The sequence below is a fragment of the Anguilla anguilla genome, chromosome 4 (genome assembly GCF_013347855.1).
Source record: "Anguilla anguilla isolate fAngAng1 chromosome 4, fAngAng1.pri, whole genome shotgun sequence".
NCBI lineage: Eukaryota > Metazoa > Chordata > Actinopteri > Anguilliformes > Anguillidae > Anguilla > Anguilla anguilla.
In genome coordinates, this window is record NC_049204.1 from 55,488,277 (window position 1) to 55,551,159 (window position 62,883).

Below are 62,883 nucleotides of genomic sequence, written 5' to 3' on the forward strand. Positions count from 1 at the left end.
GGATGGCACAGGCTGGCCCTGGCTCTCTCCTTCTCCAGACTGGAGCTGTGTGCTGGCTGCCAGCTGCTGGAGGCAGTACCCTGGAGGATGTACCCAGGACTGGAGGCGTCTGCTCTGGGTCTCACCCTGCTGGGGCGGTGCCACTCGATCTTTCCACACGCCGTTTACAGTAAGTGGGCTGCTTTTCTGAGCCCGGTGTCACATTCCTCATGTGGTCCAAAGGGCCTAGAAAGGGATGTTCGTGGAAAAGAGAGGAAGAGTCCGTAAGTCACTAGTGGATCAAATGCCCAAGGTATAAAACAGGGCAGGAAGACACGTGACCTGGGGGTTAATACTGTCATATCCCACAACCAGATGGTTTGTTTTTGTATTGAACATTATTTCAGCTTCCTTTAACTTCACATTATTTTGTGACACTGGACACCTCATTTTTAAAAGACGGGTTTTACGTTTATGAAGGTATTTAGTAGTCAACAAGCTTCCCCTTTTAATGCACTTGAATCTGGGGTCTTGTGAGCTTTGTTGATTTGTGAGAAACAGTTGTCAGTCTGGGGTGTACTTGTTTTTGTGAAAATTGTTTAGATTCAATTTTCAGCTTTATTGCACTTCCATTTGTCTTGTCAGAAATCACTGTGATGGCTAGAAGGAAATGAACAAGAAGTTGAATTCTGGAGTAAAAGCAACAGTTCTACTGACACCAGGGAAAGGCACTTTCATCATATGTGTGTTTGATGTGTGTGTCTGGCAGGCCTGACCTTGTGAGTGTCTGTGTGGACACGGGGAGTGGGTGGTGTCTGAGTGAGACACGAGCACTGCCGTCGCACCCCGCCCACATTTCAAGGTCTTATGATAACACTGCTTCACTGGTGCCCTGTATAAAACTCTCCTTTCACTCTGTCTTTCTAGTAGACGTGGAATTACAAAAAGGAAAAAAGTAACCATTAGTTAAAAACCATTCGTTCCCCATCTGAATAATAATCGTAAATAAAGACATGACATGCCATAAAGTGTATTTGAGTCATATGTAAGTGGAAATAAATTGTGAATATTTGGATATTCTTCATCGGAAGCTTTACAAAGAGAAGTGAAGATCTCCACGTGTGGATGTGTATTTGGCAACAGTGACTGTCTGGTTTTGGAATATATCCTCAGCCCTGACGGGGGTGCCATGGCCCCTTTCGGTGGGAGACTGTCCAATGCCGGGGATTCTCCAGGGAAGGGTCTGTTCTAGGGACCTCTGGGTGTTTGGCAGAAGGAAACCTGGTTTTTGAGGACTGAAAGTGATTGCCTAGCAATGCAGGTCTCAGCTTTGGTTCTTCTGCTGCTCTGCTGTGTAAGTTGCATTTGTGTTGATCATGTGACACTAAGGGCTTCATCAGAGATTCTCTAAAATTAAATCTGTATGCCCTCATACTGTTACAATAATGATACCATAATTATTTTATTGAACAGTAAACACCGTTACAAATTAGTTTTCATATTTCGCATTTTTCATTTTGGTAAATAAACTGATTTATATCATATGCATGATTAGAGTACATTATATGAAACAAATACATAAACTGAAAAGCAAAAGGCAAGGTATGAAAATATTCAAGAACTATTGGAGTTGAGGCTTGGGTCTGGTCATGGTAGGGATGATGCTGAAGAAGAAAGAAGACGACGATGATGATGATGATGATGATTGTTCTAGTTGTTGTTGTTGTTGTTGCTGCTGCTGCTGCTTCGTTCTATAATGTGGCTAGTCTGTCTCTGTGATGTCTTATACAAACTTTCCACATTGTCCAGTCATGTCATTTCCACCATGTCAGTCAGTCACTGAAATATGTCCTAGATCATAACCCAGAATTTTTCACAGGTGTGTGAAAGGATGAGGGCAAGGCAGATGATTTTTCCCAATCACAAGGCATTCCCGTAAATCAAACAGAAAAATGCATTTGCAGTTTCTTGCACCACCAAATTCGAGGCCACAGAAAGGCTTCATAGCCTCATATTATTTTACATCCCTTCCATTTTTATTCATCCTAATTGCCGTAAGCTTCATAAATAATTATCAATTAATTCCTAATTGAATTAAACTGTTTTACTATGAAATTTGACTATGACATCAGTTTCCTGGAATAGTCAGGTGTTATTTTGTTTTCTAATGTCCATATACAACAAAATGAAGCATGAAAGTTGATATTGTATCACTGAAGGACAGTGGGTGTGTACATATTTTGATTTATTACTGTTTATGCAAGTACTTGAATTTTATTATCGTTAGATAATTATATGCCTTTTCATTACTGTGAAGTTTTGTCCAGTGGTAAGATTTCAGAGGAGTTTGTTTATGCAGTCAGTGTAATTATTTGAAATCCAATTAATGTAATATAGACCGATCCTCTTTGATAAATTATCTTAAGAATGAGGGTCCAAAGGCACTGCCCACAAAGACTTTGATTTACTGTGTGCCTAAATCCCTTTCAGACTGAAAATTTAGCAAGGTTGCGTTTGACAAAATGGCACCATTCAGTTAGTTTGCTCACTTCTGGAAAAGCAAGTCGTGTTCACTGTGTCGTGCAAACGCACTGGCCGGCTGGGTGGAAGAGGACCTAGGGTGAGTTGTAGCCTGGTTGAGAAAGACAAACAGCGACTGTGAGAAGCCCACCTCAATCGGACAGCCACCAAGTGAAGTTTAACTGCAGAGCCGTCTGAGAGCCTGAGCTCATGAAATTAGGTCATGGCTCCTGAACCGTGGGGCCACTGCAAGCTGCAATGAGGACACCAAACAGGTGTAGTAATGTATCACTAAGAACATTTGTTCCTGCAGGGCACTATACAGCGGCTTACCTTAGTGTTGGGTGATCCTAAAGCTGCTAAACTGCACTTTCAAGCCAACAACTCCACCACCCGGCGGGATCCAGATACACAGGTAATTTAAGGGGTTCTCCCATTCCTAATGACTTGACTGCTTAAAAAGTATGTTGGAATGTTGCACACAAATAGATTTAAAAATGTACTGTATGTTAATTCTATCTTTACGTTAGACAGTGAAACTATAGTCAACTCTATCTGAAATTGTACAAAAGCACTGAGACATTCCAACAGTGAAGACAGCACAAGGTCTTTTTACAGCCTATAGTTTCACTGAAAAAAGTAAAGATAGAATTAGCAAACACTTTAAATTTAAATCATTATGCTTCTTTGAGCCAGTGTTTATATATTTTCTTTGATTATAAACCATAATGGGAAGTATTGCTTCTACAATGGTCAGTTATTTGCCTTTAGTGTCTGTGGTGTGGGGATGGCTGGTTTAAGCAGCCACACCTGCCCTGGGTCAAGCTAATTAGACCTGGCCAATTGGATAATTGGTAAAGAATTAGATAATTGGCCAGGCTAATTGGACCCAGGAACAGGAGTGGCTGCACCTGTGCGTAGTGAGGTAATCACTGCGCACAGGTTAAATCTGCCATCCCCACCCACACCAGGCAGCTCTCTGTCATGACAGGGTTTTTACATCTGCTCATTTGGCGTTACCATCTTGCCAAACCCTCATACGATAAATCTGGACTGTTTGAACATCTTCTCCCTGTGTCTCTGTGCTGGAGGGCCCCAAAGAAAGCCACTTCGGTGGCCTGTGGCAGGCGTGTTTGCCACTGTGTCCTATCTATGCAATCAGACAGGGTCTACAAAATCTGACAGTGCAAGCTTGTATGGTGAACTTGATTTTAGACGTCATTACAACATAACCATGAAATTGTTTTGGAACTATTTCATGCTTGCTCCCTGAAAGTGTTTATCACATGCGAATAATTCTGCATCTGATATTGTCACCTTACCTTTCATAACTTCCTCTCCATATACATTGTGTTTATAATTATGTGAGTAATTATTTAAACACTGATATTAATACACTTTTACAGCTGCAGTGTGCAAAATCTGCAAGATCATGCAAGTTAGAGAAAGATTAACATTAACATTAACAAGTTGTTGAGACTCAAAAAGGCAGTGAATCATCTGGTGTTGTATAAACCTAAATCTAATCACCCTCAAATTAAACAGTATTTATCTTCTCATATTCTGTGCTGTTAGCTATTTTTTAAATCATAGTTTTAATTATATTTTTTACAGGGTGATTCCTGTGAACTTACTGAAGAGGCTCTGGAAATACCTGGGAACAGAGTATCACCCATACAAAGTGATTCTTCAGGGCAAAAGATAGTACAGCTTGGTCAAAGACACAGGGCAGCAAAGCTAGATTTAACAGCAAAGGCCAACAACCAAAGGAAAGAGGGACCATATCATTCATCTCCCAAGAAACAAATCATAACAAGTAACAAGTCAGCACCAGCCAAGACCAAGTCTGGACAGGAACCCAGACCAAAGAAGATCATTGCAACAGCACATTTAGGTAAGCCAATGGCACCAAACAAGAGAAGAGGGAAGAATGACACATCTCTGTCAGCAGAGGATACAGTGCAGCCCGAGGATAAAATAAACAACAATAAAGGAAATGGTCTGGAAAAGGCTGGAGTACATGATGCTTCCATGGTGATAGGATTCACAGAGACAGCAAAGACGGACACACTTTCAGAACCAATAGCTCTGCTTGAATCTTCATCGCCTGCGATAACAGATGATGAAGGTGGCCGAGAAGAGCTCACAAACAGAACATCGTCTTCAAAATGGAGTCATCTCTTCTTCCCAAACACAACGCATGAGGCGACGTCAGGGAATGTGATAAAAGGCACTGCTTCAATAGGTGTAACAGTGGACAGCCTACGTCTAAATGCTACAGGAAAAGCCGTTAATTTTACAGGAAATACTGAACAGTCAGGGAGCGTCACAGGAGTGACACTGACATTAACAGGCAGGCCTCCTGAGCCAAGACATCTCAGAAAATCTGTGGACCCAAAGATAAACCATATGGAAATTATGATTAAGCAGACAGCTCCTCCAACCTCTTCTGTCTCTTCCACAGAGAACAGCACTGCAGTGACAACGTTGGAGTCAGAACTGTCAGGGGGACAAATTAAGTTGGAAATTCAGTCTGGGCTAATGGACTCTAAAATGATGAATAACTCACAGTTTGCTGCTCTGCCGGGAGACATCACGGACAATCTCACAGGGCCAGATGTGTCACGTGGAAAGCCTGAGAAAATGGATTTAACTATGCAGAGACCAGCTCGTCAAAACCAGTCTGCTACGTCAGAAAAGTGGACAGCCAAAAGTCCTTTGGACCGGGAACTAATTGGAAATACAACCATTAATAATTTGAGAGTGAATGAAGAAATGGAAACTGCTGCACCTCTAGTACTGCCAGGGATGCAGAAAACATTGCTTGTAAATCCAGCAATTCATAGACCACCAACAAACATGTCAAAGTTGACAGATAAGGACAAAGAGACGACAACCAAAGCAAGAGGGACAGATGCAGGGGACAGCAAAATGACTCAAGGCAAACCAGAAGTAACCACGACTGAGATCCTGGAAGGTAAGCCCATTTCTGTGGGACAGCTGTTGCATGAGAACAAAGGGTCAGATCAGAACATTTGCACCAAAATGGTGGACGTGTTGTCTGCAAATGCTGTGGGCTGCCCTATGTCAGCATGTCGGGTGAGCTGCAGGGCCTGTCCCCTTCACAGCCTGCATTCACATGACTACTGAGAGCAGAGGGGCTGAGAGCAGTACTGTACTGTATGTGCTTGCATGATCTCTGGCCCGTGTGTTACCTCTCCTTCATCAGAGCAACCTGTATAGAGGAGGGCTTCTGGGGCATTTTGAGGGGGGGCTTAGGCCAGGAGGCTGCCCTCTCAGGCCTCATCCCCTGCCAACAGGTCTTTTTCGGAAACCTCAAAGGATGCTGGGTGTGCCCAGGATGAATTCCCTCTTTGTTTCCTGTCATTTCAGGCAATCTTCGACCAACGCCCACCCACAGGGGCAGAGGTCCAGCCAGCACGGAGAGCCCAAGAGGCCCACGGGTGAGAAATCCTCCACAACAAATGCGAATATCCTCCAAGTGGCACACGGCATTCAGACCCCTTTTCTTTGACACGGCGATGTACTGCACAGTTTAGACCGAATCTTGATCGTGCCATTTCCCATTGTAGTTCCACAGACAGCCTGTCTGAGACGGGTGCAAAACTGACTGTAGTGTTGCCTAGGGAGGGGTAGGTTTTGTGAGATGTGAACACGTCATCACAGAACTTAACAGAAAGTCCTCCTGTCAATCAGGAAACTGTGGTCTGCCAGCAGCATCTGTGTCTGTTGTGCAGTCTTAAGTGGCAGTAACTGCTGTGACTAATGTAGCTGATTGCAATGGGCACAGAAGGAGTAGCCGAAACATCATTATTGTGTCCTTGATAATAATTGGCTCCAGGAAAAATCCAAGCTGTGTATATACATTTTAGAATTTGTCAGTTGTATAAACAAAAAGGCATTATAAGTCTCCCTTGATTGGAGTGTTCACCTAGCGTATAAATAATTCAACAAGTTTATTAAGAAAATGTATTTAACACGCAACATTTATTTTCTGCAATGTATGCGTGCTTTAAAGGCTGTTTTGGGTGAACACATTACCCAGAATAACTGGTGGTTATTCTGTAGTATTGATGAGAACTGGAGCACTAGACAGCGTTCTTGTAAGCACACACTGAACAGTGCTCAATAAATACGTCACATGGGCAAGCTGGCCACAAGAGAGACGTGCTATGTCTGAAAGCCTTCATGGGAAATTGAGTTTGTTCAGCTTATTCAATTAATATTGAGAGAGAGAGAGGGAGAGGGAACTTTTACGGGAAGGGGTTTTATGGATGTGTTTGTGCTTAATGTGCAACACAGAGAAAAGAAAAATATTAAAGGGGGAGGGGACATGCAGTCAAAGATTTTTTTCACGGATCATGTGGGGTTGAGGAGTAGAGAGGTCAAGTAAGCGTAAAAACATGGCAGCCCTTTTAGTGGTGATTTTGTGTTGTTGCAATACATGTAGTGAGGTTCTGTTGATAGATGTCTTTAACCGGTAACCTTGGAGATGTTGTGTTAGCTAATTGTTCTGTCGTGTTTTTCAGGGTCATAGGGGCCCTCCTGGATTGCTTGGGCCACCTGGGCCAAAAGGAGATAAAGTTTGTATTCAAATCTCATACAAAAACCATTGCTTTTACAATAGTTTTATTTTTCTCACATTTGCCACATATTTATAAGGATATAGGCATATATTTCCTGTATGTGTGTGTGTGTGTCTGTGTGTACAAATAAATACATTTGTGTGTATATTTGTTTGAATTTGTGCATTTACGTGTATATCTTGACCAGATACCGAAGCTTGTGGCAGTTATCAGACAGCAAGAAATCCATTGATTGTGCTCAGCTACACCCCAAATATCAGGCTGAGAGTGCAGTGGGAGGGAGAGTGAACTGAAATTGGCTCTTCCATTATGCCAGCATGCATGACTGTGGACTCACGTACAGTTGAAACAGAAATAAATGAATTGAAACAGATTTGGCTGTTGGTAATGCGATGACCATGCATCACACAGGGCAAATAACGGATTAATTTGTCTCCACACAGGGATATGCTGGGCCCACAGGGCGCACGGGGCCACCGGGGTACCCCGGTGCCTATGGTCCACCTGGTATGCCTGCCATTGTGGTGTGGAAAACATCTGAGGAGGAATGGGTGAAGTTCAAGGTGCATTCATTTCACACAGATCTTGCGTTACTTGTGCATGACTGTTTACATTTCAGAATTATTGTAAAATGAAGTTACAAGCTGTTGTTCTGTACAACGTGTCAACCCAGGGCCGTGCAGAATTATGCTGAAAATGAGGCATGGGGACTATTGAGATTGCATTCGTGGACCGGTGGGGGTTGAAAACATCTGCTGGTCTGGAAGAGTCTCCTGCTGAGTGATGCTGCAGGGGTTGCCATGCCGACTAAAATCCTACAACCCTATGTTGATCCAACCATGTATTGGCCTTTGGGTCTCCTAGCCACACTCTGGTCTGAATGGTCTGAATTGAATCTGGACTGTAGAAGTGCAGCACTTCAACTGCATGCGCCACCCAGGATCAAATTTGATTAGATTTTTTAAATACATTTTTAAATGTATGCCGTTGTATTTATAATATTTACACTACACATGACATCTCTTAATAGCGCGGGATTAAAATAAGGGAAAATGAAGTCACAGAAAATGTCTGCTGCCAGAGCATTTGTGGATTTGCCTGGATTGGGGAATTCCAGTATGGGCATGAGTTTTAACTTTTACAGTAAGAAGTAAAACTTAATAGGTTATTGTTATTGTCAGAATCTTCACAGAATAAATATACAGTGGCATGTTAAGGTTATAAAGTGTACACGTTTGACAGACGTTTGCCTGTGATAGGCATTCATCTCTAGGCTAACATGAAAATTCACCACCATTTTTGAACGGGTGACTTTAGATATTTCTCTTTATTCCCACAGAAAAAGAAAATATACAAAAAGCTTATTTCCACTTGGCCGGTAAGTGATTTCACAAATACACTTTTCCATTACATTTTTTTAAATCTTTTTTTTTTATGGGGTTTAATTTTTTTTTATAATTTTAGCTTCAGTTTTGGCGCCTCCAGTATAGTTTTTAATGTTCCTTTTCTGTCCAAAATCTACCACTATCATATAACTGCAGGAAGACATGAAGTGCTGGCTAAAATACGTATGAGTTAACTTAAATCCTTATTTGCAGTGCTTTGGTTCCATTATAATGATGCAATAACTTGCTATGGAGCGTAGTGAACTGACACTGTCATTTTTACTACAGGAAAAAAGCCGACACAAAGGCAAATGTCTCCGAAAGTCTTTTGTCTGAAAACGTTATTTAAACAAGCATCGCCCACGTCAGCAACGGCTTCATTAATCCTTTGCACCGGGAATTCTCTGATTTTAATGCAGTTTAGGTCCGCGTTTTATTTCGCCTTGGTAAAAATGATAAACTGACTAATTTTCACGTATTTCTCGTTTCCTTGTATGCACGTTGCACAAGATTAGCAATCCACATTTTAAAATGGTCTATGGAACAGTAACTCATGTTGTGAATTTTTCACAAGATAACTGACCAGACACCTGGAAAGTGAATAGCAATTACGTTGGGCAGACACTCATTGGCAAAATCCAGACACCATGAAATCGTCTTACCGCCACCTGAATACAAAGTTTTAAATTCTCTGTTACTATGCAGTCAAATTCTCAGTTACTATGCAAAACTCCAATGAAGTAAGTGGTTATATTTTATCAGAAAATACAATGTTGTGAGCTACATTGTAGGACATCATTAACAACAGTATTACATTTGGGGAAATTGCATTTTTGGAGTGTGACTTCTGTATGGAATACTAAATTATATTGAGAAAAACAACAGTTGATGTATGTTTGTCATCTCCAGAGACGGAAGGGGCCACAAGGACCATATGGACTCCAAGGTGATCCAGGGCCATCCGTAAGTACCATAGTATCTTACATGTTTTAATTAGCTCACATGCGCTTCACCATTTATAAAGTATCATTTATAATGACCCACAGTAAATGCATTATAGAAATTATTGTGGCAAAAAAAAGAAAAAATAAGAATGAATGTTGTGACATATTTTGGATTTCATCATGTTCATAAATTGATTGTTAACAGTATACTCTTTTTATTGCCTAAAAATGTATTTTCTGGTTTACATTAACTGTTTGCCTACTCGTTCAGTTTCTTAGCTACAGTGTATCTTTCATGGTACTTAAAAAATGAATTTGAATTTTGAAGTTAATATGTGTACATAGATGTGAGAAAATTAATTTCAACCCCAGAATGCATTGATACATGCCATTGTAAAGCTGACAGGTTGTCAGAAACGTCTTTATAAAAAATATCATCAAACACAAAAACAGTTTGAGTTAAAAAACTGAAATAATATTTTTAATACTTCAAAGCCTATCCCTTTAATGTCATATATTCAGTAGGTCTTTAGCTCCCTCTGTACCATTATTCAGGTATTGCAGCCTGTTGCTAAATGAATGCTGACATTTCTTGACTGATCCATTCAATTGAATCACATCTAAAGTTGCTTACAACGCTACAGCATTTAATAGTTACCATTTACCAATAGTAAGGTGCTTGTTGGTGTTGCATTAATGGTTTACAACTGCATGGCCTGTGGCTCAACTGAGTCTGTGGCAGCATGAATTTCATCTGAGTTTGGAGAGACCTTTACTCACCTGACTGTATTAATAGCTGCAGAAAAATAAACATTTTGTTTTTAAATTATTTTTTATATTATATTTTCAGACACATAGAACTGCATCATGGATTATTATTGTAACACAGAAGTTGCACTTTGTGTACTATAAGTGAATATAATTGGAATGAATTGTGGAATATGCTCAAATCAAACGTAATTATTTAGTATGTAACTGTAAGGGCTGATTTCCCCAATATAGATTAAGCACAGTGCTAGACTAAAAGAAAATTTCTGTGAGGATCTTTGTTAAAAATGTTTTTAGGCTAGGATTAGGCTTAACCCATGTCAGGGAAACCAACCCTAACTGTCCTTGTTTTAATAAGATTTTTTCAAATTTGAACAAGAGAAATTGCTACCAGTCTGTGTCCACAGCTCGAAGTTCGCACCTGTTTTTCAGGGGCCCCCAGGGATACCTGGGAAGATTGGGAGGAAGGGAGAACGAGGGAGAATCGTAGGTATCTCTGTTTACTCTCTTTCATAGTATCCATTTCTGACGATGACATGTGTGGGTGAGAGTACATAACTCTGCTCCGATGTGGACTTACTCTTCCCTGGCATTTGGCGGGCAGTCTTATCCAGAGCGACTTGGAAGGCAACTGATTGCATTTTACCCATGATATGTATTCACACATATGGCTTGTGAATATATCTCAACAACGCCGTTGGCATTGTATGTGTTGGATTCCTTACACCATGGCCATGACTGAGAGATGAGATGTTGTGATGAGATCTTTTTCCAGCATCACCCAGTGACCCTCATTAACACTGGCATATTTCAATAGTTTGTGAAGGTACAGACATTCCACAATGCCCATACTCTGTGAGTCGTGGCGTTGGCTTGGCGGCAGACTTCACAAGCTGTCCTGCAACTGAGTGCCAGGACTCCTCTTTCAGCAGACGTTGCTCCAAGTGTGTGTCTGGGCAAAAGATGTGTCACTTTCACATCCAGAATGGACGTGCCTTAGAGGCTGATTATAGGGAGGAAATTCATAGCGGTGCGCAGGGGATAACTGTACATGCATCCATATTATTGTTGGGATGGACCGTGTAGCTGAACGTCCCCCACCTTGTGGAATTTTATCAGGGTGACCCAGGGCCCCCGGGGTTGCCGGGTCCCCCAGGTAGACCGGGACAAGATGGATACCCTGGAGGTGACGCATCCAGCGGTGCACCAGGACCACCTGGGGAGCAGGTAAAAAATCTGAACCTGCATCAGAAGAAACTAAAATCTAAGTAAAAGGAATATGATTAAGTTATGATTCCACTGGAAGTGATTTAGGGCTTACCAGGTGGTTGGATAGGAGTAAAATAATGATAGGGAAAAGCAAATAAAATAATAAAAAGGTGGTATTTTGTGACTGTAAATGTTCAATTTTCCCATAACTGAATAAAACATTACATCAAGCTCCCATTACCGTTCAGTACCAGCTAGCATGCCGTTATACATGCAAATGCACTGGAAGCATAATTTAGGTACAACACATTCCTCAAGTACCTGACCTGTTCTCTTTAAAGACTTCTTTTTATGGGGGTGCATCTGCTTGCAGGGCCCTGAGGGCTACAAGGGCGAGATGGGCAACAAAGGGGAGCTGGGTGAGTGGGTAAGAATGGCCCGGATTTATTTTTGGACAATACAGTTATTCCACACAACTTCGTAGAAAACCAACATTATGGGAAAGGAGGTAGATGTGACAGAAAATTGCTTGGTTATCCTTGGCAAAAATGTCGCTAAAGAGTTAAAAAGCATTGAGATGAAAATACAATGTACTATACAAATAGAATGCTTTGTAACTCCTATTTGAGCTGTTCTATTGGTTCAGTACCCACTGATTTTTCTGTCCAGTTCCAGGTTTCCATCCTCATCTAATGTAAATATACTGTATAAGTATGAATGGAGACTGTAACACATGGGGTCTAACACAACGTTTTGATCTTGCTCAGGGTTATCAAGGGGAAATAGGCCCTCAGGGAGCCAGGGGCCCAAAGGGTGACAAGGTCAGATAATAATCTAATGCATCATCATTTAACTTTTTAACAAATGCTGAGATCGGTTAAATTACATTTGAGGATCATTATATAATGGTTTCTACTGTAGACGCAGTGGAAAATGACTGCATACTTTGGCTCTCTGAATGTATTTGATTATGCTCCTTTTTGTCCATAGGGAAATAAAGGAGTCAGGGGCCCGATTGGGATTACAGGGTACATTGTGAGTAATTTCTTTCAGCCAATATTTAAGTAAGCTGTTTAAAAGTCTATTTCAGTAACACACACACACACACACACACACGCACACACAGTAGTTTTACATTAATAGAAAGCTGAAATTATTTATTTAGTGATAATATTATTTGAAACATCTTTAAAAAAAGTGAGACCCATGGGATTGTGCAAGCTATGCCCTTGGATAGCCTGCACATGGTAATAATAAATAGTGAGTTTTTGAGGGAAGTGAGGGAGCAGCCTAACGAAATTAATACAAGGGAGCACATCAGAAGAGATCTGTTCATCAGCCAATCAATGCTCCCCTTTCAAAGTTCCCTCACTTGAGCTGTCTTTCACAACAAAGCAAGAACCACGCCTCACTCACTTGAAGCTTTGCCCATTTAACCTCTTACCTAGCGCTTCTCATGGTCAATAGATGTCAGTTTCTCCAAAATAGGCACACGTACATTTTTGTTGACATTTTAATTTTGTTTTTTTTAATATTATTTTGATATTTCTGTTCTTTTTGCTGTAATGAGTTGCCTTCTGCAAGGATAGGTCATTCTCACTATGCATGAATACCACTCTTTAGTATTGGAGCATCACAGTACATTGGGAGCCAGTTCCCCAAACAAAGTTTTTACGAATCGATGATTTGTGGAGGTATGTAGAAATAGGCAGTACAGAAATAGATTTATATACTTTAAAGTGAATAGTGGTCCAGGTGTACGTCTCCTCAGTTATGTAGATCTAGGTGGGGCATAATTAGTGAAGGCCTTTCACTGCAGTTGTGTTGTGCAGGGAGTGCCGGGAGCAAGAGGACCACAGGGATTTGCGGGGCCAACTGGACCCCCCGTGAGTACCTCGGCTTCCAGACCCATTTTTTGCCACACGTCCCGCGGCCACCGAGTCTCACTGCCAACCTCTGCCTTTCATCCAGGGGGACATTGGAGCACCTGGGTTCTCAGGACTACCGGGGCCCAATGTAAGTTGGATCCAGTTTCATGCACTTTCCTCAATAACTCAGGGATTAAATCCAGTCGACTGATTCGTCCCGTTCTCTTCTTCTTCAGGGAATCGTGGGTCCAAAAGGAATAAAAGGGGTCCCAGGAGTTAACGGGCCACCAGTAAGAACACATTAGACAATAACAGTATGCACCTTGAATATTCATTTTGCCTCTGTGAAATAATTGCCCAATAATGACTCTGATGTATTATTATTAGGGCCAGCCAGGATCTATTGGCCTGAGGGGACCCCTTGGCCAACATGTAAGCATCACGGCCTCTACCGATCGTATCTGTACTGCCAATACCTATCAATACCTGTCTGGTCACAGTGCCTCTGATGTGGTGGTGTGTGCTGTTACAGGGGGAGCCTGGCCCTGACGGCATCATTGGGTTTCCTGGAGTCCGTGGACCACAGGTAGGCTGAGTGGATGATTGTTAGCTAACTGGATGATGGGGTCTGAACAGAGGAAACCATCCCATGCAAGACATTGTGTGCTATTTGAGTCACGTTGGTAAACTCTATTTCTCCAGGGGGACAAAAGAGTAATTGCTGCATATATTGCCACGTGCATCTTATTCAATACTGTTATTACTCACTGCTGTTATTACTACTGTGGTGAATCCATGGAAGAAGCAGTTATAGATAAATGTACTGATGGGGGTGTGGCAGACTGTGGCCAATAGATGCACATGGGATCACATAATGGTACCATCACTTCGACTGAGAGTGAGAGATTCAGTCAGTGGGAATGAACATCAATCTCACTCTCCCATGTCATACCAGAGACTGTAATGGCGTTTGTACCAAATAGTGCAGCTTAGGAATACAGCTGGGCATTCCAAATTTGGAGAAAAGGGGACAAAGAATTTAAGGAAAGATATTTAATGTAGTTTTACTTTTTATTGGTTGGTTTCATCCAGCAGCTATTGGGTAAAATATGTGGCAGGTGTCTTTGTGTACAATTAACATTCAGACAATTACAATTAATTAGATTCAGTGAAGTTCAAACGGGATTTAATATCTTCCTTTATTGAACCACACTTTATGAGCCACAGTGAGACTGCAGACAAGTAAATTATGCTGCAGGAAAGGTACTGGTATGATAATTTTTCATATGAGCTCTTGAATTTCTTTGAAGGGGGACTTAGTTTATGACTGCAATCTCTGCCATACTCACTAGGAATATTAATTGAGATAAGTGGTTTCGAAGAGATATTGCTACCTTGTTCTGCTTGGAATGTAACTTACCTAATACACCCGTGACAATTTTTAAAGATCTAAATTGAATCTGTATTTGAAATTAATTACAGGCAAAACATTATAGATAGATTATCCAATTTGTATTTATTGTACTGTATTTCATCACATTTTTCAGATGATGTCATTCGAGCAGCAGTTTTCACATCTGACATTATCAGTTTTAATGTTGTCATATTTTATCATCTTGCAATGTGTGTTCGCTTCTTTTTGTTTGTGTTTCTGCAGGGAAAACCAGGCAGGGACGGACCTCCAGGTCCCAAAGGGGATCCAGTGAGTGTCTTCTGTAAATATGAAGCCTGGAGTGTTCAATCAAACAAGTATCAAAATCTGTTTTATGCATTCTATCATTTCTGTTTCTTATCAAGCCATTAACATAAATGCAGGAAAACAATTACACAAAATGTATTTAGGGTGTGGCTAAGTTCAAAATGTGTTTCTCTTCTTGATGCAGGGGCAGCTGGGTATCGAGGGTGAGATAGGTGAGCCGGGACTCTCTGGACCAAATGTGAGATTCTGTCGCCCCCTCCATCAACATCTCGCTCAAACACAGGCTGGTTAATGCAGAGGAACCTCAGGCCTGGTCATTCTCTCAAAATGACTCAATAAAATGTTTAGTAATTGTTAAGCATTTGTCAGTATGTTAGGGTTTAGACTGATATACAGTCTCTCAACAGTAATTAACATTGCCGACCGTTTATGAACATGGTTATTGAATAGATTTGAGTACTGGATTTCCTCACAATTTGTAATTTATTTGGTAAGTGCTTTGCCTTCTCTTGTCTTCCAGGGAGCCAATGGAAATCCAGGAAAAACTGGACCCTCAGGTGATCCAGTAAGATTTCTTAAAGCAGCCCCTTTATCTCTTTTTTACGTGTGATCTGTTCCCAACCACCAGAGGAATAGTTGCATGTGACATATTGCCCCTGTTGTGCAAAAGCCTTGTAGCTCCAACGAAATGGAAATCACATAAACAGCTAAATTTCAGTTCACATTTTCAACAAGATTTATTAGGATCAGAGGAGTGTGATAAGTCAGTGCCTTTGTAATGCAGGTTTAAATCCTTGTGGGTAACATGCTTTAGAAAAAATTAGTTACTCCATAAGCCAGAATCACAGCCTTTTGTCAATTCACCATTTCAATATGAACTCAATGAATTGTTTTGTCTTTTGATAAACATATGCACGTTCTTTGGACTTATCTCTCTCTTTAAACACATTTGTAAAATTTTACTAGGATATAAGAAATACTGTAAGGACACAAATTCCACACAATTAAGTGAACCAAATTGTAGTATAAGCGTACACAGTTCCCTCCATGTGAAGTCTTCCCTTTGGTTCTGAGCACGTAGTAATAATGTAGCTTTTTCTCTTGTGTCTTTCCATGTCTGATAGGGACCCAATGCTGGAAAGGGTGATAAGGGTGAACCTGGGCTCAATGGAGACCAGGTATGTAGTCATGATCACACAGTGAACCTTTGGTTCTGTTGCAAAAGCCATCATAGTAGCCTGTACCAGGATTAAATAATGTATTCGTAATATTTTTATATATATGCACACATAATATATATGTGGGGCCCAATGTGAAATCTTTTTATGGGGCCCAAAATCCCTGGTGGTGCCCCTGGCCATGCGCACTATTTTCCTGTTCTGACTGCCCACCCTTTGAAAGTCCTACTATGCGTAATAAGACTACGGTCTTTTTGATGTTGAACAGGGACCCCCTGGTCCTCGAGGAAGTAAGGGATTCAAAGGCAGAGGGGGACCATCGGGCCTTCAGGGTGAAGGAGGACCGAGAGGCCCTCCAGGATCTCAAGGCCCCACAGTGAGTGGGGTCTCTACATTCACACCCTGTGATAGGCCGTTCATACCATCACTTATAGAGCAATATCAAGCAATGTCTGGAAGTAGGCTTTTCAATATTCATGATTGATGTTAAAATATGAATAGCTCTGACTGTATTCCTTTGAGAGAGAGTTCCACAGGGCCGTATTCAAAGCTTTGCGTGGTTTGTTGTTCTGTGTTTTGTAAGGGTCATGATGGGATAATGGGAGAAATGGGCAAACAAGGGAAAGAAGGGCTAAAGGTGAGTTTATTAATGCTGATACTTTATGACAACATAAACTATAGTCATAATGCTCCAATGATGGTACTTTTATGGGACTACATAATATATTCTTCCTGAGTAATTATGGAAACATTCAGGATATTAAATATCCCATATATATATTCTGATATTGTATCTCTGTTTCCATGTGAAGTACTGCTTGCTCCCTGTAGTCAATATTTAATGATTTATTTAAAACATTTTGCCCTCTAGGGTGCCAGAGGGCCCCCTGGTGCACAAGGACCTATTGGGCCAAGAGGAATGAAGGTAGTGAAAAATATTATAGCTTATGTTGTTTTAAGTTGCAGAGCTGCTTTTTTTTGACAGGGAAAGACCGATCCACAAGAACCTCAAGATTTAACACCAGTACTAAATGAATACATTTTATGCATTCGTGTATCATTATATGTCTTAAAAATGTCACTAGCGATGTGTAACAATACAATTACATATTTGGTCATTATTCCCTTAAAGGGTCATGCTGGTCGTGGAGGATTTGTTGGTTTGCCAGGCCCTATGGTAATACAAGAAGCATTTTTCTTTTTATCATCAGTACTCAATACGCTCCTTCATACAGTCCTTGAAGGCAGTGATATGCAAAATATTAAATTTTTTACCTTGTAGAATTTCAGTGTTTAAAGGTATTTGGTTGTTTTCAGTGTTGGATGACATTAATTTAAACCAGTACTGAATTGGTTTTAATAACAGTATAACAGTTGTGAAAAAATCACTAGCTTTTGCACCAGTCTAAATCAGTTGGCTCTCCCCAGCATGTCAGATGATTGACCATGTGAAATCGTGCTTGACATGTGTTGTTCACAGGGAGGGATGGGGAAATTGGGAGAACAAGGACCTGAAGGAGAACCTGGTATTAAGGTTATTATGTACTTCAGCTTTTTATGTTATCTTAACTATGTTTTTGGTCATTTTTGGGGGGTTTGTAGCATTGACTCAAAAATTCAAAAGAGAATATGTAATACAACTTTGTGACTATGTTAGTTGTAAAATGTTCTTGTTGGATTTTAATTTTGTGCTGTATCTCATAGGGTAGGCCAGGAATTGCAGGGGTAACTGGACCTCAAGGTCTTAAGGCATGTATTCTAATATTTATTTCTCTAAATGCTATCTGATAAGACTGACCAATATTTGTTATTGCCATGTGACTGCTGGAATTCCAGAAAATTGTGTTGTGTCAGTGTTTTTGTGTTTCCAACAAAGAAAATCTATTTTTTTAAAATCACCAAAAAGTTTTTAAATGGCAAATAGTATTATCCAGACTAGTATTTGTTGGCAGTTTTGCTCCCAACTTTAGCAAATCAAACAAAATATTATGCCGTAATTGCAAAGCAAAATGCCTAATACAAATTACAACTGATATTGTCATTTAAATCACTAGCAGCTAACCTACAGCTAATTATATAGTTCAGACCAATAACTGTTATATGAAGTTGTATATGCATACATTTTTACTGTGTACTCTTTGTGACTCGTCATTACTACAAAATGAGAAGTTATAAAAAGAGCAATGGAGGGCGGTGATTACACTTTTATAAGTAAGTAATGTCCATAGCAGGTGTGGACAGAGGTATGTGCAGAGTACCACGCACAGTAATCTCTCTCTATTATATTTGTTCATTTGAGTTTTTGCCTTCATTTTAGGGACTCCGAGGCCTCCCAGGAAATCGTGGACTAGACGGAATATATGGAGCTCCTGTAAGATCCTGCATTTTAATTGGTGTAATTTTATTGGGTTAATGCATACTGAATTTGATTAATTGGATTTGTCTTTTCCATAGGGTCCTGTTGGTAAACCAGGATTAGGAGGGGATCTTGGACAAAAGGGACAACGGGTACTTTGTTTATTTATTAATTAATTAATTTATTTATTGACAATATATACAGTGATCGAGACCCTCCTGTGATACTCTAATGTTGGATTAAAATGGTAGTGTAAAGTGTGAAGTGTGCGGACAGAATACTGTCTCCTCAGCCTTCCACAATCACAGATTTATTTAAAAACATTAAGTGTCGTCTGCATCAATGCTATATTTCAACCCATGCCAGTTACTCCATCATGCCACAAGTGCGATGAGGAAAACATATCTTGCAATGAATGGACTTAAATGTGAACTTTCCACAAATCCACATTGTAATCAATGCTTGAAATTGATTGGCTTGATGGGCTTGATCTAAATACTAATATGTATGATTTTCTTTTTTTTTTTATTTTGGCGAAAATGTAAATGTCAATGTTTACAAAAAAATTGTAATTACACCCACTGTAAATGATATCTAATAATGTTGTAGTTTAAGTTATTACTCCTAGTCTTTTTATCCTTTACAACACCAGCTTTGAAATGGAAAGTTCAGTGTTATTTTATTTCTCCTGTATAGCTCATTAGCATATTTCAGCCAGCTGTGCAGTGTTTTTAATGCTTATGTTATATGAGTCCTGTTGTGTGTTGTATGACATCAGAATTAAATAATCTTCTTGAATGGATTGGATCCAAATGTTATTTACTTTTTTTAGGGTCAAATGGGGAAGGATGGAGGTCCAGGAATTCAAGGTCCCATAGGGAAAAATGTGAGTAAATCTGATATCTGCACCCCATAGTACATGGAGTTTTCAACCACAAAAATTGTTTCCACAATTTCAATTGAAATTGTGGAAACAATGAATATATGGCCTGCTCTTGGCTTGAGTTCTGAACTCATTCCCACGTTTCATAATTAAACAACTTTAGAGTATATTTTTGCGGATTACTGAATTTTCATTTTGGTATTTCGGCGATTGAGATACAGAAATGAACCCCACATAAATGTACACAGCCGATTATTTGATGACTAAAGCCCCTCATGCCCTGCAGAACTGAGTTAAGGGTGTCACATGCCGGTGTGACACCCCTGGGAGGGAGCTGTGGCAGTTCCGGGAAACACCGTCATTTGCCGCATGGACAGAGAGAGAGAGCGCACCCACACCAACACAAATTTGAATAAACAAACACCTTCACCCTTCCCCCTCACGGGTTCCAGGTGAAAACAATAAACTAAAACAACAAATAAAATAACGAAGACTTAAGAGAGTAAAATCCAGCAACAGCTTTTCAGCTCACCGCTGGACTCAGCTGACCAACTTTTCAGCTGCCCAGTCTCTTTCTCCATCTTGCAGTGCTCTGACAAACGGAACTTAAAACACAGCCACTCTTTCGGCGTGTGCGCCCGGTCTTTGCCCTGACCGTGGAGGAGAACTAACTAATTGGCTAACTCAACCCCAGGTGCGTGTGCTCTCTCCACTGATAGGTGGGACCGAGACAAATCGATTCTGCCGAACCCAATGCGATAATGGGGTTTTATGAAGTAAAAGGCAATGGGATAGGAACTCCAGGCCAATTCACATTGTCCATCTGTGGGCATCAGAAGGGATGAACTGGATAATTATATTTAGCTAAACACATCATGCACCACCCACTTTCAGAGTTATTCAGAGTAATTGCGCGTGAGGATGTGCATATCTCAAATGCACATAACCAGGCACAGCTTAGAATGTGCAAAAAGCACTTGAGCTCCTCAAGGCAGGATCGGGCCCAATACTTGATGGTACTTACCAGTTGTTCTGTTGTTGCGTTTCTGTATTGTTAAGAAACACTATCCAAATATGATTTAAAAATATAACTCACTCTCTGGCAGATGAATTGATAGGATGGGGGCCATAAACCATAAAGTGTCATGTTAATATTGTCACCTATCCTGTTAGTATTGCTCATTGAGCAATCGAATCCTCCTTATCCAAATGTGTTTTTGTGAATGGCCCACACATTGCCTGTGCATATTGAGACTTCCCTTGTGTGGCCATTTTTCAACAGGGAGATCCTGGTAGCAGGGGATTGACTGGTAATACAGGAAGTGCAGGGATCAAGGTGAGTTTGCAACATTTTTGACGGTAGAGGATGACCAGTTCATCCACTGTCTGCAGAGGACCTCAGGTGTAGACTGCTCTGATGTATTTCATCATGTTGTTATTTAAATTTATTTTTCGTGTACATTAGAGCTGTCATATTGTTAATAGTTAAAAGTAACAGCAGAATATTTACGGTACGATTCTTTTATCATAAGTGCATGTTGAAGTCTAACATTCTGTGTTTCAAAATGTTCTCTTGCTTCTGACTTACCCTTTTTTCCACTGGTGCATATCCAATTATGTTTTGTATTTTCAGAAAATTACCATAGCTGATAAATTTTCTGCGATAAGCGATGTATGGAAATCCTCCTGTGTGGTGAAAGGCTAGCACAGAAATATTTCCAGCCTTGACATTTCTGTTCAAGCCTGGTGTGTTTTTGCCTCAGCAGGGAACCTAGTAAATAAATCTGAAACACTCACTTCGAACCAAGTAGATCATTTTGTGTTTTTGTAAAAAAAAAATCTTCAAAAGGATCAGGCTCATACAAACTGCCAAACTGAGGCTGAACTGTTTGTCATGACATGGCCCATTTTTATCATTTATAACGTGCATACCAGGAAGTGCCTAAAAGTATCCTGTACATTTTATGGCAGTACAATAATAATGCAAATTTTGCAAGCTATATTTAAGAAGTAACTTCTGACTTTTTAATTGTGGTATGTTATCTTATCCCTTGCCCCTAGCCCTTGGAGCTATTATACATATGTTCTCTATTTGTTTTAAATGTATTGATGTGTATGTTTGGTTAGGGCATTAAAGGCAAAACTGGTCCAAGTGGCCCTCCTGGACAGCCTGGGCAAAAGGTATTGTTATTTTTATCTTCTGTTATAGTATTAGTATTACTGAAATTTATTTGGATTTGTACAATTATAAATATGTAGCTTTCTCCAGAAAAATAATTTGTCAGTATAATTCAGTTTAACTTTCTTCAGCAAAATTCAACAGAATTTATACTCATTGAATTTGCAGGGCACGTGTTACAGAATATTTATGAACAGACTAATAAATGTATGAACTTACACAGAAAATGTGTTTTGAATATGTAATGACTGAATAATAAGCAGTATTAATTTCTTGGCTAAAATGCTGCATTAATAATTCCGTATGAACTCTGATGGTTAATTGACATCTTTGATTCAGGGTGAGAGGGGCCAGGAGGGACCAAAGGGGGTGCTTGGGAGCCCAGTAAGTTCTACATCTTTCTCTGATGAAGGCTTTTCTTCTAAGAGATGTTCTCTGACCTCGTCTGTAGGCATGTATGGTCATCACTTCACTGTCTGTTGCAGGGGTTGCAAGGCTTACCAGGACCCAAGGGATACCACGGAGCTATCGTAAATAAATTACTTAGTAGTTACAGTAATTTATGTACCAAAGGCATTTTTGTATATACTCTGGAAAGCTGGTGATGCTTTTAATTCTTTAACCTTGTGCTACCAAAAGATGCTTCAGTGTCATGCACATTTAATTTGAATCTAATTTTAATTATATGCATAGCATTGCCATCGTGTATGTTATGAAGGAGCTATTAAGTTGTTAACATTTCTTTTTCATTTGTAACCGCAGGGCATACAGGGTAATATTGGTCCATGGGGGAAGCTGGGGCTTCAAGGGCCACCTGGGGACCCAGGGCCAGCAGGACCAGTGGGGCCACAAGGGATTACAGGTTACCCTGTGAGTGGCTAACCTTCTGTTTGGGTGCATGGATTAATAGCAAGAGAGGATAGACCAAACGCTGGTATCAAAGTGAAAAAAATTATTTTTACTTTTTCTACTATAAGGGTAAAGATGGTCCTAGGGGACCTATAGGACCACAAGGAGGCAAAGGGGAAAAGGTAAGACTTTGTTTCTAGACAGCACTACATTTTGTTATCCAGTTTTCATTAAACCACTGATGAGTAATCCAAACTTCTATTCTTATTGTTGGCTCAATTACAGAGATACTACTGAAATAACAATGATATTATTTTGCATTTTCTCTTTGTACAGGGGTTCAAGGGACTTTCTGGGGAGAAGGGAGTTGCTGGTGTCGATGGTGAGGAGGTAGATTGATATACTGCATTGATTACTGATTACAATATTGCAGTAGTAACTGCTACATTAAAAGTTTTGGATAAGTTTACCTTATCAAAATATCTTAGTGTCTATTAGTATTACTACTAATGTTACTGGAAATGTGTCTTAGAATTAACAGTTATGTTTTGTAAAACTGTAAGAGGATTAGTACTTTTGCAAAGCAAAGGACCAGTGTTGCTGTGTTTTAGGGCCCAGCTGGTTTAATGGGGGCTTCGGGGACACCAGGACAGAAGGGGCCGCGTGTGAGTATCAGTTTAACAGATAAATAGGCCACTTTGTTTAACGGTTAAAGGTAGCATTAGGATGCTGCCTTAGTTGCATGAATAACTTCCTGCTTAATAGTATCTCAGCTGGTGAAGAGTTACGCAGTGGGGAAAGGTGTTCTGTTTATTGCTTTTTGTTTTTTTACTCTAGGGTGATAAGGGGAAGGTTGGGCCTCCTGGTGGGAGAGGGGTGAAGGGAGCCCAGGGAGTGCCAGGCAGTCAGGGCCTTCAAGGCATTAAAGGACCACCAGGGAAGCAAGTGAGTCACAATACTTCCCATATGAGCATGCGGTGTATTCTGTTGAGTTTGAGCAAGCATGTAGGTCTTTCTAAAATGCTGGATGTGACGCTTGTGTATTTCAGTCTTGGTTGTGTACAGGGAGAGGAAATGGTCTTGTGTCTCGGGTTTCAGGGTTATCCTGGAGCCCCAGGGGAGAAGGGATCCCCCGGAGTCCCTGGAGAGAAGGTGAGTCCTTGGACTGGAACTGAGCTGTCAGCCCCAAAGATGGGCCTTGATCATCACTCTCCCATAATACACGAGCGATTATGTCGCTGCTCTCTGAACTGCTCCGTGTGTCTGCAGGGCCAGCCAGGTGTCCGAGGCGCTTCAGGTCTGGCTGGAATGTACGGTCCCATGGGGAAGATTGGAGGTAGCGGTGTCAAGGGAGAGAAGGGCGTAGGAGGACTCAGTGTGAGTATGTGGTCACGAAAAGGACGAGCACCCACCATTTGCATGCATAAAAGCTAAATTACATGGATTACGTTGACTTATTTGAATGTACTGATAATATTATTTAGACTGTACACCTAGATGATTGGGCCAAAAAGAGGCAGATCTAAGTCAGTTTGGGCCCGGCCTCTAAACAGTCCTGTTTTATTTTTTTAGGGAGTACAAGGAAAGCTTGGCCCTCCTGGCCCTTTTGGGCCAAAAGGATCGTTGGTGAGTTTTGAGACTGTATTTATTTTTTATAATATATCAAATGTTTCTAGCAGTAAAAGGGATATGCAATCATGTGCTAATAGTTAGATTAGTCAGTTTTGTTATTGACCACAAAGTGCAAGAGAGTTTTAAATTTTATTAACTTTTTTTCCCCGAAAGGGTTTGCCAGGGAAGACGGGGTCCATGGGGAAAGTTGGTTTACATGGACCAAAGGTGAAGTGCACCATTACTAACTGCGAAATCCACTTATTTAACTCGACTGTATGAGCATTCACTTCCTTTCTTCTGTATAATAGGTTTTTGAATTGATAAAATTGATACACCATGTACTATTAATTCACATTTAGATCTGTTTGAAACAATGACAAAGGAAAACTGTCATTAATATCTCTTCACAGGGGGAGCATGGGGAAAGTGGAAAGCCTGGTATTCGTGGTGCAGAAGGACAGGGAGTAGGTGTTCTTCTGTAGAATTTCAAAATTTTCTCTTGGATTGTTAAATTCACGTATACCTTCTTGACCTCATCTGGTTTTTTTGTTCGTAAGGGACCTCAAGGTTCTAGAGGGAGCAAAGGAGTTTCAGGAGCTCAAGGCAAAATGGTCAGTTTGTGTTTTGGACTTCAGAATTACTTCAAATTTGTATGCGCTTAATATACCTAAACTCCCAAGTATGTGTCCTACAGGGGCCAGTGGGACCTAACACATATAAAGGAAATACAGGCCCCAAGGGTAGACCAGGGCCTTTGGGGCTACGGGGCCCCAAGGGCCACAAAGGCAGACAGGGGCCAAAGGTAAGACAGAGACAGTGAGCTCATATATATTTTGATTTAATTTAAAAGTAAAAAAATTTTCATGTGTGTGGATGCATTAGAATAAGTTGTCAGTTTCGTGTTTTTCTTTAATGGAGGGATCGAAAGGCCAAGGAAGGAGAGGGGTCAAGGGTGCTGTAGGTAAACAGGTGAGTTACAACACAAAATGACAATTTTTCATTACTCCTTAGTGCCTTCAGCTAAAGCTTCCCTTAGAGACGTGATGTTCGTGGTGGTCAGAATGAGCTCATTACATTCACTGTTGGCCATAGCATTGCCTTGGCAGAGAGGATTTTACTCATTACACCAGAGCGAATTCTCTGTCCGTCAAGTACCTGCCTGCACCTGCACTATGCACCTGCACATGTCACCTTCCAACACAATGATTGGCCAGCTCAGCTGGCGGACTGCTGAATGAAAATCAGTGGTGGCAGGCACACCACAGTTTGAATGTAACCAGCTAAACAGTGTGTGCATTGTACTGAGTGTGACCTTCTGATTGGTTCAGGGAATTGAAGGTCCAAAGGGAAAGCCTGGACCATCTGGAAGGGCTGGATTACCCGTAAGTGTTTCTGGTCCTAATGCAAACAAGACATTCTTCTCCAATTGTCCCAAAGTTTAAGTACGCATCTTGTAATTAACTGCATTAATGACTTTGGTACAGCGAAAAACAAACGGAACTTTCCTTAAGGTTAAAAAAGCAATCAATATGACAGAAATTTGTGAAAATAAATTCAAGCATTAATTTAAGCCTGTTTGCTGGGCTTATTTTCAATCTAAAGCACTATCATTTGTCAGCTAAGGAAGCAATTAAACTGTTGTGTAACCAGAAATGCCTGTCAATGGTCTTAATTATGCTTATTTTAGAAAGGGCAAGATCTATCAAGTGGAGTTTTATGTCTAACTCGTCACCAAGGTAATGGCTTGGAAAGACCATTTCTACTGAATGTTTTCAGTATCAACAAGTTAGTGCAAAATCTGCTTTAGTCTACTTCAAGCAAAGCCACTTTAGTCAGTGTAGATAAAAAAAGCCAGACCTGGCAGCCAGGCACTTGAGGCAAGTCCCTCTCTTGACTAGCGGCTACCTGTAGGCACAGGTGTGCTGCATGGTCTTGCCGCATATGAAATTGTGCTGTAACTCAGATCAATTGATGCTGTTCATGGCACAGTAACATATTATCCAATTACTGCTAAACTTTGGGAGTTCAAGATTTCAGCTGAGATGTCTTGACTGTCTTGCACTGTATCACAAAGTTTATTCAAGTAATGGCTACATAATACACCAATAACTAATATTTCTTGAGAATTTTTACTAAGTTATGCATATCCTCAATACTTTCTGTGCCCCTCTTTCAGGGTAAAAGTGGCTTAGATGGACTTCTAGGTGTTGTGGGAAATGAAGGTGATCCGGTAAGTTTGTTCTTTTGAAATGAGATCGCCTGGTACTAAATGTGTCAGTGTTTCTACATATTCTAGCATATTATATTTATACCTGTGTGATGTCTCTGCACTCAAGAGCTCAAAATGGAACAACAGCTTCATTAAGTCTAACACTGTGGCGTGCCAGAGACATTTAGTGAAAGGTTCGTCAGATGTGATGCATGCAGGGCATGGGCATATTACCAAGAGTGGTGATACAGCAGGTGTTCTGCTGTAATATAATCTGCTCATGGAGTCATTGCATTGAGTTCACTGGATTTGGGAACTGTGCATTTCCAGGGGGACATGGGCTACAGGGGAAGGCCTGGAAGAGCTGGGCAGCCTGGAAGGAAAGTGAGTGCGCTACTTTATTTGTTCCTCAACACTGGTTACCATTTCTGGGTGTCTTTTCTCAGCATATACTGACTAATTTCACAACAAACCACGAAAAACACAGCAAACTATCAGTCTAGATTAAGTGGCTTTTTGGAGGTTACTCTGGCTTATTTACTTATTTAATTGTTTGTTTGCATTTGTCATATTGACTGTATTCATATGTTTTAATCATCTCAGGATTTTTTACCATTGATTTTTTGTACAATTTTTCACAGGGTCCAGTTGGGATTAACGGTCTAATTGGGAGTCATGGAGCCCCAGGTCATAAGGTGCTTCCTAATCTTCCATTTATTTGGGTAGTGAGACATTTGTTTGCATATTATAGTCAACTTTAGTTTTTTGGTATTTTTGTTATTGAACACACTTATTATCGTTTGGCTTAGGGCAGTCCTGGCCCAAAAGGAAAGCAAGGACCTCCAGGACCTTCAGGACCTATGGGGCCGAGGGTACAGTACATGTCCTCTGGTGGTTCATGAGTTACCTTCGGGGTTATCAGTAATGCATAATATTGTCTAGTCACATGATGCAAGCTTTATTTTGACTGGTGAGTTGTTTTGCAGGGGATTCCTGGACTAGTAGGAGAGAAGGGAAAGGATGACCATCGAGGACCAAAGGTAGTGCCCACCAACAAACTTGAGCAGATTCAAATAAGTGGCTTCTCCACATTCTGTGTCAGCAGGTTATTTTGAGTTACAGCTCATATTAATAATTAGTGCCATAAATGAAGCACTGTGTATAATATCTACTGTAAAGCCAAATAATTCAAATGAATATAAGAAGCTGCGAACATCAACTCTTATTGATGTTCTTAAATAGCTGTGGGTCTTTACAATGGACAGATCACAATACAGATTTACAGTGCTTACGGTGACTCCATATCTGTGTTTGTGTCTATAATTAGACTCTTCCTTTTCTACAGGGTTTGTCTGGTATCAGGGGGCTACTGGGACCAATTGGGCCACAAGGAGCTAAAGTAAGTTACTTTGTTCAAAGACAGGAGCTTACCAATTCACAGTGCACAGTAGAGTTCCACTGACAGCTATGCTGTTTTCATAGGGGATTCAAGGAACACTGGGATTCAATGGACACAACGGTCCAAAAGGTGTACAGGTAAGTAACTGCCGCTTGACTGGGCTTTTCAGTTGCTGTACCTACTCATGGATTTCTTGTAAATGTGAGCCGTCTTGCTATACATTACCTTATATACAAATATATATGATTAAATCACTTCACAGAATGAATGTAAGGCCTCCATTTTGAAACAATGACAATTTAATAATATTTTGTCAATATTAAGTCTGTATTTTGAAATTCTATTTTTTCAGGGTGACACTGGGCCTCCTGGTCCTCCCGGACGCAGGGGATTCCCAGGACTTCCTGTAAGTGGCTTTGCTTTTTCAGTTTTCATGGCACTGTGAAACTTCAATGTTACTTGAAATGTAATCTGTGTCAGTGCTGTGTAGCAGACTATTCAGAAACATTGAAATGTTTAAAGAGAATGTTTGGTAAGTACTGTAGTGGTTAGAGTCATTGGGTTTTCTGGTGGAAATTCCAGCTTGGTTCCAGTCTGGTTTTAAGCTGGTGCAGCTGGTTTTCAGCTGGTTTGGAGTTGGTCAAGCTGGGCAAGACCATGTTCAGCTGGTGGCCCTGCTTGAAACAGACAGCAGGCCATCACCAATGTCCAGCTGGTTCCAGCTACAGTAGATTCCATCGTTGGCTGTTAGTTGGAATTTCCACCAGGGTTCAAATCTGCAGCACCCTAGATTAAGGCACCAGTATGTAGTCTGTAGTCTTGTAAAGCAGCACAAATGGGATGTGTATGACGATCTTTGAAAAGCAACCATCTTAAGTTAGTCTGGCTAAGGACATTACATAGCTAAATAACTTGACATAATGAAATAAATACATATGGAATAAAATATCAAGACAAGATGTTGATGTTTTTTATTTTGCAGGGTCTGCTGGGAAAGAAAGTAAGTTATTTCTTCAGATGGTGAGAGTGTTTGCTTGCAAGAAAATTATTTTTTATTGTGACTATGACACTATTTCCAGTCCTCAGGGCATTTATAGTTATAAGGAGACAGATCTGTGGCATAATACAGACATTACTTTTACATTTTGGCAGTATTCTGGTTACACGGCACAGGTTTTATGTAAAAATGAATTCTCTTGCTGTAGTCATAGCACAATGAATCATTGTTATGGTGAGATATAAACCTTAAAATATTAAAGCAGACAACTAAAAAATGATGTGGAGCACTCTGAAATACTAACCTTATAAATTTCTGGTTTATCTTAGTTTACTGAATCCAGAAACAGTATTTAGGTTATCGGAAGGAGATCAATTATGTTATTTTATTCTCAGTATTTCTTTTATGACATTAGTTAAAAATGTGCACGCAATTTTTGATTTACCTACCATGTCGTATGGCCAAAATAAAAGTGACACTGCGATTTTTCCACTAGGTACTTATTTCGTTTTTACTTGTTATTCTATGTGATTCTGTTGCTGACATTCACAGGGCATGAAGGGTGCGAATGGGCAGCCTGGGTCTAAGGGAGTGAAAGGCCATCGGGGAACGCAGGTAAGGAGGCCCGGGTTGTTATTCCGTATTTTGATATTTTTGATGCCTCTGAAAGATCAACAGCCTTTTGTAAACACACATACAGTGGATATAAAATAAATACACGTCCTCTAAGTATTTTCACATTCAGTTGACCTATAGGCTGGAATTAAAATAGAGTAAATCTATTTTTTTCTTGCTAATCTACACACTTAACAATGTCAAAGTGAAAAACGTTTCTTTTCATCAGGGAAGTCCCACTTAAATGCATGCAAGTTTATAGAACCTGACACAACAAATGTAAAAACTTTGAAAGGGGGTGTATTCATTTTCTATCCACTATATATGTATAACATACCTTGGTGTTAAATACATTCTCGTAAATTTTACAATAAATACTTAAAGGCTAGGCCAGCATATGATTTTACCAGGCAGCCCGTGCAATGATAAAATACTGTAAATGATCTTACCAATATTATTGAAGAAACTCTTTGTTGCAGGGAAAACCCGGTCCTCCTGGAAGTCCTCGACAGATAATGCGGCCACAGAATGTAGGTTCACAGTTGAATTAAAAAATTGGTTTGATTCCATAAAATTGATGAGAATTTTTTTTTGTTTGTTTTTGCATTCTTTTTTAATGGAATTTGAAACTCAGACTTATGACTTGAAATGAGCTCATTTATATGTTTACTGATGAGTGGTAAGTGATGAAGTGCTAGTTCTTTACTCTGGGATGTCACTGTTTTTTCAGAGATCCGGCACAGTGACTGGGAAGAGACATGGTTTCCAGCACAGTCCGATGATACGGAGGGCCACGGATGTGTTCAGCTGGCCAGAGGGCACCAAGGACAATCCAGCCACCACTTGCTCAGAGTTGATGTTGACCCACCCAAACTTGACAGATGGTGAGTTTGATTGCCTAGCAGCGGCAGTACAGGCTAGTGAGTGTCCTTTCCTGAAAGCCATTGCTTTGCCAAGCAAGTGCTACCTGAGATACTACCGCTACTGCCTCTGAACAAGGTGCCTATCCTGTATTTTTAAAATAGCACCGCAGCTATCAGGGTAGTGTCCTTCTCACTGTGAGAGTTAAATCAATATGTCACTCCTCCCACTGGGTTACACTGTGTCTGTATTGTAAATGTTCTGTAATGACAGAAATGCACAGATGTATCTGAGTTTTCACAGACTTTATACTTACAGGGCACTTCTACGTGGATCCTAATCAGGGCTGCCCTTTCGATGCCCTATACGTCTTCTGTAACTTCACAGCAGGGGGGCTGACCTGTGTTTCGCCTGTCAAATCTCAGGTGATGAGCCCCATTCTGCCTCAACACGAAACACAGTCTGTTATAGACAATGGCTAAGGTCACTGTTCGGGTAGTGAAGGAAATAAGGTTTGTGGGATATGCCAAAGATTAAAAGACTTCTTGCTTCGATCTAACGAGCAATCAATTTTTTAATGAACCACCTTTTAATTACCCTGGCCTCTGGGGGAAATGAATGACACATAAATGGGATCTACCTTGCTTGAATCACATAGATTGTGTAAAATAGCAGTGTGTCGATTTGTTTTGTTTTTTTTCCTGGAGTGAAGACTTTTACGCTGAACGTGATGACTGAAACAATTCAAAAATTTGTGACATTGTATCGTAAGTTATAGAACATAATTTATTACACAGAATTAGGGGAGGTGAACTATGGCATGTTGACATCATTCTATGATTAGGAAGAATTTTCTGATATATTTGTACCCAGATCTGATTCTTCTCTCTGCAGATTTCAGGAAGATGGGAATCAGAAAAGAAGAGCTCCAATGCTTCAATCCAGTGGTTCAGTCAGCTTAGTAATGGCTTTTGGGTAAATTCTGACCAGCCACACATGACAAATTTGGGAAACTTATTCTTAATATTGTTAAAAAGTCCAGGAAAGGACCTACAAGTGTCTAATGGTTTGTGTAATTTTCTTCCAGTTTGAGTACACAGGCCTCACCACAGTCCAGCTCCGGTTTCTGAGGCTACATAGTCACTCTGCTTCTCAGCATGTGACCATTGCTTGCCCTAACTCTACTGACTCTCACAACGGGACATCTAAAGGGAGCAATGCAACTCACAGGATTCTACGTTTCATGGGAGACTCCAAAGAACAACACAGACTCTCAGATTCAGCCTACACCACTGTGTCACGGCAAGGTTGTGAGGTAGGAGCTGAAGGCTGTTCCTGTGAGACCTTACTATGAATATGTTTTGTATGATTAATTATTAGCTGCTGTCATGTAGCAGACCTGTAGCAGATGTAGCTCAGTGACTATTATTGTCCTGTCACTGCAGTTCATATTGTTGCCACTAGATGTCAGCCCACACACATTAATAGGCATTTTCACAAGCCTGCATTTAAAAAAAAACATTTTTTAGTATAACATTCAATAACATTTACTTTTAGTTATGTCCTATTATGACCTTTATGTATATTTTCTTGTGAAAAAATTGAGGGTCAGGGACAACCAATAGGCAGTGGTATTAAGAGTGGGATGGTGTTATAGCAATGGCAGCATGTCGATGTGCTGTGGTCTTGTCTGCAGGTAGAGGTGCAGGTGTCTGTTCGGAGCAGTGCAGGGGTACTGGGGAGCGACATGGACCTGCTGCCCCTCAGAGACCTCAGTGTGAGGCGCAGGGGAGAGCACTGGGTGCAAGACTTCAGGGCTGTCCTGGGACCGTTGTGCTTTTTGTAGCTGGTCTGTCCAGTGAAAAATGACTGCTCTGTGCTGGGATTCAATGCCTTTAGAGACATTGGAATGAGACAGTGCTGAAGCAGCAGGAGCTTGAACTCTCCATTGCATTTCTGTGGCAAAACTGGAGCAGAAGTACCATGGAAATTCCAGCCAGAGAGTGAGGAAGAGCAACGAAACCCGGACTGCAGTGCTTGTGCATTGATCATTTGGGGGTGGGGGTGGGGGGCATTAGAATTGAGACATACAAGCTGAAATGTGCATCTCTTTCCAGTGTTTTTAGATAACATTTTCAAATAGCTTTATATATTTTTGCTTCATAACATTTATGTAGATTTGTATTTTGAACTCTGTTCTGAGTAATGAAAGATTTCTACATAAACATATGATTTTTTAGTCATGCGTGACTCAACTTGAAATTGAGAATGGCTCATCCTCTGAATCTGAACTTTTCCCTTCTGCAGTGCTGATTGTCATTTCCCAGTGTAAGAAATAATTCATAGATTTGCATACCCCGGTAAAAAATAGTAAACACTGCAAAAATTTTATACACAGTAGTGCACTATTTTTTGAGTCATGTAATTAACAGGAATATGTTACTTTTTAAGTGTAATGAGATTTTGATTTGCTGATGTAAATTGATGTTTTCTTAAAGATCTTTGGCTTATACGTTATACATTTCAGTGGGTAATAGATATACAAACATATGCTAGGATAAATTTTTACAGTTCTCCTCATTTGCGAGCACTTAATTTCCAAACACTCCACATATAGCCAACAAGATTATCTGGAGAATCTCTGAATAAAGCTGCTTTTATAACGAAATGTGTTAAATAAAAGTTTCCACATGGAAATGACTGTGCATCATATTTGTAAAAGAAAAGAAAAGCTGTTGATTTAGATTGTGTGAGTGACATCAGCTCCATATTTTCACATGAGTGACTGACCCGCTGTTCTCCTGCTGGGGCCCGGTGGGTCAGTGCATTGGGGTGAATAATCTCTCAGCTCAGTTTCAGGTCTTCACATCAATGGCGATTACGGCCTCTGGCCAAGCTGGACAAAGAGCTTTTATCCACGTCCTTCTAAATGCCTCGCCCATGTGCACCCTGCAGCCACTGGCCTCCACCAATACCAGGGACCATAGTGACACTCTTAGGAGTTTCCCAAAATTCTAAATCCAGCTTTCTCTCTCATTTTCTCTCATTTTTTAAACGGGCCATGCGCTCATCCCTGTGAAATTTAAGCTAGACGTGTCCTATAGTAGCTCTACGGTTGTGGCTCTGGATCAAAGGACGCACTTAGCCTAGCATTGGACACTGATTTATATCCAGGGCCCCCTGGAAACAGTGTTAACCCCAGTTTTCTCCCATAACATTGAGGTTTTTCCCTATTACTCTTTTGTATACTGTCTAATCTTCCCAGGACCCTGATCAATTTCATTGCATTTTATTGGAATAAAAATAAAAAATAAATTGTATGCATAAAGCCAATGTTTTTTATTTCAAATTTTAGAACTGTGATGTGTTAAATGAAAGTAAAATGGAAAAAAAGTGCTTTACCACCTGCAAAATGAGGAATTGTAAAGACTGTCAGAAATTCAAAAAAAATCTATTTGCCATCCTTGGATAATGTAAGAGTGTCTCCTCTGACAGATCAGGCACCTACAGCCTGCCCGCATCCGCTCTGAATGAAAGCGCAGCTCCACAAGGTGATTTTGGAGAAAAGGGTATTTTCTGTCTTTTAATGTCAATGTTCCTCTGACCTTGAAGAGTCTTCTGCTGTTTCATGAAATCAGTGACTCCCCCACCTCTGACAAGCTTTTTATTCCCTCAATACTCCGACTGATAAATTAGTAAAGACTTGTAAGTATAATATTCAACACAAATGACTTAAAATATGGTTGGTCTATCGTTATCTACTTTTTAACCAGGCTACTGTAACTATCTTTATAACGCTACGTTTCTAAATCGCTAGCCTATTTGTCATTCATGGTAAAGGAAAAATGACTGAATCTATACCTATATGTTTCTTTGAGCTAGAATGGATGTGAGTTTGCATGTATGTATGTGTATGCATATCTCATATATGCATTAGTATGATCAGTTACTCAGATAAGGATAACTTTAGTCCACATGCGTTTCTTAAAGGGTTCACATTTTTAGAAACCATTCCGCTGAGCTAATCACCACGAATTATGTAATAACTTGGGGGGCCGGAGTTCTCCTAACTTGTGTAGGCTACGCGTAGCTCGCTCTCTGTTTGCCGTTAGATTTGTTAGCCAAATAACATTGATATTGAATGGCTGTGTAAATATTATGACCAATAAAAAACACAAATGTCCGACCAATAACTGTGTTTATAGAACGCAGTGTATTTGTCCCTCCGTTTTGGCTCTTCTTATCTGCGTAAATAAAATGCAGGCTTCACCAATCACAGCAGTATAGATCCGGTACTGATGGCAGGCCTAGATTTAGCAATTTTAATGAATGACCTATAATAGACTGTGCTTTGTATGCGTGAGTAACTTGGCGTTTACATTGAAAACGTTATCAATGTGGCATCCACGCTGACGTTGACAGATGGTCTGGTATAAATAAATGGTTGGGCTTTGCTATCGCCTCCTAGCGGTACGTATCGTTTTGCGCTGTGGAAGGCGGAGCGGTAAACGGATAAATCAGGAAAGAGGGTATCTGCTTGTTGAAGTCTGGTTTTTTTCAACAGTCCATAGAAACAAGAGATGTGCCGGTGGTGAGCCGAAATAATTAGCCAGTTATCTACTTTTTTCCAGAGGAGAAATTACAAACGTGGTTAATTGTGTGACACGTGAGTATCAACAATTGTGTGATTTCTATTGTACGCGATAGTTTATTCAGTATTTTGGGGAAATGGACCAGCTAGCTAACGTTAGCTAAAGATTACACATGCAAGTTATGGTCATATTTGAGAACACACTGAAAGAGTAGTGATGGCGGTACTAGCTTGTTTCCTCGGTACCTTAAATAGCCTTTTCGTTCCACGCTGTGTTTGGGTAAACGCGCTACGCACGCTGTCCCCGAAAACCAGGACATTTGTTACCGTGTCAGTGATGATGGGTAGCCAGCAACACCAGTCGGAGGGCTTATGATAGCTAGGTAGCTAACATCAAACATTATTTTACAGGTGGTAGTAAGATAGGATAGTAACGTTAAATCTAACGAAACATGCTTTCTTTGGTTGAGTTAATCGACTTAATTGGCTGCATGTTACGGTTTTCTCATACAGAAGTACACCGTGAACACAGGCCTGAAAGCAAGACATTTAACTGTAATTCACATAAACTGTATTCACATAGGTCTACCTGAGCAGTTTATTGCTAGCAAATCGCTGTAGTACATAGAACTGTCAACAACTCAAACTGTTCAACGCGTGCAGTGCTAGTGCTAGTGCTTCTGCTAGCTAGCTACAAGGCTCCGCGAGTTAACGGACTTGTGACTGAAAACATTTATTATTACATTATTACATTTATGATAACGATACCCGAATTAGTTGATATTCACTAAATTGTTACGTTTGATTTTGTGTGTTTTTGAAGTGGCGCAATTGAATCTTGTTGGCTAACTTGGCTTGTCATATGCCAATATGTTGAACGTTAATTAAATTAGTCCAATCAAATGACATTGGACGTAGTAAATCAGCCAGCTTACGTTGCTGCTGTCTTGTCACGTAGGCTAAAATGCTAATATTGTTTTAATATTCGTCATGCACACCTACTACCAAACAGGTGTTAACGTGTGAAGTGAAAAGGCAGCTACAAAAGCTCATCCGGCTGATAACAAATATCTAAAGTTAGATATCTTCTAAGACTCACTCAGACCGTTTAGATTCTTTGTTTATAACCTTGGTCATTGCGTAGCTAAATTAAACCAGTTTTTGTTCCCCAAATTTTCCTAAATCATTGCGTAAATGTCAGGTACAATGATCAAGTCTCACGCTGAGTCGTAATGGCAGTTCTTATGAAAATGGAAACTTCCAAGGTTTTTCTTGTTAATGCCACATAGTGAAATCAAGTAGAATATTTTAGCCTAGAGCACAGGTGGTCACTTCAAGGCTGTAGATTACAAATGCTATTCTTATGTTAACGTAGGTTTTCAATTTGTGTCATTTCTTGGTTCTTTCGTCCTGGTCGTGTTTTAGTATTACTTTGTATTAAATTCTTTGGATTGAAACTTGGACGTGTATTGAAATCTTTTTCTAATTTTTTTTCATTTGTTTATTTAAAAAAAAAAAAAAAAAAAAAAACACTTTGGCAGTAAAAAAGCGCTATGCTTCCAAGATAAATGTTCTGATACAGATATAGCCTACTAAGAACTGAATCTTGTTTTATCTACAAACGTGAATTGTAAAATGTCACTTTGACAAAAACATTGATTTGTGCAGTTGCATAATAAAACTGAGCGAAGTCATGTTTTTGACGCAGTAGTTATTTATTCATTTACACACTTTATCTTGGACTCTTTCCCTGCCCTGCCTCCAGGGTTGCTTGAGTGTGAGTGCTCACTATTTGGGGTTGAAATTTTACCTGCAGGCATTAAAATTTTAAACTCACCATTATTTTTGCCTGTAGATGTTGAGCAGTGTTTTGTTGTTGGAAATGTAGCCAGTTGCTGCTGTAGGAAGGTAATGACTGAGTGATGTACCCAGCTCTCGATTGCAGGTAACCCATACTGCCTTTGACAGATCTGACGTCTCCCCTCTGTTAGAAACACACTACCCATGCAGGTTGTTTAAAATGATTACATCTCTACTGCCCCTTCCTGGCAATGGTCAAAAACATAGGCCACTGTTTCACAGAGCTAAATAGGCAGTGTTTCACACCACTTGGCCATTCACTCTGGAAGCTGATCGCTTCTATGTTTCAGTCTTATGATGTGGGTTAAAATGGCTTGCCTGTTTTACATATTTTACTTTAAAAGTTCACACATTTGCTTTGTAATTTTTAGTTTACTAAAACCTATAGGTTTTTTTAATCAAACGGATTGTTATCCACATCGGCATGGTATTGTGGAAGCACTGACATGTCTTCCTACTTAAATTTAAAACTGAAATGTTGGCAAGATATAAGGAGGTGGGATGAGCTGCTCCACAGGAACGTTTGGATTTTTTTCTGATGCTTTAAATACTAAAATCAGAAGGTGATTTTCAGAAATACTGAGGGTGTGGTTGTGGCTTATATACTTTGTCATGTGTCACGGTAAACATGTTCACCATTTAGGATGAGCTAATGACTTAGATCCAAACTTTGACCAGTTTGCAAATGAAAATTTGACACAGCTCCATTCATAACTTGGGGGATTATATTGATGTAGGTGCAGTCAGGGTGGCTTTGAGTGCCCTGGCTTGTGGAGGAGATAGCCGAGGTTTAAAAAGTGTGCGATGACCTGAATGTGTGTGGCTCCCTGCAGGATGGCGAACAGCGAAGGCATCGGCCTGCGTAGCCGCAGGGTGGCTCCCAGGATGCCCGGGATCCTGGATGGGGATGACAGCGGCAGCAGCAGCAGCAATGGCGATCCTCGGATAACCAGCAATGGTGAGGGAAACCCCCTTCCTTGTCAGCAGATTTGTGGTTTTGGAGGTACTAATTTGACATGCTGGTAATCACAATGAGGTGCTGATGATGGCTTCCTGGTCACCTCACCATTTATAGTAGTCTGCCTTTAGCTGTTATGATCCAACTGTTGGTGATTGCTTCACCGATAAAAATGAGTGTTGAGCATTGGTCCACTGCTGGCACACACAGGAGCAGTGTAAATATGTGTAATGTGGAGTCTGTTGATTGCTGGTTTCTTTACATAACGAGGGTAGGAAACTTGGTAGGTGTGCCATCTGTGACTAAGGGTGAACATTTGCACTGTTTGCTTTGAGTCTCAGTGAGCAAATTTGAGAGCGTGGGGTTGACACACTGTTTATTTACAGGAAGCAGTGTAGCAGGAACTGGCCTTTTAACCTCAAATTCGATTTTCATGATTTGCACTGTTAAACCTTTGAACAAAATACTTAAGCTGAATTACTGCAATAAATATCCATCTATGCTGTGCAAGTCGCTCTGGATAAGTGAATCTGAATCTTTACATGATGAAATGAGAAGGGTGAGGACAAGCAGTAACACAGGTCAGATGTATTCTGTATGTGTGAGTTCTGCACAACTGGTTATGTCACTCAGCCTTTTGTGGGTATTGCTGTTACATGCCCTGTGTGTTTTCAACAAGTTTGAATCATTTTCCTTTGTTATGTATCATTATTTTATTTAGTGTGGCTGCAACACTGTGTCTCATCTCAAACGTAAGAGACTGCAGATTTGGCCTGCCTTGAACTAGACTGACAGTTAAAGCTAAAGTTAAGTTAGTCATTATCTCGCTCAAGTGCTTGCCTCTAAATGGACTTTCTCTGTGTGGCACTTCAACTCTCCACTTTGCACAGGATTTGTCTTGACCTTCGATATGAAAAATTTTTTAAAAAAAAAACATTTGACTCAACCTTTGTTGTTCATGAAAAGAAGCTTTGTCTGATAGAATTTTATCTACTGTGATTGATTTGACACAGAATTATCAAATTTTGTCTCAGTTCTCTCCTTTTGAAACACTTGTGAATTTTAAACTGTATCTCTGCCACAGGGAATTGTGTTTGTTAGATCCTGTTCAGTGGCTGTCCCGCTGTTCTTCACATCTGTATCTCACTGATGCAAACAGACGTGTTTTTAACCTTTGGTCTCCAGTCCTATTGATTTCAGAGGATATGATGTCAAACCTAAGAACACCTCTGTTTTATGGTCTTAAATATAGTGTGTAAATTAAATTCTGTGAGAGATAAAGTATTCCAACACTTCACAGTATTATCAGTGCCAGATGAGGGCCATATTTGTTTCTGGATTTCAAACCAGCTTCTGCCCTTAATTATTTAATTAGCCCAATGATTTACATGACATTTTGGCCTCATTCAGTGACATGAACATCAGCTGATGAACGTTCATGTGCTGTGGGCCTGTATTGAAGCGTTTTATTGTGGTCTAATTCTATGAATGAATCGGTGTTGGCGTACATGACCAATTAGCTGAATGACCCAGGGTACCTAGTGGAAACTTGCGTACGCACTGGCCCTCCGGGGCTGGAGTTTCCCACCCCAGATTTGACCAATGGATTAGTCTGTCTTGCATGTAAATTCTGAGGTTGTGCGTCTCTGAGTCATGGGCAAGTTCGTACCGATTTAACTGCGGAAAACAAACTTCCTGCCTCTGAGCACAGGCAGTCTTTGATAGTGTTACTTTGGCTGTCAACAGCCAGGTTACGCCACTCCTCGCCTGCCTGGATTTCCTATACTCTCAGTGCTGACCCAGAGTGAACTTTGAGTAGCCCCGCCTTAACCTTTCATTAACAGTTCATTAACCCCCTGCGAACCCTGGTGAGCCCCTATCTGCTCCTGTGCTGTAGCGAGGGTCTCTAACCAAGGACAGTCTTCAGTGATAAGCGTGCAGGCTTTATAGGGCTGTTGGGGACATTGTATCTGTATGATACTCTTCGCAAAGAAAAGGTTTAAAAAAAGAAAACCTGTTGGGCCCCAGTCCAGTCCTCCCCCAGCTCTGTCCCGTTGAATTCTGTGTTTCGTATGAGGACCTTATGTGAGGCTATGAGCAGTAGAGCTGTAAGTGCAAATGTTATGCCTAACTTTGATTTCACGCTTGTGTTTTTGCAATATTGGTGTTTAATAAACTGAACATGTAATACCAACAAATCTGTGCACATAGATTAGTGAGTATGTCTCCTAGAATCTGGCCTGTAGTCTAATTAAAGTACTGGTTTAGTTCATTTATCTGCAACCATTGATCTTTTGGTTATGGTTACCCACACAAGATTCAGTTTTCAATGACGTTGAAAATTGTTATTGTCAGTGATCCATAAAATTAGAATTGCATTGTTGACTTCTGTCCTAATCAAATATTTGGCATCCTAGGTTCTGTCCGGGGTCATTCCTGCATACAGTGTGTTCACAGACCGTGCTACAGGATTAACTGTGTTTTGCACCTGAAATTGCTCACTTATTGAGTAGATTCTTCACTGATGTCATCAACTTTGTTATCGGTTTACTCCAGATACATTATCTGTATTGTCAGCCTATCTTGTTATGGGCCCCTGATTTTCCCTGTGTGTGTTTGTATGCACATTAAAGGCTTAAAGAGGTGCAAAGCAGTAATAATGACATTAAAAGGGGACTAAAGTTACTTTATGCCTTATATATGAGGTAAAATTTTCTTGGGAGACTGTGGCATGAAACATTTTCTTTTTCTTTTATTTTTGTTCACTTCAGGAAAAATGGAGGTGGAGCACGTCATCAACAAGAAACTGCAGCTGAAGATGAAGGTGGAGGTACTGGCCTGAGCGCTCTCGAAAACATTGGTTCAGCAATCGGCAAAATACAGCTTGCACCATGTTGGAACAGACAGACTACAGTCGGTATTTCTGAAGCTGTGGTCACAGGCGGGTCACAGCGTAAAATCAGAGGCCAGAACCATGCACTTTGTGCTGCAGCAGGATCTTGTGTTGAGCTCTGCCTCATTCTGAATGCGTCCTGTGTTCGTGACAATCATCATATCCTGTTTGGTGCAGGCAGGTGGTATATCGTACTGTTTAACGCTGTTAAAACTCACTAAGTTGGTGAGTTTTAACAGCGTTGTAGCCTGTTAAAGATCTTTCAAAGATCTTAATCCCTGGAGTTTAATTAAATCTCCCGTAATCCTGTGTGCTGTAATCTGATCATATAAACCTCTCCCACGCTGCTTTGAATTGCTAGTTTTTGCTTTGAAAGCCTCATTAACTGTGTTTTAATAAGAGCTAATAACTAACTGAAAGGGTGTGTGTGTGTGTGTGGGAGTGTGTGAGAGAGCGCACGCACACACAAATGCCTGCTTGCTCATGTAGTGCGTATTTTGTTGTGTGACTGAAATAGTCTTTGTTTTTGCACTGTGGTCAATAGTAGGAGTAGTAAATGTTTTAGAGAGATAAGGAAGGGCCTCTCAGGTCACACAAGCAGGCTAAAGCACTAGTCCCTGGTACAATGATAAGCCCTACGATCCAGAATAAAAACGCTGACTGTGCCAGTTCCGTCTGTGGCTCCCGCAGGGTGACGGGTCAGTGGCGTCAAAGGATGTCATTTGGCTCAACCGCCTCCTCATTGTGTGTTAGTCACTCCTCTGGTCAGCGTGCCTGCGGTCACGTTGGTGCCTGTGGCGGTAGGATGTGCCATTGCTCCAGCGTAATGGCTGTGCAGCTCAGCCGGTGGACTGCAGGGTCGAAAAGCAGGGAAATCCTCTTCATTTGACTGGGCATTCCTGCTTTGGAGAAAAGCCAAATAAGGGATTAAGTTGTTAAAAAAAAAAAAAAAAAAAAAAAACAATAAAAAAAAACAAAGTATATCGTTAATTAAACCTTCTTTCCTAATACATTGCTTAAGTGTCCTGTGTGATTCATGTCAGCCAGGCAGAGAGTGAGGATGTGAGCATTTTACAGTGAGGTCACAGGAGGTGACCGTTGCGCGTTTAAATAATGGAATGGGGAAGCTGTAATATGAGAGCGACTGTGCTGCATGAATGGTTATGTGGGCCGCACTTTGTTTGTTATGCTGAGGCAGCTATATGCTTGTACAGTGAGGAGAGAATTCTGATGATGTCGCAGTTTCAGATATCAGTGTGTTTGACCAGTGAGTCACTGAGCAGCTGACTTCTTCGTCTTTCTAGAGAATTACAGTCTGAGGTGCTGCCTGTGGTCTTGAGATAGGGGAAGCAGGGAAGGAGTAGAGCCGATTTTGATATGAATAATATGTAGCTGGAAGAAGTATTTTGCCTCCTGTCTCATGTCCCTCTCCCCCACTCCACGCTCATCTTGAAGGAAGTGCAAACAGGAAGCTGTCATCATGAGAACAGACAAGCCAGTTCTGTCTTTTCTACCAGTAACTCTCTCAGCTCTTACTGTGTGTCACCTTAAACATGGTATTTCCCAGTAGAAGTCCCTGTCCACACACATCTTTAGGAGCTGGATGGTTGTTGTGTTTTTCCTCGTTTGCATTTTGTTCATTTCCAATGCCGGTGAACATCCATCTCTCAATGTAGGTTTTTATTCTGCACAAAATACAGTTTAGCCATGGCTGATTTTCAGGTATTAATTCATGGTCGGAGAGAAAGGTGATTACATGTAAGACATACAGTAGAACCTCTGAAGTATGAACACATTTGGAACAGTGATCGTTTTTAAAGTGACTTCTAATACAGTGTTAGGCCTCGTTTTAACAAATCCTTTACATTACTGAAGCCTTTTAAATGGTCTACGGCCATTTTGGCGCTATATTTTTAATAATGAACCAATAATTAAAACGGGTATTCAGGGTCTCATAAGAACATAATTTTTACAATTTTTTATTATTGATTTCCTGAATGGCTCGTATCATTTTCAAAGGAAAGACATTTTTGCGAATTGTCTGTTTTTGTGCTGGATTTAGTGCTTTATTAAATCTTGTTGAGAGTCTTACTGAGTTTCGGCTGAGTGTGTTCCCCCTTGGTGATCTTGTGTTTGTGTCGCTATTCATGACGGACTTTAACAGAACAGATGCAGTTCCTGCCACATTTAACTAACGGTGACATCTCTTTCTCCCTGGATTTAGCACCTGAAGGCCGGCTTGATGAAGCAGCTGGACTCCCAGGTGAACGAGTTTGTGGACAGCCTCATAGAGGAGTCGGCCTGTCTGGACCCCCCCGCAGTGTCCTCCTCCTCCTTCTCCCCCTCGCTGTCCGATAAGGAGAGGAGCAAGCTCAAGTTTGGGTGCGGCCCTGTCTCCAGGTCCCTCGGTCTCTGCCTTCGTGGCAAACATACCGCACACAATAGAACAGTGTAAAAGTAATGACGTTAACGTACGTTGGGCAAGACATCTTCTCATCTCTGTGGCTCTTTTGTGCAAAAATTAGGAATGCTCTGTCCTCATAGGTCAGGAAATTACAAGAAGGAAGTTCTTTTATGAAGCATGCAACCACTATCGACCATTACATTTTCTTCTTTACAGCAATAATGTATTCTGTCAGTGAAATGAACTTTCCCAGTATTAACTCTTTAAAAACCAAATGGGGTGAACGTTGACTCAGTCACATGATTGGCTGAGCTCCCTTTATTTCAGCCTGTATATTGTTGAGCTGTGTGCCCTCTCTCTCAGTCTGTCAGTGTGTCCCACTCTGTCTCTCTGTCTCTCTTTCTCTGTGCCATGCTGTCTGTCCTTGGCTCCCTGCTGAGATCTGGGTTTAGTGATGTTTGTCGTTGCCCCTGCAGGCAGCTGAGGACCCCTCTGGATCAAGGCAAGCAGTTTGTGGTCCGCCGCTCTCTGTTGGAGTGAGTCCAGTGCTCGGGTGCGAGGTCACCAGGTCGTGTGACTGAGCACCCCAGTGCAGTTTTCATATACATTGACTTTAATAGAAAGGAATAATTCAGACCAAGACCAAGACCATACACATAAACCAAGATAACATAACTGCAGTCTGCCCCTACTGTACTGTGCATGTGTAGACAGAATATGACCATGTGTGTATCCATTTAGAAATATTTTTGTATTTTTGCTTATATATGGATTAATAAATTTGTAATTAAAAATAAAAATACTAATGTGTTTCCCATTCTCCCCCACAGTGAACTGTTTGAGGTGAACCACATCCGCACCATCTACCACATGTTCATCGCTCTGCTCATCCTCTTCATCCTCAGCACCCTGGTGGTGGACTTCATTGATGAGGGCAGGTGAGTCACCGCCGAGTCATCCAATGGAATTCAGACCGTATCCACCATTTTAATACCGTTGCGTCTCCCCCTCACCTCATTCCTTACTGCTCCTCCTCTCTCTTTCCAGACTGGTGCTGGACTTTGACCTGCTGGTCTACGCGTTCGGACAGCTCCCCCTGGTGGTGTCCACGTGGCTGTGCATGTTCTTGTCGGCGCTGGTGGTGCCGTACGGCCTGTTCCACCTGTGGGCCGGTCAGTACCAGGCGTCGCGGCGCGGCACCCTGCTCTCCGTGCTGGCCGGGGCAGCCTTCCTGCTCTACCAGGGCCTGGGCCTGGGCTTCCTGCCCACCTACGTGGTACTGAGGAACGGCTTTCCCCCCGCCTCCCGCTTCATCGTCATCCTGGAACAGGTACTGCACTGAGACCCTCCTAGAACAGGTACTGCACAGTCACAGGGAACACTGAGACCCTCTAGAACAGGTACTGCGGAGTCACAGTGAATACTGAGACCCTCCTAGAACAGGTACTGCACAGTCACAGTGAACACTGAGACCCTCCTAGAACAGGTACTGCACAGTCACAAGGAACACTGAGACCCTCCTAGAACAGGTACTGCACAGTCACAGGGAACACTGAGACCCTCCTAGAACAGGTACTGCACAGTCACAGGGAACACTGAGACCCTCTAGAACAGGTACTGCGGAGTCACAGTGAACACTGAGACCCTCCGAGAACAGGTACTGCGGAGTCACAGTGAACACTGAGACCCTCTAGAACAGGTACTGCACAGTCACAGTGTACACTGAGACCCTCTAGAACAGGTACTGCACTGAGACCCTCTAGAACAGGTACTGCACAGTCACAGTGAGCATTGAGACCCTCCTAGAACAGGTACTGCACAGTCACAGGGAACACTGAGACCCTCTAGAACAGGTACTGCGGAGTCACAGTGAATACTGAGACCCTCCTAGAACAGGTACTGCACAGTCACAAGGAACACTGAGACCCTCCTAGAACAGGTACTGCACAGTCACAGGGAACACTGAGACCCTCCTAGAACAGGTACTGCACAGTCACAGGGAACACTGAGACCCTCTAGAACAGGTACTGCAGAGTCACAGTGAACACTGAGACCCTCCGAGAACAGGTACTGCGGAGTCACAGTGAACACTGAGACCCTCTAGAACAGGTACTGCACAGTCACAGGGAACACTGAGACCCTCTAGAACAGGTACTGCACTGAGACCCTCTAGAACAGGTACTGCACAGTCACAGTGAGCATTGAGACCCTCCTAGAACAGGTACTGCACTGTCACAGTGAACACTGAGACCCTCCTAGAACAGGTACTGCACAGTCACAGGGAACACTGAGACCCTCTAGAACAGATACTGCGGAGTCACAGGGAACACTGAGACCCTCCTAGAACAGATACTGCACTGCATTTGGTGCATTTGGTTTGGGCTGTTGTTGATGCGTGGTGGGTCACAGTTGATATCAGGAAGACCTTTCTCTTTCCCTGCAGGTCCGTTTGTTGATGAAGACGCATTCCTTCGTCAGGGAGAATGTCCCAAGGGTGCTGGCGTCTGCGCAGGGCAAGAACAGTAAGGCATTCAGCAGTGCACTGTTATCTACTGTGCCAGAGCCCAGCTGCCTGATCGTTAATGTGACGTAAATGGCGTGCTGCCCTTTCGTCCCCCAGGTCCCGTGGTCATCCCCCAGGTGACTCAGTACCTGTACTTCCTCTTCGCCCCTACGCTCATCTACAGAGACAGTTACCCCAGGTGAGCTCGCCATGGGAATCTGAGCGCCCTGGGTCTTCCTGAAGAGCAGGTGCTGGATGTCTGTGACCCTGTTAAATGAGCTTTTAGCACATTCTGATGATATTGAAATTAGTGTTGCATGTAAGTGCTAGTTTCATACTGTTGCATAGACAGGATTTATGTTGCGATGTCTCTTTCCTATGCCAGCCCAGTCTTCTGGCTTTTTCCAAAGGCCCTGCATTCTCTTTGTTTTCTCCATTTGATGTGGAGCATTTTGGAGCAGGGTTCATTTTGTTCAATTTAAAAAAGTAAGACTAAGTATAAATACAAATAATGACACCACAAATGGGGTTTTAAGTTAAAAGGTTTTTGGGAAGTTTTCACACTCTTGCAGTTTGATATTTTCCTGAGTCAGCAAAACCTTTGCCATTCTCTACGATTAGCTTATGACATTCTCACACCTTCACCCAAAATGGACCCACAGTGGTCCCTGTTGACTCAAGCCTATGTTTACTGCACTGAACTACAGCTTAAGGACAGGTTGACCTCAGTTAAACACACCACGGAAAAACTCTATGGCGTCACACACTAATTCCTAGTCTCTGCTCTGTAGGGCTGTCATAGTTACATTGCAACCATACAAGCTTTACTTTTCATTTTGCTTTTCAGGAATCCAGTCATCAGGTGGGGTTATGTGGCCACTAAGTTTTTACAGGTACGGTTTGTGAATACGCATCGCTGCAGCGGCAGTATCTGTCACTGAGCTGAGTAAGGCCGTAGCATGCGCGGGTGGTGAGACGTGTTTGTGATCGCAGGTGCTGGGCTGCCTGTTCTACGCGTACTACGTCTTCGTGCGCCTCTGCATCCCGCAGTTCCGCAGCATCAACCTGCAGCTCTTCGACCTGCGGGTGATGGTGCTCTGCGTCTTCAACTCCATCCTGCCAGGTACGCCGCCCCCGCGCGCACCCCCTGACGCGGAGTCCCCCGGGGCGGAGCACGGCTGACCGCGCAGGGAACCGCTTCTTAAAAGTCTGATCGGAACTAGAGCGCTAATGTGAAGGATGCTAGTTCCAGTTTGTGTTGATGTTCGCAGCTTCCAGCTGAGCTCTGTTGGTTTCTCTCGCTGTAGGGGTGCTGGTTCTCTTCCTGGCTTTCTTCGCCTTCCTGCACTGCTGGCTCAATGCCTTTGCAGAGATGCTGCGGTTCGCCGACAGGATGTTTTACAAGGTAGGCTGGGAAAAACATGTCCTTCATTTCCTGTCTGGTAGTGACACTGCTAACTGCTGATATCACATTGGATTCAATCCCATTGAGTGAGCTTGTGTGCTGAACAACACTGAAAAGCATGAAGAAAATGTTTATATCTCTCTGACTGTGTGTCTGTGTGTCTGTTTAAATGCTCAGGATTGGTGGAACTCTACATCTTACGCCAATTACTACAGGACCTGGAATGTCGTAGTACATGATTGGCTATATAATTACATATACCGGGACTTCCTATGGGTGAGTTGTTTGCCATTTGTCGCCACAAACACCACAAACAAAATGTATAGTGATGTTCCATTTTTTATTTTGTATTTGTTGCTGGAATTTATGCTATGCTTGCACGTCAATAAGTTGTCTGAAAATGGTTAAAAAGCAGTCCATAAACATTCAGTTTCACATCATTGGTTTTTACACCGTCTTTGACAGGGCAAGTTTTTGCAAGTTTAACAACTTGCCTTTTTATGGAGGGAGTACCCGACTAGTGGTACAGGTCAAACAAGTACTTACTTTGCAGTAGTGTACAGTGTACAGTACGATAAGTAACACACCCCTTTCTTCCCTTCCTCTGTTTGTTTTCATCCCCCCCCCCCCCCCCCCCCCCCCGCAGATGTCAGGGAAGCGGTTGCGGGCGACGGCCATGTTGTTTGTGTTCACCGTGTCCGCGGTGGTGCACGAGTACGTCCTGGCGGTCTGCTTCGGCTTCTTCTACCCCGTCCTCTTCTGCCTCTTCATGTGCTTCGGGAGTAAGAGCTCTCACATTTCCCCCTTTACAGCAGCGAATTAAGTCCTCCAGCCTCTGCCTCTCCTCACTCCACTGAAATGCGTTTCTGTGACTTCCGAAATGTGAAAGCAGTAACGTGATTATGCGTAATCAGTCTTATAAGCATGAAAGTTCAGTGAAATTCACATAGGCTAACGTAAATATTTCACTGAACGATAATCTGTAATCAGTCTTATAAGCATAAAAGTTCATAGGGTAACGTCCCACTGGACATTAGTGCACCATAACATGTTGGCAATCTGTGGACAGAGCTGGGGGTATTTAGCTGGACCTTCTGGACATCTGTTAATAAAAGAGAGCGCCCTCTGTTGCCTTGATTTGTAATGGCAATTTTGTTTTCTCACGCCCCCACCCTGCCTCTGTCTGTTCTTCCTCCCCCTTCCCGTCTCACCTGACCTGAACTGCTTTCAGTGGTGTTTAATTTCATCCTCCACGATCGGAGGAAGGGACCAATCTGGAACGTGATCATGTGGACCTCGCTCTTCCTGGGCCAGGGGGTCCTGATCTGTCTGTATTCCCAGGAGTGGTATGCTCAGCGCTACTGCCCCCTGCAGGAGGTAAGACTTACTTGCATCATATGATGCATTTCAGTTTGTTTCTGTTGTTAATGTGACCTTGATGTAGCTTCAGTTATGCATTATATGAACATTGTATATTGTGCCCACTTTACATTTTAAAGGTCTAGTGTTTATCTAGAAAGATTTTTTCCCACACCAACAGAAGCAGTTGGTGTTGAAGTTTCTTATTCCATTTATACAGTTATTTGTAGGTGCTGATCTGAATTGTACAAATAATGAATGCATGAAGGAATTAATTTGTTAGATCTTATAAAAGACACATCAGCCACACAGTAAAATTATGAAAGATGACAGGCTATTAGCATTTATAGTTAAGTAGTATCTTAATTAAGTTATACAAACTCAGTAACATTATAATATGCCTTTTTTGTTTTATTTTATTGTCATGTCTTTATTTTAATGAGATGTTGCTCATTCTTACGATGTGTGGTGTCTTAACTGTATGTCAGCTGCTGGTGGCTAAATTATTCTTATTTTGGAGATAAATAATCTATATTCTTTTCTATTTTAGCCAAGCTAACCAGTGTCTTTGTGTCTGCGCGTGTGTGTGTTTGTGCGCGCGCGTGTGTGTGTGTGTCTGTGTGTGTGTTTCAGCCTTCCTTCCTGGATCTGCTGAAGCCACGCTCCTGGACCTGTCACCAGCAGATAGCCCCTGCTGAGGACTCCCGCTGAGAGAGCAGTGACTGGGCTCTGCGCAGCTCTCTCACCAGCCAAATGAATGAGTGAGGGAGAGGAGAGCAGGGCTTCCTCTTCATGCAGTTTCACACGACTACTGTCATTTCCCTTTGTGATCTCTTTTTTCATTGCACTATGGCCAATGGACGTATTTGCATTGTGGGGTATTGGGAGGTTCCATAAGAAGCCAAATAGTTTTGCAGTATATAGCTGACCTTTTGGAAGGATGTCAAGTCTTCTTTCAAAAGTTTATTGCATTTTCTGTCATTTTAGTTCTCATTATAGAAACTAAGGTGTACTAAACAATTTCAAGTAGGGTCCAAAATGGCATTTTCCTTTTTATATTATTTTTTGTTTTTTTAATTTTCCTCTTTATTCTTGAAATTATTCAAGAAATTCATTATGTTGTCCTGGTTTTTTTATTTTTATTTCTCCAGTAGCTTTAATTATATTTAACTTAAAATATGCATTAACTCTCAGATATATACGTGCCTCTCTGAAAAGGCAGCATTTCCTTGGGCTCAGTGTTCACGCCTGAGTGAGTATTTTAAAATTAATTAAGAAAATGCTGTTTTTTTTAAAGTGTATACTCAGTTCTTTCCTGAGTGAGAGGCGAACTTGGAAACCAATTGAACAAATCCACATTTACAGAGACTGAGTTACCCCTTTTGCATTATTCTGAAAACTTGAATATAAATGACTGGAGTTTTTTGTCTGTTAGCCATACTAGTGTGAAGAAGCTGACTGAACTGGTCGTAATGAACAGAGCTGCCAAACCCATGGGGTGTCAATACCCCCCCCCCCCCCCCACTGCACTCAGAGAACACCCCACAACTCACTCATGATACAGCGCTATCATCCGTTCTGTTAAAACCCTGTTCTGTTTTGTTCGCTTAATTTTTTTTCCATTCAAACCTAAATCCTGTCTGTGAGCTTGCCTCAGTCTCTACCCGATCATGTCTTACTCTCGGTTTTTATTTTTAAACTAAAGTGCAGCTTGAAATGTTTTTAAGCTCAGCGACCATCAAATCTGTGGGTTTGAACCAGCCTATGTCTGCCTTTCCCAGAAAAAATGAAAATGTGATGTCACAATAGATGTCAGAATTATTTGCATGTGAAGATTTGTCCATGATAGATGGGAATCTGGTGTTTGGAGTCCTTCCAAAGCAATACTTAAAGTTGTTATATTCCACTTTTATTTCACTCGTGTACCTGTATGCTCGGGGAAATATGTAATAATAATTGCAGCTGGCTGCAGTGATGTTACCAGTATAATTGTGTTAACTTGTGGCTGATAAAATAATTGTATTCATGTTTGTGCCAAATGTATGTTTATTGGTAAGCTGGTATTGTCATGTACTCTGAGTTTAAATTCTGTACAATTGTGTGACGATTTCTTCTGCAGCTTAGTTTTGAGTTCTTTGTTAATATTAATGAAATCACAGCTGAATTGCACTACTGGACCTTTGCCTTCATGGTATACAAATTTAAACTGCAAAATTGGATCTGCAAGTAAGGGGACAGTTTTCCTTACTAAAGGAAATGGAGTCCCTTGCCAAATGTACTGGAATATTTGGTATTTATTTGGTAGTGTTTATTGTTTAACTTGGGAACCCGATGAACAAATTGTCTTTTGATTTGCCTTGGTTGTGTTAGATTTTGATAGTCTTTCTGCGCGTCACTTAATGAGGTTAATACAAAGCAACCACCAGAGGGCGCTGTGTATCAGTACAAGTCTTTACATTACTGTCCTACAGAAATTGTGAGTAGCTATATTTGGTGAGACACCACCCATGAATCCATCCTCATTCATAAGCACAGGAGGTCCAGCCATTTATGTGAAGATGTGCTCTTTGCAATGTACTTGAATGAAAAATATATGTTCAAACACTGTTGGATGACCAAGTTTGAAATGCTCGGAAAATGTATTACACTGGTAAAATATTGATATTTTTCTACAATACAAGGTTGTGCATAATTTTTTTTATTGGTCATGTTGGAAATGGAGAAATTTTTGGTCATTTAAGAAAACTGCAACTTTTTGACGGTGCCATATTAGATATATAAATTTAAAAATCCTTGCCCAGCATCAAATGGGCAACAAAAAAAACTTCACTGTTCTCATGGGCTACTGATTATTATACAGTAATATACAAAGTATATTATTGCATTAATGTACAATAGATTTAAAACATCCTGTTTAAGTTTTCATTTTTCCTTGATATTAATTTGTGGGAGCAAGGATAATTTTTCATCCACTTCAGATTTGTCAGATTAAGGTGCTAACCAGGATATTGAATTATTTTTATTGTTAATATGCATGTTTAAAAAAAGCATTTTTAAACTGCCTGAAAAAAGATTGTAAACCAGTAAGAGTACTAAAGTTGATTTTGTTTCTGATGAAACTTATGTTACTGTATAGAGGTTAGAATTATGAAAAATGTATTTTCAACTTCAGTTATCTAGTGCAATGTTCTGGAGTTTCATATGATTTGAAATTGTGATTTTGTAGCATTGCACTTTAAATTTGGGGAAAATAAACTTGTTTTGCCACAGTGTTTTATATTAAGTCAAGAATATATCTGTAAGAATAAATTATGTTATAGATTACTAATGTAATGAAAAGGCTTATTGGCACATCTGAGCCAAAGACATTGATTGTTCTTTGAATAAAAAAATGTAATGTCCTAAATACAGAACTTGTTTTTTTTTTTCCTCCCGGGTACATTGGGACACAATAACTTGGAGATTTGGTATTGTATACAGAAATATTAATTCTCTCTCAACAGGATTATTTGTGCCCTCCGAAGGAAAGCAATGTTTTGTTGAGTTCCATGTTGGTTATTAATGAAATGGCTGATTATTGCCGTGGAGAACGATTGCTAGCTACAACGTATAATACTGGAATGAAGAGGCGCGTTTGATGTGCGTGAATGCGTAATGCACTCCTCTTCCAAGTTCCAACTTCTAAAGAGCATCTAGTGAACTTCCGTGAGAATATTGGAGGGCCGCTTGACAAAATCAGAACTCAGGGCAACACATCATGCTCAGTGAGATGTACGATATCTGGTCTCTTGGGAATGAAAGTGAGGTAGTCGCATCAGAAAAGTGATATGAACTAATTTAACCTTTCAGAAAGTTACTAAGGTTAACCACAATGGACACACCACAAGGTTGAGGATGAAGTGTGGTGGTGCCACCTGGTGTTTCCTCTTTGGACATAAATGCAAGGTTTCCATTTTTCCACTCGTGAGGAGTAATACCACTGAAATGCAATGCTGTCTTTAGTATGTTGAGCAAAATAACTAAGTCGTATATTGCATGACTCATGCACCAAAGATAAGCAGCTAAATTAAATAATTCCCAAGCACGCTATCTTTCTAAAAGCGACGCTATCAAACAACGCCCATTGAAGTTCTTGGTTGTGGTTTTCTTCCCTACCCTCAGTTTTCCACCTAGTGGCTGGGAGGTCTTCGTAAACCATAGCGAACGGATCTGGCGTACAGATCAGTGATCCGAATAGTGGACTCTCCAATGCTAAGTGAGCGCTGTTCTGCGGTAAAGATGGCGGCTGCGGAGGGGGCGCGTAGTGGCCGGAGGAAGACGGAACGACCCTGAAGGAATTAGCTAGCTAGACATTCTGGGCCGAGGGAATAAAACGGTGCCGCCTCGTTATTCAGTTGACCGCAGTCTTATCGTTGGATAAACCAATTTGTTACACGATCGATAGTTACTGTTGGAAGCAAGGTGGGTTTGTGTCGGGGAGGGGGGATCTAGCTAGCTGGTGAAACTACACGTTAGCTAGCTTGCTAGTGAGGCTGCAAGGGTTTGAGGAATACAATTCCGAATAGGCCATTCCGCCGTTGGGGGATGTGATCCAGAAGGGAGGTGGGTTACGTCCCGCGGATCACTACTCATAATTGGGAATATGGGACAACAGGTAGGCCGCGTCGGGGAAGGGGCTTCTACGGGGATCCAGCCTTCTCAACCGCAGTCGCAACAGCAGCACCAAGGAAGGACGAACCGTGGCAGCAGCGCCGGGAGAAGACCAAGGGAAGCTTCCACTACCGGAACGCCACCAGGCAGGGCTGTCGCTGTCAGCGTGCCTGATCCGGGGATCAATATATTCACACAGCATTCAGGTAACTTGATATTTCCATGAAATGATTAACTGGCGGAGTTCGTGGAAATACAAGAGCAAGCAGTGGTGTTTAATGTTCATCCAGTAGATAGCTGGCTTCACATGGAGCCAGCACTAAGTATCGATATAGCTAGCAAGCTAACGTAAGCTAGCGACCGACATCTGGCTCGCTTGCTAACTTCCTTCTATCCCACGGTGATCCAGGATTCTGCTTAGCTATCGTCGGGTAGCTAGCTGGTTCTTTGTGAAGTAGCTAAGCTAGTTAGCTAGCCAATTCTTTGTTGGTTTGCTAGTCAGCCATGCTGACCAACTACAGACCTTTAGCTAGTTATGATTTGTGCGCGTAACAGTTTTGTTTTTTAAAAACTGTAGCTAAAGTGTATGCGCCATATAACTTGCTATATATTGTTCATATAGTCCAGTGACGCTAGCAAGGTTCGCCAACGATAACTTCATATTCCACTGGCACGCTAGCGGACTGCGAATTCTTTTCTTTTTTTTAATTTTACTGCACTTGCTTTCTAGGTATGAGACCAACCCTGAGGTTTTAAGTAGCTGTAACGTCTTGTTAATTAACTGCCATTAGTGATGGTAGTGTGACAAGTTCTCGCTAGCTAGTTGGTCGAGTCATTTTTCTGATTTAGCTATTGCAGTGGGATTACATGTCGTGTTAGTTTACTAGCATTTTAGTATTTTCAAATAATTAAATTGGATAATGCCAGCGACTTAACGTTGATTTTAGTTTAGCATCTTTGGAAAATATTTAGACAGTCTTTCTTTATTAGCTAACTAGTTTTGTGGATCACCAACTCAGTGGCATGTGGGGATGTCTATTTTTACAGTTCGTTATGAGGTCACTTGAGTTTATCTTTAATCCAATTTAACAAAAAAACAATTTAATGTGAGCTAACTTTTTATTTTGGTATTGTTGCAGCTGGACTTTTGATGATTTGATGGCCAGCGAACAATGGCTTTGATAGGTTTAATCATTGCATGTTTTATTGATCAGAGGGCACATTTGCATTGCCTATGTGTAATGGTGTCTTCAACAAACCCCCCTGGCACAACAATGGCTTGCTAACTACATCAAGCCTAACTAGCACCTAGCGACCTACTTAAGTAATGTTAATGTAGTTCCTAGATGGATAGGTTGGCTACCACAAAGGTACTCTGGATCTTGAGGATCTTAAAATATAGAACTGGGAAGCAAGATTGCTACTGGCTATTAAATAATATAAAAGGGAATCTAGATTCGAAAGGTTTGAATTGCCTTGATTTAACATAATACCTTGTTATCTTGTTGTGATGAAAGTTATTCGTTAGTCTAATGTGTATTACTTTCCGAGAAGGCCCTTGTGAGCTTTTTGATTCAGCTTCACCAAATAGGGTTGCAAACCTTATGCAAGCCTTTTCAGAACAATTAGCTAAGTATCTCTGCCTGAACAGAGTGAAGGATAAAGGGCTGTTTCACGACTCCCCAGCTGCACACTGCAGACTGACAGTTCATTTCCCCGTCGATAATCGAGAGGCTTGCTGAACAATGACCCTTACTGCTGGTGATGCATTGGCTGCTTTATCCATTAGGTGCCTATAACTGACGCCACTTTCTCGAATTTAACGTCGAAGTGTTTGCCGTTGCTTCTGTTCACTTGGCTATAATCACATTATGGTAGAAACTGATAAAGTTCACGATAGATGGGAACATTTCAAGGACATTTTGCTTATTGGGGTGCACAAATCAACACCCTTCCTTGGCCTGTTCCAGAAAAGAAAGATGTGATGAAGTTGACATTGTTTTTTCAGTAGCACATTTTCAGTAGCAGTTGAGTGGATTTGCATCCCCACACTGTCATAGGCTCGGGCTCATGATGAGTTTCAGACAGTGAGAGGAAAAACTAGGATATGACTTACTACAGTCACTGTTTGTGACGGGTTGCATATTTAACTTAATATGTTAGAGGGGCTTTTCTTAGAATGAAATCGGTGTCTACCAGAAGAATAACTGGTAACATTACAGTTTCCTATTGCAGATATGTATTGACTTCAAATTGTGGTTTGTCAACTGCAAGTTAAAAGGGAAATCAGAATCAGACTTCATTGATCAAGTATGTTTTTATGCATGGGTGTCCAGGGTGCAAGGGTTCGCTGATGATTTTGCTGGCTCACTTCCTGGCTCTGGAAGAGTACAGGTCCTGGAGGGAGGGTAGGTTGCAGCCTATGGTCTTTTCTGCAGTGCGGATGGTACGATGCAAACCATGTTTTGTGGCTGAGCTGAACCGAACCATGGAGGCGATGAGGACTGATCCAGTGACGGCAATGTCACACTGGACCATCGTAATCGGTTGCCGGCTGTCCAGCTGTCGCAGGAAGTACATCCTTTGCTGATCCTTTTTCACGATGGTGTTGTTGTTGACCTCCCACTTCAAGTCCTCAGTGATGGTGGTTCCCAGAAATGAGAAGTTTCCCACAAGTAGTGATATGAATCCTGAGGGGGGAGAGTGATGGTGGGCTTTTTCTGAATTCCAGTCATCTCCGCTGTCTTGAGTGCAGTCAGCTCCTGCTTGTTGTGACTGCACCAGGAAATCAGCTGCTCAGCATCCTGTCTGTTTGTGGACTCATCACCATTTTGAATGAGACTGATCATCGTTGTGTCATCCAGCAACTTTTGTGTGTTATCAAAAAGGCCGTGTTGTGTATTTTAGGTGCTTGCATTGCCTTAACTAAATGGCCTATAATTTTAGATTTGAAGGAAAGATACACCACAAAGATAGGGGCGACACAGCTCAGGAGGTAAGAGCGGTTGTCTGGCAGTCGGAGGGTTGCCAGTTCGATCCCCGCTCTGGGCATGTCGAAGTGTCCCTGAGCAAGACACCTAACCCCTAACTGCTCTGGTGAATGCGAGGCATCAATTGTAAAGCGCTTTGGATAAAAGCGCTATATAAATGCAGTCCATTTACCATTTACACCAGGTTTATCAAATTCTGACTTAACACCTATGGTTTAGAAACTTGTAGAAAAGGTACCTGCATTTGATATGTATTGTGGGACACAGTGCTGTTGGCATTGAATGCTGGTTCTATGTAGGAACAGGCAATAACTTGCAACTGCTTGGCCAAATTCATTGTTTTCTGAAAAAACTATTTTGAAACTATTTGAAGAACTGCCATCTACAAAGCAAGTTGCTGCAGCAACTTACCCTTTTCACAGATGTGAGATTATGGCAGGTTGATTCTCAAAATTTCTAAGAGACAGTTCTCTTTGGAATGGATAAAGATCACTTTTTGTGGTAAAAATAAATAAATTTGGATCACATATGTTCATGCGAGAGATATAGGCATCAATTAGTTTGACTGCCACAATCATCTTATTTTCCTGTGTCCCTTAAGTTGTGTGTCTGAGAAGGATTTTATGTCTGTGCTTTTTGCTTTGGTTATTGCTTTTTCTTTCTGCAAGATGATGTGTTGTCCCTGTTAAAGGAAATTAAAAAATCTTCGCCACTTGTTAAGCCAGGTTAAGAGTTTACTGCTGAATAGTGCTGCTGAAATGATCTTTCATGCCACCCTGTGCCAAAGTATTTTCTTCTTGTTTATTTTTTTAAATGCAGGACATTATAACTGTAGACTGGACGGAGTGTAGCACAGTGGGTAAGGAACTGGGCTTGTAACCGAAAGGTCGTAGGTTCGATTCCCGGGTAAGGACACTGCCGTTGTACCCTTGAGCAAGGTACTTAACCGGAATTGCTTCAGTATATATCCAGCTGTATAAATGGATACAATGTAAAATGCTATGTAAAAGTTGTGTAAGTCGCTCTGGATAAGAGCGTCTGCTAAATGCCTGTAATGTAATGTAATGTAGACTTTCAGAGATTACCGCAGTTTAACAATGACACTTTGTACCTTGCAGCCGCCCCATTGTTAAAACCTGAAAATCTTCAGCTCGAGTCCTTCGTGGTGTGTAAACTGTTGTGGTTTTATGCAAATTTTAACTGCTGGAATAGGTCTGTGATTGGCACACACTTTGCCAAAGTGTTAGCGATGGTGAGTCACTCAAGGAAAGACTTAGGGAGCGCTCCCCAAATAACTGCATCTTCCTTATAAATGAGGTGACTCGCCCCCTTGTGAGGTCACCCTAGTTTATCATCATTACTTTTGTGCTCAGCCATCTTGCTAATGGCCAAAGTGTAATCATTGCTGTAACATTTACAAAACAAGGTTTTATTGACTCAAGGCGAACTTTCTTAATAGAAGTTGCAGCATCGCTAAGAATTTAAATTTTATTTCTGCAAATGTGACTGGGTTAGATCCCACCACCTTCCTGATCATGTCACAAAGTAGCCTAGCTATGCTGCTCAAGCCAACAACTTATCAAGGCTTTTTACCGGTGGCATGACATATTCATGAAATAAAAAAAGTGTAGATGCTGTACAGATTATTGCGCAATCAGGTCCTCACAGATGATTGAGAGGAACATTATCTCTTCTGTATAATACCCCTGGCATTGCAGCCTGGCATTCCTCCAGATTTCTTGAATTTAAATGAAGCAGACCATGGATGGAAATGCACACTCTCTGCAGTGCATAAGCTGGTCTGCATCCCGGATGAAATTGGATTTGACAAATCCACTTTTGCATATGAGGATACTTGCTCAAAGAAAAACCTCCCTCAAGGAAAAAATGAGCACCGAAGCAAGCAGACATTTCTGATGAATTTCACAGATTTAGTTGGTCTGGTCATCAGTGTCAAAGAGTCTTGACGTGTTCTGTCTTTTCCTGTCTTTGTGCCTAATTCTTTACAGTTGCATTTCTCTGCCACCAGAAGGAGCTATGCCCTTCATTTTCATTACAAGAAGCCAACCGTCATGGCCTCATTAGCATTTTTGCCGAAATGTGCGGGATGGTTTGGCAGTGGGGGGAAACGCCTGATCCGTGCAGCGTCTCCCAGGCCTGCGGTGAGGGGGATCGGTCTCTCGTTTGCGCTCCACCGTCTCTGCTGAGTACAGGAACTGCAGTCTGGAGCTCCAGCCATTTCCAATTCATTTGTGCTACATTAACTCTCCCAGCCCCCCGCCCCTGGAGTTCATTCCGCTCTCATTAAACAGAGGATTAGGGAAAAAGAAAGGGAAGTGATTGCTTCTGCGCAGATGGTGAGAAATGTTATCGCGTGTGGGACTAATGCAGGCTCCTGCAGACGGGTCTCTCTCCGTGTAATTGGTAGAATATACGCCGACCCTGAATTTGCGGTCAGTGTTTCCTAAGAGTGGACCCAGATGGTTTAATCAGCCGTGGTCAGTGTATTTTTATTTGTGGGCGTGAATCCGTTTGTTAAAGTAGCACTTCCAGTGCGCTCCTTTCCTGCTTCCTGCGTGCTTTTAGCATCGCGCTCGTCTCTATGCTCTGTGTTGCACAGACTCCAGGTGCTGTGCTCTCTGCTAATGCTCCAGCTATATCCTTCATTCCCCTCCCCGTCCCTCCCTCTCTTACTCATTTGTTTCTCTCATTAGTGGAGTTGATATTGAGCACAGCTTGTGCCGGGGGATAATCCCTGCATCCTCCCTCTTCAGCCTCTCCCATCTAATCGCATGCGAGTCGGCTTTAATCTTCCTCCTTCGGCTCTGTCTCCCTCTCCCTTATCCTGGCCCTGGCCCGGGCCCCGCTCCCCCCGCTCTCCCTGGCTCCTCGTGCGGAGGTGCGGCGCTCGGAGACGGCCCCTCCACGCTCTGGAATGATGGGAGGGGGCCCTGCGTGCCGCTGCGTCTCCTCCAGCCTGCCCGCCGCTGCGTCTCCTCCAGCCTGCCCTTTGGCTGTCTCTGCTCTGGCCTCTGTTAGCCCTGCCGTTAGTGTGATGAAGCCATTCCAGCTTTAGCATAGAGGTAGTGCTGTGTGCGAAGTGCCCAACTTTACCCTGCGCCGGTCTAATGTGTTCAGGCAAGGCCCAGAGCTTTTTAAAAGGTTTCTGGCATGCCAGCTACTTTCCCTTGCGTATTCGTAGGCTTGTCATGGCCTAGATGCTTTGCAATTGGTGGCCTTAAATTGGCACCATGGGGTATCTCCATTCAGTTCAATAAGAGAACAGTGGGAAGTCTCCACTCTAGTCTTGACCCTTTGGAATGGCCATTGAGTGGTTCTGAGATGAGCGACAGATCCGCTCGCAACCAGTCCTTGCGGCGGTTGTGTTTTTTGTAAAGCTCAGTCACTTTCCGTTCATACCGAGTTCCTGGTTAAATGGAGGATTTGCTCATTTCCATAATCTCCTCCTTTTGTTAATGCTGAAGTAACGCAGCCAAGATGCCTGCGCCTGCCATTCTGGCCCCGGCTCAGCCCCGCTGGGCGGGGGCGGATTGATTCAGGCCCCCCCCCCCCCCCCCCCGCGCTTCACCGCGTCATCGCGGGGCTCCGCTCCGTCGCCGTCTCAATCTGGTTAAGAGCCCGAAGATCGCTGCGCCCAATCACTCACGAGATTAAACGCAGCCCGCGTCTCCCGCTTTCGCCTTCTCCGGGATCGAGGCAGAGCTGCTTGGCTTGGGTTTTTCTGGAAAGGCCGAGGAATCCGGAATTAGATTTATCAGTCAGCTCACAACCGTACTTTCCTACTCGCTCTTGTCCAGGCTAGCAATCGAGCGTTTTTCCCGAGCCAGAACCTGGGCTTAATTAAAAAGGGCGCGTGACTGATTCGGTTGGGCTTCACCCTCACGCTTTCGGGGGAAAAAGCAGGTTGGAGCGGGAGGAGGGGCTCGGGCCTGTAATTAAACAGAGCGCTCGGTCTTTGATGCGTAAAAGACTCGCTGAGGAGGTCGAGACACGCAGGCCCTCAGAAGCTCCATCCGGAGGTTTGTTATGGCAACGAGAGACAGAATCCGTGGGCTTGTCTGCACTGGTAACGCTGAGACGCTCGGAGAAGAATGTGAAGAATACGATCCTGACTGAGCAGGGGGATGGAGAGTGTTGATTACTCAGGCCAAGGGGGGGTTGGTGGTGGTGGTGAGGTGGGGGGGGGGTGTTCAGGCGGGTGCGCCCGCCCTGCCGATTGGGCAAGAAGGCGAAGCCTGGGTTTACGACACGGCGTCTGGCCTTCCCGAGCAGATTGTGTCTCAGTCCCTGCAGGGCCTTGTTCTTTGCGGTGGATGCCGCTCCCTTTCCCAGTGTCTCTGTGAGTGCTGAACCAATGGCAGCGCTTGCCATTGCACACTGCTCTCCTCCAAACCTTAATGCGCACTGATGCAACAAACGAGTCTGTCAGACGTGTTTTGTCAATACGGGCTCTATTGAGGAATATGTACTAAATGCCGCTAACTGTTACATAAGCTCTCATTTAAACAATTAAGAGTCCCTGGGCCCAAGAGATAGGATTTCAGCCCAGTCTGCTCCTCAAATCCCTTTCTGCGTTTTTGTGAACATACTAGAGGCCCAGTGTTTTAGAGAGAGAGTGAGAGCGAGAGAACGCATTTGTACTCATAAATGGAGTTTGGATGCTGAGGAAAGTCTGAAAGTTGCAGTCATGTTTTCTGAAGTATGTTTATTCAGAGGTCACTTGTTGGCTCCTTTGTAGTCTGGTGCTTGGTGATTTTCCCAGCAGCATCAGCCCATGAAATAAACATGAGCCTCAGCGCTCTCTCTCTCTCTCTGTGTGCAGTTCCATCAAACTAAACCAGTTCCCCTTCGCCTCCTGTCAACCTCTCTCTGTACATTTTCAGCCTAATGCTGAGCATATTTTTAGTCTATTGATTTTTTTGGGGGATGAGTAAATGCTATGAATGCTTGAAAAGCACTCAGAAATAAAAGTAAGCGCAGAGCACAGTGACTTGGCAGTGAGAGTCGGGTGTAAGCACTGGGTCGCGAGAGCGGGTACTTTTGCACCTCCAAAAACGTCAGCATTGTACTTTATCGGACCTGGGTCTTGTAGTTGTTCCATTGACCTTTGCTATGCACTTATTGTATGTCGCTTTGGATAAAAACGTCTGCCTAATAAATGTAATGTAATGCTGGTGAGCTTGCACGTTTTAATGTATTCATTCATCTTGGAACATCTTTCCTTTGTTACACTACTTGCTGTTTTCTAAGATGGCCGGTAAAGAGAATGTGGAAGGGCAGATGAGTGTGAGTGCTGGGTGGTGTGAGGGAGCCTGTCCGAGCCTCAGAGTGGAGTTGACTGTGTGTGGAGTCGGCTGTGCGTCGAGTCTGCTGTGTGGAGTCGGCTGTGTGTGCAGTCGCCTGTGTGGAGTCGGCTGTGTATCTGGTCGGGTCGGCTGTGTGTGGAGTCGCCTGTGTGTGGAGTCGCTGCATGTTGGCTGTGTGTGGAGTCGCTGCGTGTTGGCTGTGCGTGTTGGCTGTGTGTGGAGTCAGCTGTGTGTGGAGTCGCTGCGTGTCAGCTGTGTGTGGAGTCGGCTGTGTGTGGAATCGCCTGTGTGTGGAGTCGGCTGTGTGTGGAGTCGCTGCATGTCGGCTGTGTGTGGAGTCGGCTGTGTGTGGAGTCGCTGCATGTCGGCTGTGTGTGGAGTCGGCTGTGTGTGGAGTCGCTGCATGTCGGCTGTGTGTGGAGTCGCCTGTGTGTGGAGTCGGCTGTGTGTGGAGTCGCTGCGTGTCGGCTGTGTGTGGAGTTGGCTGTGTGTGGAGTCGCTGCGTGTTGGCTGTGTGTGGAGTCGGCTGTGTGTCGGGTCGGCTGTGTGTGGAGTCGGCTGTGTGTGGAGTCGGCTGTGTGTGGAGTCGCTGCGTGTTGGCTGTGTGTGGAGTCGGCTGTGTGTCGGGTCGGCTGTGTGTGGAGTCGGCTGTGTGTGGAGTCGGCTGTGTGTGGAGTCGGCTGTGTGTGGAGTCGGCTGTGTGTGCAGTCGGCTGTGTGTGCAGTCGGCTGTGTGTGGAGTCGGCTGTGTGTGCAGTCGGCTGTGTGTGCAGTCGGCTGTGTGTGGAGTCGGCTGTGTGTGGAGTCGCTGCGTGTTGGCTGTGTGTGGAGTCGGCTGTGTGTCGGGTCGGCTGTGTGTGGAGTCGGCTGTGTGTGCAGTCGGCTGTGTGTGGAGTCGGCTGTGTGTGGAGTCGCTGCGTGTCGGCTGTGTGTGGAGTCGGCTGCGTGTGGAGTCGCTGCGCGTCGGCTGTGTGTGGAGTCGCTGCGCGTCGGCTGTGTGTGGAGTCGGCTGTGTGTCGGGTCGGCTGTGTGTGGAGTCGGCTGCGTGTGGAGTCGCTGCGTGTCGGCTGTGTGTCGGGTCGGCTGTGTGTGGAGTCGGCTGTGTGTGGAGTCGCTGTGTGTGGAGTCGGCTGTGTGTGGAGTCGCTGCGTGTGGAGTCGGCTGTGTGTGGAGTCGCTGCGTGTCGGCTGTGTGTGGAGTCACTGCATGTCGGCTGTGTGTGGAGTCGGATGCGTGTTGGGTCGGCTGTGTGTGGAGTCGGCTGTGTGTGGAGTCGGCTGCGTGTTGGGTCTGCTGTGTGTTGGGTCTGCCCGGGGACACGCTTCACTCGGGACATTAGCCAGTTACAGGACAGCGGGAGGCAGCCGCTGGTCAGCAGGCCTCGTTAGGCTCTGCTGATTTACAGCGCATTCCCCATCAGACCGCAGCTAATGAACGTGCGCGCCGCGCAGGACGGGCCTGCCGAATGCAGGACGGGGCGTTTCCCAGCACCCCGCCGTCTAATTACGCTCACTCAGATTTATGGGAACAGGAACAGAGGGGAGCCCGGAATTACGAGCGTACAGGTGGCTACTGCCTTCCTGAAACTTCCAGCACCCACACAGACAGCCTGGTCACACACCGTCTTGGGTCACCACCGTGAAACAGCCCAAAGTGTTCATGCGACCTTGCACAAAGTGTACCTCCAGGGAAATTTGGTTGATTAAAGGACACGTCAAGTGTTAACTATGAATGTAATTCCAGATTTTTTTAAACCGCTGGTTTCATTGGCTATTGTATAGTGTGAAAATACGGAGGTTTAAATTCATTGATGCCATTACCCTGC

General features: G+C 42.4%; 2 protein-coding genes across 2 annotated transcripts; both read left to right on the forward strand.

The window, feature by feature from the left end:
• The first annotated feature begins 917 nt into the window (after positions 1-917).
• Positions 918-33,142, forward strand: si:dkey-21p1.3 (collagen alpha-1(I) chain). The gene is made up of 65 exons (XM_035414660.1): positions 918-1,333; positions 2,813-2,914; positions 4,114-5,476; positions 5,893-5,963; positions 7,050-7,103; positions 7,550-7,669; positions 8,446-8,484; positions 9,401-9,454; positions 10,636-10,689; positions 11,323-11,430; positions 11,786-11,839; positions 12,180-12,233; positions 12,403-12,447; positions 13,245-13,298; positions 13,384-13,428; positions 13,517-13,570; positions 13,668-13,712; positions 13,813-13,866; positions 14,938-14,982; positions 15,164-15,217; positions 15,500-15,544; positions 16,104-16,157; positions 16,426-16,533; positions 16,741-16,794; positions 17,029-17,082; positions 17,290-17,334; positions 17,638-17,691; positions 17,862-17,906; positions 18,475-18,528; positions 18,612-18,665; positions 19,346-19,399; positions 20,679-20,732; positions 21,524-21,577; positions 21,915-21,959; positions 22,061-22,105; positions 22,338-22,445; positions 22,553-22,606; positions 22,761-22,814; positions 23,036-23,089; positions 23,262-23,369; positions 23,523-23,576; positions 23,694-23,801; positions 23,997-24,050; positions 24,210-24,263; positions 24,449-24,502; positions 24,596-24,649; positions 24,733-24,840; positions 24,957-25,007; positions 25,367-25,420; positions 26,215-26,268; positions 26,578-26,631; positions 26,889-26,942; positions 27,057-27,119; positions 27,234-27,287; positions 27,593-27,646; positions 27,730-27,783; positions 27,999-28,052; positions 28,629-28,646; positions 29,196-29,258; positions 29,738-29,788; positions 29,989-30,142; positions 30,438-30,544; positions 31,014-31,094; positions 31,207-31,434; positions 31,816-33,142. The coding sequence occupies exons 1-65, from the start codon at positions 1,295-1,297 to the stop codon at positions 31,963-31,965; spliced, it is 5,589 nt and encodes a 1,862-aa protein (XP_035270551.1). The 5' UTR covers positions 918-1,294; the 3' UTR covers positions 31,966-33,142.
• A 1,434-nt stretch (positions 33,143-34,576) lies between these two features.
• Positions 34,577-51,498, forward strand: soat1 (sterol O-acyltransferase 1). Its single transcript, XM_035415824.1, has 16 exons — positions 34,577-34,785; positions 37,404-37,528; positions 40,300-40,358; positions 42,646-42,803; positions 43,302-43,361; positions 43,656-43,763; positions 43,873-44,155; positions 45,269-45,347; positions 45,446-45,527; positions 46,176-46,221; positions 46,322-46,451; positions 46,636-46,733; positions 46,911-47,009; positions 47,380-47,515; positions 47,965-48,110; positions 48,726-51,498. The coding sequence occupies exons 2-16, from the start codon at positions 37,405-37,407 to the stop codon at positions 48,801-48,803; spliced, it is 1,686 nt and encodes a 561-aa protein (XP_035271715.1). The 5' UTR covers positions 34,577-34,785; position 37,404; the 3' UTR covers positions 48,804-51,498.
• Positions 51,499-62,883: the final 11,385 nt, after the last annotated feature.

Coding starts and splice junctions, on each gene's coding strand:
- soat1 (XM_035415824.1), top strand. CDS start 37,405: ATGGCGAACAGCGAAGGCATCGGCCTGCGTAGCCGCAGGGTGGCTCCC. Junction 44,156..45,268: donor TCATCGTCATCCTGGAACAG/GTACTGCACTGA, acceptor CTTTCCCTGCAG/GTCCGTTTGTTGATGAAGAC. Junction 47,516..47,964: donor CCTCTTCATGTGCTTCGGGA/GTAAGAGCTCTC, acceptor AACTGCTTTCAG/TGGTGTTTAATTTCATCCTC.
- si:dkey-21p1.3 (XM_035414660.1), top strand. CDS start 1,295: ATGCAGGTCTCAGCTTTGGTTCTTCTGCTGCTCTGCTGT. Junction 17,907..18,474: donor CTGGACCTCAAGGTCTTAAG/GCATGTATTCTA, acceptor CCTTCATTTTAG/GGACTCCGAGGCCTCCCAGG. Junction 22,446..22,552: donor AAGGGATTACAGGTTACCCT/GTGAGTGGCTAA, acceptor TTCTACTATAAG/GGTAAAGATGGTCCTAGGGG.